We start from the raw sequence: 72,089 nt of genomic DNA, 5'->3' as shown, positions 1-72,089 counted from the left end.
GAGGACAGATCTGTGTACCTCACTGGCTACGGGAGAACCTTAAAAAACTACGCAGACGGTTCACAGAGACACACGTGTGGACGAGTACTGTCCTATTGAAAAATGGCACCTCGATACTGTCGCACTCGAGTTAAACAAATGATGACGCAGAATACCCGTGATTACCGTTTTGTCGTCAGTGTTCTCTCAATCAATACTAGCCGTGACCTGAAGTCATACCCCACGGCTCCCCACATCATGACGCTAGGAACAACACCTCTGTGAATGAAGAATGGCTCTTATCCCCAGTTAGCCGCCATACTCGCTGATGCTGGTCGTGGGGCGTAGTGTAGACCCGCGATTCATCGACAAACACAGTGCGACGCCATTCATCAGCAGTCCACGGTTGCTGGTTACGGAATCATTCCACAAGCAGCCGTTTGTGTTGTTACGTTAACAGTAGCCTAATGAGGAGCGGTAATTCCCTACTCCGACTCCTGCAAGTCTCCAAGCAGTGGTGCGGGATGGCACAGAGTGATGCACGGAATCTATTACTTATTCTCGGATGACAGGTGTAGTTGTGAAGGGATTACGATGAGCTTCGTTCGCAGTACGGCGATCCTCTTTCGTGCTGCTCACACTTCATCGAATAAACCTTCACAACGAGTATGCCTGCCCTCAAATTCTCATGTAGTCCACCATCGGGTTACTGTCACATCCGAATGGCCCACAACTCTGCATACTGTACGATGCGGCCAGCCGGTCAAATGGATACCCACAATGAGGACCCTTTCAAACCCTGTCAGACGCTCATAACACAGTCTCACATGAGTATGCTGCAGCTCCGTGTCTTTCACAGTGATCACTCAACATCTGACACTATTCATCTCCCTTACACACTGAAGAACCAAAGACACTGGTACAACTGCCTAATATTGTGTAGCCCCCCCCCCCCTCCATAGCACGCTGAAGTGCCGTAACACGACGTGGCATGGACTCGAATAATGTCTGAAGTAGTGGTGGATTTAACTTGTGGTATCGATAGCTACGATGCCACAACGTAGGTCCGCTCTGCTAGGTTGGCACTGCTAGAGACACAAACGACAGCCCCCTCTAGCTGGTGCTGTCGAGGTCTACGAGCATCGCTACAGATTCTGCCCATTTCATCAGGTGCAGCCAGCCAGGACACTTCGCTTCAGCATCGCACCTACGCACAAAGTTATGTAATCGTTTATCACCTTGTTTTTGCACCATTAAACCATTTTCTTGCAGTACCGACTTGTATTACCTTTTCCCGTTTCTACCCACGCGCCGCCTCCCAGGCGGGATACAAAAGAATTGGCACCACAAATCCTGCAGGGCTGTCCTTAAATCCGTAAGAGTACGTTGATAGGCATCTCGGATATTCTCAATAATGTTCATGTCTGGGGAGTTCGGTGGCCAGCGGAAGTCTTCAAACTCAGAAGAGTGTTCCTGGAGCCACTCTGTAGCAATTCTGGATGTGTGGGGTGTCGCCTTGTCCTGCTGGAATTGTACAAGTAGGTCGGAATGCACAATGGACATGAATGGATGTAGGTGATCAGACAGGAAGCTTACGCACGTTTCACCTGTCAGAGTCGTATCTAGACGTATCAGGGGTCCCATATCACTCCAACTGCACATGCCCCACACCATTATAGAGCCTCCACCAGCTGGAACAGTCCCTTGCTGACATGCAGAGTCCATGAATTCATGAGGTTGTCTCCTTACCCGTACACGTCCATCCACTCGATATAATTTGAAACGAGACTCCGACCAGGCAACATGTTTCCTGTCCTATGTCGGTGTTGACGGGCTCAGGCGCGGCGTAAAGCTTTGTGTCGTGCAATCATCAAGGGTACACAAGTGGGCCTTGGGCTCCGAAAGCCCATATCGATGATGTTTCGTTGAATGATTCGCACGCTGACACTTGAAGATGGCCCATGATTGAAATCTGCAACAATTTGCGGAAGGGTTGCACTTCTGTCACGTTGAACGATTCTCTTCAGTCGTCGTTGACCCCGCTCTTGCAGGGTCTTTTTGCGGCCGCAGCGATGCTGGAGATCTGATGTTTTGTCGGATTTCTGATTTTCACTATACGCTCGTGAAATAGTCGTACGGGAAAATCCCCGCTTAATCGCTACCTCGGAGATGCTGTGTCCCAACGCTCCTGCGACGACTACAAAACCACGTTCAAACTCACTTAAATCTTGATAACCAGCCATTGCAGCAGCAGTAACCGATCTAACAACTGTGCCGACGCTTGTTGTCTTCCATATGCGTTGCCGTCCGCTGCGCCGTATTCTGCATGTTACATATCTTTGCATTAGAATACGCATGTCTATACCAGTTTCTTTGGCGCTTCACTGTACAGCCTAACAGTCGTGGTGACGTCAAAAAACACGAACAACACGAATGTACTCTTGTAGTCGTTCTATTTGTCACAAAGAATCGCAACTCTAATCATTTACATACCCGTCGACGGTGTGTCTAAAAGTTCCTCAATTTTCTTTTCCATTCTTTTGTGCATTATTTTTGGCAGCATGGGCTGTTAGCTGAGTGTACGATAGTTCTCGATGTTATCTTCCTTTGTTGTCATCAGGATTGGTTGGAGGAGTCTTTAACGTCCGATAGTATGTCTCCAGTCTTGAACATTCTACATTTTAATTGTTTTTAACCCATTTGCCCGAACGATGATATACATTCAGTAGAAACGTAATACGTCATTTCCGCTTGTTTGATCACAAGTCTTCCTACGCTTATTCAGACTCTAGTGCTGGAGCCCCATGTCTTCCAAATCGACGTTCTTTCTTCTTCTGTCACATCAGTAGATAGTTCTTCCACCCAGTTCTTTTAATGTTGACGTCCTTGCAGTTATTCTCAGTTTTTTTGTTTGTTGTATGCACCGATCCGATGCAGCTTCCTTGTACTTGTTGTCGGTTTCATTTTTGGGTGACTTATTTTTTGGGTGACTTACATTGTTGTTGATATTTTCTTAAACATATTTGTGGTTCGTTCTTTCGTCGATTTCCTCTGTTACCTACAATTTCTTCGCAACGAACTATCTTACTCCTTGGTTATTATCACAATTTTTATATCCTCTGAGAACATGAAACACATCGATCATTCTTCAGTGCTTCAGTACCTCAAGTTTTTATACATTGATTCCTTGTGACGGTCCTCTTAAACTTGAAGGTAATCTTCATTATTACTAAATTGTGATATGATTTCATATCAGCCATTGGATACGCTATACAACCGATTATCTGATTTGGAAATCTCTGTCTGACCTTGATGTACAGTTTAAATCTTCCCGTGCCTCCGGGCCTTTTCCAAATCACCTACTCTTCTTGTGAATTTTGAACAGTATATTCGCTAGTAGTAGCTGATATTTAGTGCTGAACTCAGACTTTCCCTCTCTCATTCCTACTACCAAGCCCATATTATCCCGTAACATTCCTATTACTTCCCCTGCTATAGTATTCTTATCCCTCAGGATTATTAATTTTTTGCAAATAATACCGTCTAGATAGCGTAAGAAATAAATGAATTTATTAAGCTATCTAGGTGGTTTTATTCACAAAATATTCTCAATGATCATGGACTTATACCGGACATTAATTCTTTTACTAATATAATAAATTTTCGCATTTATTTACGTACTTAGGTACACTTTCAATGTACTGATAACCTTATCTCTTCATCTTTCGCCTGTGAGATTGGCTTATGTAACTGAACAACTGGTGTTAGTTTTCTGACGATATGGATGAGAATAATCCTATCATTGAATTGTTGATAGTAACTCTCTGTTGGCCCTACATTCCTGTTTATAGAGCAGATAAACTGTACATCGGACCACATCTGGAGCCTGCAGGCTTTTATTTTGCAAGCAATGCTGTCTCAGCTTGGCAGGTACGTCTCACGACCAAGGATCACAGCTTTATTTACTTTAGTTTAGTTATACGTCAAGTTCCGTAGGATAAAGTTGAGGAGCAAGTCTCCAAGGTCAAGTAATGTATCAGTGCATGAAATTACAACATAAAAGTAGTAACAGATAAAAGTTAAAATGTTTATGAACCCGAAAAAAGTCAAGCAATAAGTTTAAGTAAATGCAATCAACAATACAATAAGAATCAGCTTAAATTTTCAAGGAACTTCTCGACTGAATAGAAGGAGTGACTCATGAGAAAACTCTTCAGTTTCGATTATTGATAAGATTTTTGAATTCTAGTGGTGAATTAGTGAAAACGGTTGCAGCAGTATACTGCACACCTTTATGCACAAGAGTTAAGGAAGTGCGCTCAAATGCAGGTTTGATTTCTGCCGAGTACTAACAGTGAAAGCTGCTTATTCTTGGGAATAAGCTAATATTGTTAACAAGAAATGACAGTAAGGAATTCTATCTATCAATCGCTTGCGCCTTGTCCCGCGGTTACGCAGGGTCGGCCATGGTTAAACGGATTTGGCATGTTAATGGTAAGGGTGGCCGGATGCCCTTCCTGCAGCCACCCTGCAGCCCCCAGGACGGAATCAGTGTATCCCTGCTGTCTGTGTCTAGTGTAAATCGCGAAACAGTGCGAACGTGTTTTCAAATGTCTGCGACGCGTGTAACTGAGGTGGAACGTGGGGATCAGCCCGGTATTCACCTAGTGGGATGTGGAAGACCGCCTAAAAACCACATTCAGGCTGGCCGGCACACCGGCCCTCGTCGTTAATCCGCCGGGCGGACTCGATCCGGGGCCGGCGCGCCTACCCGAGCCCAGGAAGCAGCGCGTTAGCAGGCTAATGTCAAAATACCCAGACTCATGAACAGGGGTCGACAAGAGATTCGTCAACTGCCAATACCTCTCACCTGTTTCCCAGAGAGAGGTACTGGCAGATATAAAGGTGTGAGCGTCGGTCGTGTATCGTTCTTGCATAGTTCAGACAGTACGAGCATTGTCTGCGAAATAAAAACTTCAGGAGACACGTTCTATTCCCACACAGTTTTAAGCTGCTGGTATGTTTGGTTCCCGTGGTCTAGGAGTAGCGTCTTTTGCTAGTAATCAAAATGTCAGCAGTCCCGAGTTCGAACCCAGCCACTACTTAAATCCTGAGTAAAAATCATCAGCAGTGGCGGCCGAAGACTTCGACATAAGACGCCATCCACGTTCTGCCAAAGGCCGCGTGAAAGAAGGCGGAGGAACGGACGTAGGCTCACAGGGCGCTCTCTTACCATTGTGGTGGGAAAATGCCCTTAAAAGGCGGAAGAACAGCGATTATCAAGGGAATGAGAATGCAGAAGTCGGTGGAAACGACTGCATTAAAGACACGCAATGTGTATTCCACGGATTAGTGACTTGTTACCGAAAAAGTTAAATGATGTTTTCTGCTTTAGCAAACGATTACGGATTTGTCCTCCATTCGGATCTCCGGGAGGGATCGTCAAAGGGAAGTTGACAATGAGATAAAAAGATGGAGTAACGAACGGCGGCATAAAATTCCACGTGTTGAAGCTTGTAATGACAGGGAAATGCAGAAGCTGTAACACGTTCGTGAGGTGCATGCTATATTACGACGATTTTGCCATCTCTCTTGACTCCATTCATTAACAGACAAATATAATCCAATGACTGACACTCCGAGGAAGCGGTTAATGAGGAGTGCTACGAAGAACGAGGTCACTAACGGTACTATTTACTGTCGGAAACACAACACAGCAGATACTTTGCAACAATCCCCTTTACTTAATATTCTGTGTGGTAGTATACGACTTTTATAATTCCACACTGAAACTTTCAAATGAAGCAACGTGCCACGAATAGCCACCTAGTAAACTGGTTAGCGACCCTAACCGAACAATGCCGGCCCTCTCTTATTCTCAACCCGACCGCACGGCTCGCGAGACACCGCACTGTCTGCAGACTGCCAGTTGCTGCCCAGCACTCCCACTCAGCAACAAAAACCAGATTTTATTGAAACCACAGTCAGTGGGCAGCGATTACTTTAAAAATCTACCTCGGCGAAACCAGAGGTTGCTGCAACGTACTTACTGTGATTAAGCAGTTCGATAAATTGGGTCGTAACTGTTATAAATGTTTGTAAATTACTCGACATGTGATGATATAGTGTCCTTACAGGCTCAACATAGGTATGGCGGGGGGTCAGTGAAGTAATATTGAAAGAAAATGAGAATTTCTGTTAGACGAACAGTAGCAGAGGAGGATATTAGTGTTTAACGTCCCGTCGACAACGAGGCCATTAGAGACGGAGCGCAAGCTCGTGTTAGGGAAGGATGGGGAAGGAAATCGGCCCTGCCCTTTCAAAGGAACCATCCCGGCATTTGCCTGAAGCGATTTTAGGGAAATCACGGAAAACCTAAATCAGGATGGCCGGAGACGGGATTGAACCGTCGTCCTCCCGAATGCGAGTCCAGTGTGCTAACCACTGCGCCACCTCGCTTGGTGAACAGTAGCAGAGAATGGTAAAACAGCAGTAGCATTTGTTACGAACAGGACAGGAAGATACAGAGTGAGCTGTTGTGAACAATTTAGTAGTTCAGTAATAGGGTTGTTCTCATCCTATTCGACAACAAACCAACAGCGACAACGATAGCTGAGGTACATATGCCAACATCACAAGCAGAAGATGAAGAGCCAGAGAAGTTATGTGAGAATATTGAGTTCGTAATTCAGTATGTAATGGGGGACTGGAAATCGGTTGTAGGGAAAGGAATAGAAGACAGGATCACTGTAGAATATGGGCTTGGCAATAGGAATGAGAAAGTAGAAGAAGTAATTGAATTCTGCAATAAATTTCATAGTGAATAGTGAATGCTCTGGTCAAGAACCACAAGAGGAGGAGGTATACTTGGAAAAGACCCTGAGATGTGGGAAGATTCCAACTGGATGACATCATTGTCAGACAGACTCTGAAATCAGATATTGGAGTGGAATGCATACTTAAGTGCAGATACACACTCAGATCACAATTTAGTAGTGATCAAGAGCAGACTGAAATTAAAGAGAATTTACAAAAGAAAAATCACTAAACAACTTTATGTTCTCATCACTCCATGTATAGAGAACCAGATACATCAATCCATGGATAACCAGAATCTTCAGTACCTGGATTCCGTGAATTTTTTGTAGGGTGCGTACTACGAAGACTTGACTTTGTATCAAGTGCGGGCTTTCAAAAAATATGTGAACCTCAACTACGTACCCTCAGACTCAGAGTTGAAATATTAAAAGTTTGGCTAGTTTCGTTGTCTAGGGGCTGGGATACGTAGTTGCCGCATTACAAGCCAAATACTGCTGAGTCTACAGTATATAATATGAATATACACATGAATCGAATGGTCGAAGGTTCCTATCACTCAGAATTGCGAATTTTGAATGTAATATAGAAATTTATAAATGAAAGATTACAATTAAATAAAATCTCCATGTAATATTTTAATTACTTTAAATGATGAGTACGATAGCAGAAGTACCTTTAAGAATGCCATTTATTACTGCAAAACACTTATTGGTGTCGATGGTCCAGCAATTCAATAAAATATAAGTTGAATAAGAGGACCTTGACGTTGGTGGGGAGGCTTGCGTGCCTCAGTGATACAGAGAGTCCTACCGTAGGTGTAACCACAGCGGAGGGGTATCTGTCTAGGGCCAGACAAACGTGTGGTTCCTGAAGAGGGGCAGCAACCTTTTCAGTAGTTGCAGGGGCAACAGTCTGGATGGTTGAATGATCTGGCCTTGTAACAAAAACCAAAGCGGCCTTGATGTGCTGATACTGCGAACGGTTGAAAGCAAGGGGAAACTACAGCCGTAATTTTTCCCGAGGGCATGCAGCTTTATTGTATGATTAAATGATGATGGTGTCGTCTTGGGTAAAATATTCCGGAGGTATAATAGTCCCCGATTCGGATCTCCGGGCGGGGACTATTCACAAGGACGTTATCAGGAGAAAGAAAACTGGCGTTCTACGGGTCGGAGGGTGGAATGTCGGATCCCTTAATCGGACATGTAGGTTAGAAAATTTAAAAAGGGAAATGGATAGGTTAAAGTTAGCTATAGCGGGAATTAGTGAAGTTCGGTGGCAGGAGGAACAAGACTTCTGGTCAGGAGAATACAGGGCTATAAATACAAAATCAAATATGGGTAATGCAGGGGTAGGTTTAATAATGAATAAAAAAACAAGAATGCAGGTAAGCTACTACAAACAGCATGGTGAACGCATTATTGTGGCCAAGATAGATACGAAACCCACGCCTACCACAGTAGTAGAAATTTATATGCCAACTAGCTCCGCAGATGACGGAGAGATTGATGAAATGTATGATGAGATAAAAGAAATTATTCAGATAGTGAAGGGAGACGAGAATTTAATAGTCATGGGTGACTGGAATTCGATAGTAGGAAAAGGAAGACAAGGAAACGTAGCGGGTGAATATGGAATGGGGGTAAGGAATGAAAGAAGAAGCCGCCTGGTAGAATTCTGCACAGAGCATAACTTAATCATAGCTAACATTTGGTTCAAGAATCATAAAAGAAGGTTGTACACTGAAATAATGCTGGAGATACTAGAAGGTATCAGATGGATTACATAATGGTATGACAGAGATTTAGGAACCAGGTTTTAAATTGTAAGACATTTCCAGGGACAGATGTGGACTCTGACCAGAATCTATTGGTTATGAACTGTAGATTAAAACTGAAGAAACTGCAAAAAGGTGGGAATTTAAGGAGACGGGACCTGGATAAACCGACAGAACCAGAGATTGTAGGGAGTTTCAGGGAGAGCATTAGGGAACGATTGACAAGAATGTGGGAAAGAAATACAGTCGAAGAAGAATGGGTAGCTTTGAGAGATGAAGTAGTGAAGGCGGCAGAGGATCAAGTAGGTAAAAAGACGAGAGCTAACAGAAATCCTTGGGTAACAGAAGAGGTATTGAATTTAATTGATGAAAGGGGAAGATACAAAAATGCAGTAAATGAAGCAGGCAAAAAGGAATACAAACGTCTCAAAAATGAGATCGACAGGAAGTGTATAATGGCTAAGCAGGCGTGGCTAGAGGACAAATGTAAGGATGTAGAGGCGTATATCACTAGGGGTAAGATGGATATGGCCTACAGGAAAATTAAAGAGACCTTTGGAGAAAAGAGAACCACTTGCATGAACATCGAGAGCTCAGATGGAACCCCAGTTCTAAGCAATGAAGGGAAATCAGAAAGGTGGAAGAAGTATATAGAGGGGCAATATAATGGAAATGGAAGAGGATGTAGATGATGAATAAGAAATGGGAGATACGATACTGCGTGAAGAGTTTGACAGAGCACTGAAAGGCCTAAGTCGAAACAAGGCCCAGGGAGTAGACAACATTCCATTACAACAGCTGATAGCCTTGGGAGAGCCAGCCCTGATAAAACTCTACCATCTTTTGAGCAAGATGTATGAGACAGGCGAAATACCCTCAGACATCAAGAAGAATATAATAAATCCAATCCCAAAGAAAGCAGATGTTGACAGATGTGAAAATTACCGAACTATCAGTTTAATAAGCCACGGCTGCAAAATACTAACACGAATTCTTTACAGACGAATGGAAAAACTGGTAGAAGCCGACCTCGGGGATGATCAGTTTGAATTCCGAAGAAATGTTGGAACACTTGAGGCCATACTGACCCTACCACTTATCTTAGAAAATAGATTAAGGAAAGGCAAACCTACGTTTCTAGCATTTTTAGACTTAGAGGAAGCTTTTGACAATGTTGACTGGAATACTCTCTTTCAAATTTTGAAGGTGGCAGGGGTATAATACAGGGAGCGAAAGGCTATTTACAATTTGTACAGAAACCAGATGGCAGTTATAAGAGTCAAGGGGCATGAAAGGGAAGCAGTTGTTGGGAAGGGAGAGATACAGGGCTTAGCCTATCCCCGATGTTATTCAATCTGTATACTGAGCAAGGAGTAAAGGAAACAAAAGAAAAATTCGGAGTAAGAATTAAAATCCACGGAGAAGAAATAAAAACTTTGAGGTTCGCCGATGACATTGTAATTCTGTGAGGGACAGCAAAGAACCTGGAAGAGCAGCTGAACGGAATGGACAGTGTCTTGAAAGGATTATCTAAGACGAATACCAACAAAAGCAAAACGAGGATAATGTAATGAACTCGAATTAAATCGGGTGATGCTGACGAAATTGGATTAGGAAATGAGACACCTAAAGAAGTAAATGAGTTTTGCTGTTTGTGGAGCAAAATAACTGATGATCGTCGAAGTAGAGAGGATATGAAATGTAGACTGGCAATGGCAAGGAAAGCGTTTCTGAAGAGGAGAAATTTTTTAGCGTCGAGTATAGATTTAAGTGTCAGGAAGTCGTTTCTGAAAGTATTTGTACGGAGTGAAGCCATGTATGGAAGTGAAACGTGGACGATAAATAGTTCAGACAAGAAGAGGATACAAGCTTTCGAAACGTGGTGCTACAGAATAATGTTGAAGGTTAGATGGGTAGATCATGTAACTAATGAGGAGTTATTGAATAGAATTGGGAGAAGAGAAATTTGTGGCACAGCTTGACTAGAAGACGGGATCGCTTGGTAGGACAAATTCTGAGGCATGAAGGGGTCACCAGTGTAGTACTGGAGGTCAGCGTGGAGGGTAAAAGTGGTAGAGGGAGACCAAGAGATGAATACACTAAACGGATTTAGAAGGACGTGGGTTTCAGTAGGTAATGGGAAATGAAGAAGCTTGCACAGGGTAGAGTAGCATGGAGAGCTGCATGAAACCAGTCTCTGGACTGAAGACCACAACAACAAGAGGGAAACAATAGATTCCTACTCCACGTAATTCGTTATGAGCAACAACATAGCTCGCGAGGTATTCACTTCTAAACGCATTCTACGTCTTCACTGCAGAAGCCACGGAAACCTCAAGTGCACAAGTCGGCACTACGAAATATTTCTATCTCCCGCGACCACGCGCAAGCTGCTCAACCTCTCCAAGTCTTTCCTGCGACCACCTGTCGCGCCTTTCGTCCAGGACTCCCCCGTGTCCTGTGCGACCTGATGCTCCTCCCCCATTTCCATACAATCTCTTCATTGACTTCGGTAGTCGCCTACCGTAGTAACGAGTGCTGTCATTGGCTAGAGCGGTCCCGCCATGTCTCTAAGCCAACACACACTCACAACATATTGAAACACATACGAAATACTGGATTTACATTTAAATAACTTGAAATTAAATAAATATTCCTACGACTGGACCATAAACACGCTCTGACACACATTATTAAATACATAAACAAATTAAATAAACATATATCGAAGGAATAGAAACAATAGTAGGCCAGTAGCCTAATGTCGCTGTGCTTTCTAAAACATAGTAAATATTTGACCAATTTCTTCATGAATAGTATTTATCGGATAGAAACAAAGAAATAGACGAATAAATACATTTATAAGTATGCAGCTAATGTTTTTCCGTGTAACTGTGGAGTACTTATGGCCTGACGCAATCAACAGTAATCGGCCACTTTGACCTCCAATAACTCATGTACTATTCAAATTACATGCGTATAATTAATACCAATTTAGGTTTACAGTAATAGCTTTCTAAAGACACGCAGATCGACAAAATCGGATGAACCGTTTAGATCTCGGAAATTCGTTGCTGGGTGTTACTTGTATAATTTAACGTCAGATACTAAACTTTAAGCTAATAAAGATATTGAAACTCTAATTACACCATCAGAACTGTCGTGCAAATAATGGTAATGTACGTGTTTCTTTTTGAGGTATCATGATTCTTCTGGCTATTATTAATTTCTACATGAACTGTGAAATGTCTGCCATTATGGTTTCACAAGTCCGCCATCTTTGGCACTCCGGCATACAAATCTCCTTCATCGACAGAAAGCACATTCTGCGACACAGCGTCAACATGGAATTCCCAGCCACGCGGTCGGCCTGGACCACGCGCTGGGGCTGGCCCTCTTGCTCCGGCTGATGTTCGGCACCACGCGGGTGCTGACGAGTCCCGGCTAGCCGAGCGGCCCGTGCAGCCACGCCAACTACGAACTTAGAATATTTTCAAGGTGCCACAACTCAGCCGTTACCTCACACTAGCGAGTAACAGCCAAACTCACTGAACCTAAAGGATATTGCGGGGTCGATCGTCGAAATATTGTGCATAAAATGGAAACAACCCGGAAGCATACTATTAAGGACTCTTAATACGTTCTGCGGTATTAGTTGAGTTGCAGTACTCGTAAAACGACCCTATCGCCACCTTTCCTATACTCAAATATAAGGGGCGATCAAAAAGTTTCCATTCGAAGGCAACACTAACTCTTTGCCTACATGCCGTTTCGTATATACCCGTAATAGAGTCGTTGAGGGTTGCACATATACTGCAGCAACGCCCTCAGACGGAGTCTCTTGATCACCGCTTACATAGTGTTGTTCTCTTAACGTTAGTTTTATCGAGAGTCTGGTCACATCTGTGAAGCAGATGACCTTGCTGCGACTTTGTCCGTGTTACGTAGCGTCTAAAGGCGTAGTCACCAACACAGACAAGAATATTTGCACTTTGAACACTATGTTAAACTGTAATGGACTCTTTGACTAATTTTGAAGGCGTGTTTGCCTCATTAAAATTTAATTTGGCTGTCAAACTTCTCGCTTATTTTAAGCTCCCGCGATCGAGTCTCGCTCCTGCACACAGTTTTAATCTGCCAGGAAGTTTTATATCAGCGCACACTCCACTGTAGAGTGAAAATCTCATTCTGGAAACATCCCCCAGGCTGTGGCGAAGCCGTGTCTCCGTAGTATCTTTTCTTTCAGGAGTGGTAGCTCTGCAGGTTCGCAGGAGAGCTTCTGCAAAGTTTGGAAGGTAGGAGACGAGGTACTGGCAGAAGTAAAGCTGTGAGGACGGGGCGTGAGTCGTGCTTGGATAGTTCAGATGGTAGAGCACTTGTCTGCCAAAGGCAAAGGTCCCGATTTCGAGTCTCGGTCCGGCACACAGTTTTAATCTGCCAGGAAGTTTCTTTTAAAGTGTTTAGCAGACTAATCACTAAGTCGTTGTATTTAGCAACGAAGTATTCCAAGAACTTTTCTGCTTACCTTCTGTGTTTTCCACCACAAATAGTGACTATATCTACGACTGGAACATAAACTGTGACTAAACACATATTGAGAACTACCGGTACCTCCTGAAATTTAAAGCTGCTATTTGCTATATATACTGTCGCCGCTTTCTGAAGGAACGAATTTTGAAAATTGAACCTGTTCATTCAACTTGGAACAGTTATTCAAGTTAATTTTAATGCATTAAAGCATTGTCTGATCTTAGGATTTCCCGGCGAAGCAACGGTTTGTACTGTTGTGGGGTATCCAGCCGGGTGCAGTCGTTATCGTAACACGACATTTCCACAGTGTACCTTACCGTTGTCTTCAGGTGATACCTTCTGCAACTGTCACCTGAAGATGATAATGTACGCTGCCGAAATATCGTGTTATGCAAACGACTACACGTGGCTGAACACCCGAAACAGTACAAACAAGTAAAAGTTTGCTTTTGAGGACCAGAATGAAACTGACAAGATATTTTATTGATTTATTTTCAAAACTTTAAGTTTTTTCAAAATTCAGCCAAAGTTAATGTTTGTCACTTTAATAATGATAATATACTCATGAAACTTTAAGAAAATGGTTTTATGCAACTGAATTTTACTCAAGCGATGTAACCATCAAACATGTGTAATACTCTGACTCTTTAAATTTAAGAAAACACTGCTACTACTGCTGCTGTTGTGACGATCATCATGTTACAACCGAACGAAAGACGCAAGAAATATGAAATGGATTTTGAAATCAAACATTAACACTCTGCAGGTATGACAATATATTGAACAAGACATACTTGATCACAGAACAAGTTGAATTAAGGCTGGTTCTCCTTGACAATAACGTAATTAAATAATTCGAAGCTAGCCTTGTTTGAGCGGTACAGTTGAGAAAGTTGTTGCCAAAAAGACTTCTGCAAATTCTTCACAGCTGTGTTTAAAACAATAAGACAATGGCGTCGCCAGGGTTGCACATATTCGGCGTTCTTGAAGCAAAGTCGAGCAGCCGCAGCAAACAAATAACTGAGCCTGGTAAGTCTTGCAACCACGGCTAATAATTACCAGAGACGACTTTTAAGCACAAAAGTATTAATAAACCTCTTCCTGTAATACTTTGTGCAAATTTTAGAAGAAATAGTGAAGTATTGAGGAGCGCACGTTTCACAGTCACTGCTGTCTGTCTACTACCGCTCTGCTCAGAGTACTTATCGTTAACTTTTTTCCATATAAGATGTTCCCAAAACGGAACTCGACAAGACCACCTGTTGCCCCCATCTCATCACTGTCCGCTGGATCTGCTACTTAGCCTTGTCCGTTTAGAAAGGCTCTTCCCAAACGGGAATAAGGACAAAACGCTAAACTTCCATCAAGACTAATAGTTTCCTTCTTTCTTCTGCATGTAATTACACTTTTTAATAATAATTATCACCAAAAAATAATAATAGTAATTAATAACAACAAATGATTTTTTTATTTTCTCAGTTGTAGAACTGTGTATTTATCACTGTAATTAAAACTTTACAGAATCTATTAAATAGGCAGTTCAGATTTCAGCAAAACACTACATACAAGGAGAGCAACACTGTTCCGTTATATGCAGATGGAAATGCAGTGGTTGCTCTGTCGAAAAAGATCTGATGTTAACCCTGAAGCCTTTTTCACAGCATACAAAAGTTTGACGTCAAAAGGAATGTCAGCCAACTATAAATCCTTTTCAAAAATACTCCGTCAGGATGGATGAAGAAATATAGGTATCACCATCCACAGTATGAGTCTTCAGGTAGTTAACACCTCTTCTTATCTCTCATCAAGTTAAATTATAGATTAGAAAATTCATCACAGTGTTAACCATTCTGGGACATCCTTAACCAGAGTAAAATTTCGAGTTTTTGACAATCATAATATCGTTGTAGCAACAATGATGCTCATATACAGGTCAGATGTATTTCCTAAACTGCTACATGGATCTGAATGTTGGACCTGGTACAGAAGGCATTTTGAAGAGCTGGAACACTGTCTCCAGCGAGGCATGAGGAGGATTCTGCATACAGCATGGTGAGACAGACGCACAGATGTCAGCATCTTTGAAGAAGCTCGCGCAACCAGTGCGGGAACGATTGTTTTAAAATGTCAGTTAAGGTAGACAGGACATCTACATCTACATGATTACTCTGCAATTCACATTTAAGTGCTTGGCAGAGGGTTCATCGAACCACAATCATACTATCTCTCTACCATTCCACTCCCGAACAGCGCGCGGGAAAAACGAACACCTAAACCTTTCTGTTCGAGCTCTGATTTCTCTTATTTTATTTTTATAATCATTCCTACCTATGCAGGTTGGGCTCAACAAAATATTTTCGCATTCGGAAGAGAAAGTTGGTGACCGAAATTTCGTAAATAGATCTCGCCGCGACGAAAAACGTCTTTACTTTAATGACTTCCATCCCAACTCGCGTATCATATCTGCCACACTCTCTCCCCTATTACGTGATAATACAAAACGAGCTGGCTTTTTTTACACCCTTTCGATGTCCTCCGCCAATCCCCACCTGGTAAGGATCCCACACCGCGCAACAATATTCTAGCAGAGGACGAACGAGTGTAGTGTAAGCTGTCTCTTTAGTGGACTTGTTGCTTATTCCAAGTGTCCTGCCAATGAAACTCAACCTTTGGCTCGCCTTCCCCACAATATTATCTATGTGGTCTTTCCAACTGAAGTTGTTCGTAAGTTTAACACCCAGGTACTTAGTTGAATTGACAGCCCTGAGAATTCTACTATTTATCGAGGAATCGAATTCCAACGGATTTCTTTTGGAACTCATGTGGGCCACCTCACACTTATCGTTATTTAGCGTTAACTACCACCTGCCACACCATACAGCAATCTTTTCTAAATCGCTTTGCAACTGATACTGGTCTTCGGATGACCTTACTAGACGGTATATTACAACATTATCTGCGAACAACCTAAGAGAACAGCTCAGATTGTCACGCAGGTCATTTATATAGGTCAGTATCCAAATTTCCAAACAAGTATTTTACTCTAGCAGTGGGAAGTCAGAGGAAACGATTTAAGGATATAATTGGGACTAATATGAATATGTATCACATTAGTGTTAACAAATGGGAGACATCATCCCCCAATCCCTCATCCTGGAGATTACGAGATCATAGCGGGGCACCACTTTTTGAAAGAAAAGACCCGACAAATAGTGATGGGTTATTCTGCGTGGAAAAGGAAAGGAACTGGTGAGACGAAATGGAAGAATATAACCTCCTCACCTGGGACCACTTGTCATCACTGGCCGGCCGGTGTGGCCGAGCGGTTCTAGGCGCTTCAATCTGGAACCGCGCGACTACTACGGTCGCAGGTTCGAATCCTGCTTCGGGCATGAATGTGTGTGTTGTCCTAAGGTTAGTTAGATTTAAGTAGTTCTAAGTTGACCTCAGATGTTAAGTCCCATAGTGCTCAGAGCCATTTGAACCATTTGTCATCACTGTGGCAATCTGTTTGCCTCTCGAATTGTACTGTATAGCCACCTCTAGACGCACAGATGACTGGAAGACAAACGTACTCAACTACGAAAGTTTGCTGCAAATGCAGGTAATGTGGTTGTGGCTAGTGTTTTTGGGGGCTAAACGGTACATAGGTTAACATCAGTACTTATGAATATCGGTTGGAACCCAAAGTCCACTTGTCCCATAGTGACTACTAATTTGCGTAAATTTAGAGTCTGTTACTAAGTTTTATTTACTTTAAATGTATTGGAGACGACTGCTGTTTTCACGGAACTTGCTACAATATCAGAAGCTGCTTTTATTTGTCGTCTCTCGAACTGCGTCACCCTGTACGCCCGTGCCCGCAGATCAGAAGTGTGTAGTGGGTTGCATAAGTGCCTGGTATACCGGACTGGTTGCTGACAGTCAACATGTGCATAGCATACATTCTTTGGCGGACGTTCGGTGATCTGAAACGGAAAACAGGCGCACAGATGACTTATCGGTTATCTTAAGAGTACATGATTAGGTATAGAGAGGTAAATGAAATAACGCGACCAATGTCGTATTCATTACCTGTCTTCTTCTTTCCGTGTGCCTTTTTCCTGCATCGGCGCAGGTTCATCATGGTTATTAACGGATTTGGCATGAGTAGTTTAAGCGATGTCCGGATGCCCTTCGTGTCAGATGGAAAGAAGTTACGGATTTATGGTCAGGCTAATGTAAGGAAATATCGAAAGTAGTAGTAAATGGCATGTCGGGAGTGGCATTCGCTAGAAATTGGGAAGTAGAGCAGAGAGTGAAACCCTGTGCACATTTTAGCGATAGGGTTGTTCCCGTCAAATTAGACAGAAAATTAAAGCCGGCAAAGATGGTCCAGATGTACATGCCGACGTCGCAAAGAGAAGATGAAGAGGTAGAGATAGTGTATGAGATACTGAAAGGGTAATTCAGTATGTGAAGGGAAATAGAAATGTAATAATCATGGGTTATTGAAATTCGGTTGTAGAGGAAGGAATAGAAGAAACTGTAACGTGATAATATGAACTTGGTAACAGGAATGAGACGAAAAAAATTAATTCAGTTTTTCAATAAATTTCGGGTGGTAATAGCTAATAACCTGTTCAAAAATCGCAAGGGGAGGAGATATACTTCGAAAAGACCTAGAGCCACAGGGAGATTCCAGCTGCATGATATCACAGTCAGACAGAGGTTCCAAAATCAGATATTGGATTGTAAAGGGCGACCAGGAGGAGATATAGTCTCAGGTCACAATTTAGTAATGATGAAGATTGGACTGAAGATTATGAGAAGCATCCAAAAGATACAGAGAACGAGGAAACTCGACATTGAAATACTGAGGAATGGCGAGATGCATTTGGAGTTCGCTGAGGATGTGGAAACGCGATAAGAAATACGAGACTAGGGAGTTCAGTTGAAGAGGAGTGGACAGGTTTAAAAAGGGCAATCACAGATGTTGGAAAGACAAACATGGAAATTAGAAACTTAGCTGCAAAGGAACCTTGGGTAACGGATGAAATACGTTAAATGATCTACGAAAGAAGGAAGTACAAAAATGTTTAAGGAAAGACAGGACTACAGTAATATAAGTCACGCAGGAATTAAATGAATAAGAAGAACAAGAAAGCGAAGGCGAACTGGCTGCAGGAAAAATTCTGAGGAATCGAAAAAGAAATGGTTCTCGGAAGGGCTGTTAACCTACTGTGAAATTAAAACCAAGGGCGGCAACATTAAGACAGCAATGGGAATTCCACTGTTAAATGCAGAGGAAAGAGCGAATAGGTGGAAAGAGCACACTGAAGGCGTCTATGACTGGTAGGACTTGGCTGACGACGTTATAGAAAAAGAAACTGTATTCGACAAGGCAAACATATGGTATTCAATCTCAGACTCAGTATTTAAAAGAGATTTGGAAGACTTGAGATTAAATAAGGCTGAAAGGATAGATAACATTCCATAGGAATTTCTAAAACCATTTGTGGGAAGTTGCAACCAAACGACTCTTCAAGTTGGTGTGAAGAATTTGTGAGGCTGGCGATGTATCACAAGACTTTCGGAAAAGTATCACCCACACGATTCCAAAAATAGCAAGGGCAGACTATTGCGAGAACTATCACACAATCTACTTAACAGCTAAGAATCCAAGTTGCCGACAAGAATAATATAAAGAAGAACGGAAAGGAAAATTGAGAAACCGTTAGATGACGATCAATTTGGCTTTAGGATTTAATTAGGTATCTATAGCCTAATCGTCATCATAGAGTCATAGAAAAAATTCGCAGAACGTATACGAATGTTAGTGTATAGAAAAACCAAAAAATGCCTCAGCAGAAGCTAGGAGGTACATAATATGCGGTCTATAGTAAAGACAGAAATATAGTCTTATATACGAAAGGAGTAAGTAAAGGTCTAAACTAAAAATTTGACTTAACAAACATAATACCAAAAGAATGGGTAGAGAGGAAAATGACAGCTTTATTACAGTCTGCGTGTCTAGAAGCTACTCTGTTATATCTAAAAAGTCTAGTTTTTAAGTTGCTCCCGTTCATTTTTCCATTTTTTCCCAACATTTCGCTTACCTTGTACTCTGCCGAAATTGTTACCTGTCAATGTCCACGTAGTTTGTAGTGTTTAAGACGCTTAGGCACGATCTCGCGCCAGCACAAGAGAAAATCGAGATAAAATTGAAAAACTAATGTTACTAAATAATAATGGAGGAACGCAATAGAGGCGTATCTGATTTGTCAGGTAAGGATATACGTTGTATTAATATAGATGAACGCAACACGTAATAGAAAATTTAATGTTGTCTGAAATGAAAATTTTTCCTCCCAGCACTATTGGATACCTCCGGAATAAATCGATATCCACTGTTTTATAATTAAATTTCTCTTAATCGTGAACATAAAATATTACGAATGCCAATCAATCCGTTGTATGGAGAAAACTTCGTAAAATTAGCGCCCAATAATCGTACCAGAGAATACTACCAAACACTTTTACGACGTATTTATCGTGCTACTAGAAATAAAAATATGATAATATGAATTATCTTGAATCGAGGACCTCCCTTTCCCCTCTCCTTACCAAAGATAAGTATCGTACACCACACGTAATTCAACGAGTGAAGCTGACCTCCAGTAACCTCACAGTAACGTCCCTAGCACTAATCTGTATTTAAAAATACCTTTGCCGTAAAAATAAACTATTCATACAGTCCTAAGGTTAATTACAACTCAAAAAGCATCACGAAATTGTTAATTTAATACAAACGGATTTCAAAGAAACAATGTTTTTTAATCCAGAGACGGAATGGTTTTTAAGTCAACGACGATTAATTTCACTAAAATTAACCTCTGGTATTCATTTATCTAATTCCTTATTATATGCGTATTCCTTATTTATTGTCCGCCTTTTTAGCTGCTTGGTGACGTGCTCGCCTCCCATGTAAGGGGCCCGAGTTTGACTCCCGGCCAGGTTGGAGATTTTCTCCACTCGGAGACTCGGTGTTGTGTTGTCCTCATCATAATTTCATCCTCATCACCGGCCCGCAAGTCGCCCAATGTGGCGTCGACTGAAATAAGACTTGCACTTGGCGGCCGAACTTCCGCGAATGGGGCCTCCCGACCAACGATGCCATACGCTCATTTCATTTTCCTTACTTATTACTATCTTTAGACAGAGAATTGTCCATTCCTTCTGAAAATGGTTGAAAGCATTCTTAAATTATATCCATCATCTATTTTGACTCGATACCTCATTGAAATCACTTTTTACTGGTTTAATGGCTTGTAGCGTATTAAGCGATTCCTTGCACATTAATCTCTCTATATAAACAAGCGTCAGTTCGCAGTCTATATCTCACCTCCAACTTTAGCGACCTTCAGCTACTTGTAAAACTGAATTTCATTAAATTCTCTCCCTTTCAAATTACCTATAAAATGATTCATATATTTAAATTTGAATGAAAATGAAATCTCTTGCGGATTTAGATTAGACTTTACGAACTATAGTTTATGTTCTATTTTTTCAGTATGTTTTGTTTTGCAATAAACCAACGTCGTAATGTGAACGAGTGACGGGATGAAAATAAAAGAAGAAAACACCTACACCCCACCACCATGTTCAAAAATTCAGCCTCTGCAGTTGTTGGCTTATCGCGTTCCCACTAAGAAAAACATAAGTTAATGCCATTAGTCACACTGAACTACTAAAATAATGGTAAGTTGGGTTTCCGCGTCAAGATGGTTCAACTAGAGTACCACTATCTTAATTGTCATGTCACTGTTACTCCTTAAGGGCGAAGTACGCTGACTATAAGCATGAATTCGGGTCCGCGTGTTTGTGTGCTTGATCCACGAATCAATTAGAACTAGAGACTACAACTCAATAAACCACCACTCTATAAACGACAAATGTTACTACCTCGTAGTATGTATCTAGGTAAAAAATAAACTAGCGGCTAGTGATCAGCTGCCTTAGAGAGTGCCTTCCTCAACCACCAATAACCATTTGCAACACCCAGTCTACTGGCGTGTGCACAAACTAAGAACACATCAACCACAAGCGGACCCACTCAGAAAAATACCGAATTCGGTATTCAAAACTGTCGTACCTCACCACTCACTAAAATTCCTATCAGCCACCAAAATCAGCCTATCAGAATCACTTGAATAAGCCCGTACACAAAATAAAATACGGGGAGCCCTAATCCGAATCAAATTCGGAATATAGTTCCGTTTCTAGTACCAAAAATAAGTTACTGCAACACGTCATCCCTTTCCTTTCTGAACTTTCCAACCAAGAACAACGTAAATTACATTCACCGTAAAATTCTAGGATATTCTCATACCCACGAAATAATTGATACACTTCCCATCAATTGTGACACTTGCAAACGTGTCCTAACTACGATGCACTAACGAGCACGTCGGGTTACCGATCTTGATTCCCTCTCTCTTCGACCCTCAATAGTGACTGACTCTACTCCCATAGAAAGCCATGGGGGAACCATTCATTTAGACAAACGTAGAGCGCTACCATTATTTTTGATAATTACAAATGAACATTTCATGGCCGCCGGTTGTTCTGGTAGCAACTAGCTCGCCCAAGACGATCTTTGGTGTGCCCAATCGGTGCCGCGGTCGACGACGCAAGGTTGACCTTTGCCCCCTCTTTTCGAATGCTTGTGTGACTCGACACTCTACTGGCTTTCTACAACATAGGTGTTAAAATGGACATTAGTTGCAAAAATTTGACATATCGTATGTAAAGCTCTTCGAGTTAACTTACTTCCTGGCTGCGTTGCAATAATTTGAAACGACAAAAAACTTCGTGACGGCACTAAAGCCAGTCAAATTTATTTGACACGTCACAACCTCCAACTCCATTCCCTTTATCACTTTATATAAAATTTCTTTATATTTAAGCTACGTCATTGGGTCGGAAAATAGTTTTATTGACGATAACCAAATAAAAAGCTGTATTTTTGTCATTTCTTACTGTCATACGGGCACTAAGCCTCCCTTTTTTATGACAGTATCTCAATTTTTTGATTCTGTAGTTGATTTCTAGTCAATTCAGAGCGATTCCCTCCCTTACTTAAAGGCACACTTATTTCGCTTATAAATGTACCGCCTCTCTTTCGTACGACATTTTCCTCAACTGAAGAGACATCCACGCGCCATCAGTTCACCAGCTGAGTTTGTGAAGCACTTTCTGATGACAGTTGGCACGATCATGGAGGTGAATTTTATCTTTGATTCTGCCTTGACGCTGCATTTTTAATGTAACTTCGCAGCATTATTTACCCAAAAAGAGTAAAAATTCTTTGTAAGTCAATGATTTGTTGTCTTACTATACACCAATACTCTAACACGTATATAACAGTAAACATTTTAGGTGCAAACATTGAGCCGGCCGAAGTGGCCGTACGGTTAAAGGCGCTGCAGTCTGGAACCGCAAGACCGCTACGGTCGCAGGTTCGAATTCTGCCTCGGGCATGGATGTTTGTGATGTCCTTAGGTTACTTAGGTTTAACTAGTTCTAAGTTCTAGGGGACTAATGACCTCAGCAGTTGAGTCCCATAGTGTTCAGAGCCATTTGAACCATTGCAATCATTGATCTTTCTGAAGAAGACGTTTTAAAGACGTCGAAAGTTAGGTCAAGGAGTTTTTAATTAATCTTTCCACTATTGTAACTGATTTGGCTGCTGTTCATTTTTCCCTCACGAAGGCTGCATTCTGCAGTTGCTGCTTCCACCCGTGTTCAAGATCGAAGAAGCAACGATGAAAATAAAGGAAAGGTTCAGGAGAGTGATTAAAATTTAAGTTGAAAGGATATGAGTGATAAGATTAGCTGATGAAATTGTCGTCAGTGAAATTGGGGAAGAATTACAAGCCCTCTTGAACGGAATGTACAGTTTAATGAGTGCAGAATATGAATTGACAGTAACCCGACTAAAGACGAAAGTAATGAAAAGTAGCAGAAGTTAGAACAGCGGAAAACTTAACATCAAAATCTGTAACGACGATGTAGACGTAGTTGACGAATTCTACTACAGTGGAGGCAAAATAACCCATGGGGGACGAAGCAAGGAGGGCGTAAAAAGAAGACTAGCAGAGGAAAGGAGGCCATTCCTGGTCACAAGACGTCTATTAGTATCAAACATAGAGCTTAATTTGAGGCAAAAATTTCTGTTTGCAGCACAACCCTGTATGGTTGTGATCCATGACTGTGAGGAAACGAGAACAAAAGATAACTGAATCGTCTGAGACGCAGTGCTACAGAAGAATGCTGAAAATTAGGTAGACTGATAAGGTAAGGAATGAGAAGGTTCTCCGCACAAGCGGCGAAGACAGAAACGTATGGAAAATACTGACGAGAAGAAGAGACAGCATGACAGGACACGTACTAAAACATCAGGCAATTACTTGTACGTTACTATAGGGAACTGTAGCGGATAAAATCTGTAGGGGAAGACAGAGACTGAAATACATCCAGCAAATAAGTAAGGACGTGGGGTGAGACGAAGAGGTTAGAGCAGGAGAGGAGATTTAGTCCAGCTTCCCCTTACTCTGATAGGGACTTATTCTAAGATTCTCCTTACCTCTCCTTTAGAGGCATTTTTGAACACTAGCGAATGGCCTATAGGCCGAAACTGGTCGTTGAACATTTTTGTTGTAACTGGTGCTGCTACTCAAAATACAAAATGCAGATAGGTTACCTTCTTTATCCTCTTTTAAATTCACAGCATATAAACTTCCTTAGTTCCTCTCGCTCAGAGAGCGTTGCATGACCTCGCTTTATCGAGACCATGAAGTTACTGCAGCTCACAACATGAACGAGCCTACCCAAATATATAGGCATGTGAACTTCTGCCCTTTACGAAACACAAAAATCAGCGTTTTTTTTTTTTTTTTTTTTTTTTTTTTTTTTTTTTTTTTTTTTTTTTTTTTGCAACATTGCTACGTCACAACCAGCGTCATTCATGTAATGTGAATATCAGAAAGTAATATTGTGGCGCTATGAAATTAGAGAAACAAATAACATTACATTTCAGTTACTGTTTTCAGATGTGACCTTCACCCCAGACGCAACTGCAGCCTATGTTTCACATTTATTTAGCTACAATCCACAGTGCATTAATAAGATAGTTCCCTTTTTTATAAATCAGTACAGCTTCAAGGCCCAACAGACAGCCTACGACTGCTGACAATTCGACCCCGTAGAGGGGACATAACACTGTTGCCCATGGAACATCAACGTTGAGCAACGATCCTCCACGACCCACGTTAATAGGTCGGCAGGGTAATGCAGCCAGTTGCTATGCTGTCAGTAAACAACATCATGTGATGATGAGGTTCAGTTGTTATACGTTTTATCTCAGCTCTCTTTGCGATGTACAGTGTTTACGAGTGTTGGAGTGTTCTGCTTTCGAGAGCTGTTGCTGTGAACTAGTGTTTTTGTAAGAGTACTGGTTTTGATAGCAGTGTGATTTGCCGGCCTCGGTGGCCGAGCGGTTCTAGGCACTTCAGTCTGGAACCGCCAGACTGCTACGGTTGCAGGTTCGAATCCTGCTTCGGGAATGGATGCGTGTGATGTCCTTAGGTTAGTTAGGTTTAAGTAGTTCTAAATTCTAGGGGACTGATGACCTCAGATGTTAAGTCCCATAGTGCTCAGAACCATTTGAACCATTTTTAGCATTGTGATTTGTGTCGAAACGAAGCTTTGCATAAAAGAGTTCGTCCAAAAATACAGCTACAGCTTCAAAGGTATTGGGTGTTGGAATTCCAGTTCGCGAACAACGTCGCGAATACGTATATTCTGTGCGGTAGTACTTCGTAATTTTCGGGTTGCGATTTAAGATGTTTCAAGAGTCGTAGATGTACAGTGCCGAATACTGAAAGGGAGGAGGAAAGGGAGGAAAGAGATGAGACATCACCAGCCCATTATTTCTCGGAAAAACCGGGCAAGAAAAGAACTTGCGAAGGCGGATGTATCGTAACAAGATGCAATATACAGACACGTTTGAGCTTATTATTATTCGATGGACTAGTGTACATTAAGGAGACCTCTTTTTAGCCGATCAGAGTTAAACTGAAGTATCTCTTCGAAACTGGTTTCAACAGATTGGTTTCTGGCAAGGGAAGTTTTCGTCTCAGAAGTTACCATAGAGAGAGGCGACAGTTTCGGGGAGATGCCGATATGTGAGTTCCGTGAGGAGTCTTTCTTTCGAAGACATTATGTGGCAGAACAAGCAACGAATCGAAAAGTAGTTTTGAGTTTTCAGGAGAAAAGGCGTTGTGTACACTTGCTACTAATCAATGCACACTCCACATACTGTCCGCCCCGATAGCTGAGTGGCCAGTCTGCCTTCGGCGGTGCTACGGCACGGACGTCTGTTTACGTCCCTGCCGGAGAAGTTCGCGCTCGCGCAGTTGTTTACCTCTTCGGCGTACTCGTGCGTTTAGACGACTCGATATAGAATGGCACATGCATACCGAAAATCGACTCTCAAGATTAGTTTTTCGAATGAATATGCGAGACCGAAAGCCTACGAAATAGAAAGGTTCCTACGAGACGAAGTTAAACTTGACTACAACGAACTTATCGGAATCCACCTCTCCATAGTGAGCAGTGTCGTTTACGTCAAGCTGATTAACGATGCAGTATGTGACAGAATCATCCGAAATACTAAACATGGACTCAAATTTCGTCACTCTGATGGACATGTTGGAGAAGTAACTATTGATCACGCAGGACTGGGCTTACGAAACATACGTATTTTCGAACTCCCCTTCGAGGTTCCGTCTGCCTTGGTCGTTGACGCCTTACGCCCATATGGAAGAGTGCTTAGCCACGTTGAAGAAAAATGGTCCAACTTCACGACTTACCCCGTTCTCAATGGGGTGCGTCAAATCAGAATTGAACTGACACAACATGTACCCTCGTACTTGTTCATCGGCGGATGCAGAGCTATAGTCATATACGATGGACAACCCAAAACATGCTCAGGCTGCGGGAAAGAGGGCCACGTCCGTTCCGAATGTATGCAGCGGAGGATAGTGCAAGTTCCAAACGGCGAACCCGTACCTCCGTCCACGTTGACGCCGCTGCCACTAACGTATGCGGACGCGTTTCGAACGGATCCCATCCCGAAGAATGACCAGCTACAGAATCCTGACAGTTTACGGCAACCGACTCCGGCAGAGACCGCCTCCAGTGACGAAACGACGCACACCTCTGCCGCTCCGGCGCCGACGACGCACTTAACCGAGCGGAAAGGATCGGTAGGAGAAATGTAAATTGATCCTGCTGTTGTGCCGACAGCTGCTTTCGTCCCTGAGCACCGGGAGTCACTTCCGCACTCGGATACGGAGGCGCACACGCGCAAACAACGGTCGCCGAAGCGCCACAAGAAACGACGGCTAGCGCCGTCGGATACCTGCTTACTGCAGTCCACGGCAGACGAACTTGGGTGTAACGTCGAGACAGTGCATCCGGATGCGCAACGGGAGGTTCTACCTCCCACACAGCAGTACGACGCGAATCATGCTACACAGGGGTTAAATACAGACACACCGGACGGAAAGCCGACGGAAGGAGTCCCTCCACCCACCGCAGCAACGCCACAGCCTTCGGTCAGCCCGGCCGGAGAGACACGACGGGAGCTGGACCTCCAGCACAGGAACTGAGCCGACGAATCCGATACTGACCCCCACACCGACGACGCACCCGCCATGGCGACTGCTGCGTCCACCGGATGTTAACCGCGCAGAAGATGCAGACTGACGCACGGACAGCATGTCACCGGGCAGCAGCACACAAATTAACATAAGCGTTCATGTGCGCTTTACGCACTGAGGAACAGCGGCAGGCATATCGAACACCCTCTATTAATATTAATACGATCAGAACGCCTGTCAAATTGCAATTATTACGAGACATGTTGCATGCGTCAGACGTCGACATCGTTCTGCTGCAGGAAGTATGTGTTGAGAGCTTCCCCGACCTCTATGAGTACGATACGTACATTACACCTACTACCGAGGGCGGCAGCGGAACAGCGATACTTCTACGTAGCGGCATAGTAGCCGAGGACGTGGTGTACCTGCCGTCAGCGCGAGGACTGGCGCTCACAGTGCTGGGAGTACGGGTAGTTAACATTTACGCACCGTCGGGGTCAGACAGACGGCGCGACCGATCCCGATTTTACGCAGAGGAGATTGCAACACTATTCTTAGGTCGGTATGAACATATCTTATTTGGAGGCGACTTCAACTGCGTGCTCGCACCAAAAGATCAACACCCACGTTATACTTCGTGCCCGGAGCTGCGGCAACTCATACAGGACATGAATCTCATTGATACATGAGAGAAGATACATGGCGACAGACGTGGATACACCTACGTCACGAGTCACTCTGCAAGTCGTCTCGATCGCATTTACGTAACACGTCGTCTCGAACCTGCGATCCTCGATGCGGAATTGTGGCCTGTCGCCTTTTCAGATCACATAGCATATATATGCACAGTCTCCCTGAGTCGTCAACAAGTGTGGAGGAGTCGCAGTGTTTGGAAACTGAATACAGCACACCTTAGGGAACCTGAGTGCAGACGCTTAGTCGAAGACACTTGGCATGTGTGTGAACGACGCCTCCCGACATATCCGACGACGTTGCAGTGGTGGCTGGAATGCGTTAAGCCTGCATTGCGCCGAGCGTTAAATGGATACGGAAGAGAGCAGATGATGTGGAGGCGATACACGACGGAATTTTATTTCACGATGCTCCGCGAACTTTCTGTACAAGCACCTTCACAGGAGCGTCGTGCCGGTATAAAACGAGCACAGGCCCAAATAATTTCCATAACGCGCCGCCGACTGGAGGGTGTGGCAATCCGTGCAAGGGCCTTTGAACGAATCCGTGGAGAATCCCCGTCGATGTATCACGTTATCAGAGAAAAACAACGTAGCCGCAGAACCTTAATACAGACGGTCGTACTGCCAGATGGTCGCCGCATGACAACGCAAAAAGACATTGCCAACGCTTTCGTGGAACACTACGGTCATCTCTATGAAGAAGCGGAACACGATCAGGCAGCCTTTCATGAGGTCCGACGAACGCTCTCCGCGTGTCTCGACGAGTCGGCCAACCTGGAGTTAACAGGTGAAATCACAGTTGACGACGTAATGGAAGCGATTGATAAGAGAGCGTCGCACAAATCGCCGGGGCCCGACGGGTTTCCGTTAGAGTTCTATCGTACATTTAAAGATCTCATGATTCCACGATGGACTGCCATGTACTGTGAATTGATGTCTCCCAACGTGACTCTTCCACCCTCCTTCGTGGAAGGAATGATCATCCCCATCCACAAACCATCTGGCGGCACAGGGATACAGGCCTACCGGCCACTGACCCTTCTTAATTGCGACTACAAGATTTACGCCAGGATACTTGCAGCACGCTTTAAACGCGTGATACGCCAAGTGATTTCACTCGACCAAACCCAGCTAGGAGGAGCTAGCAATATACAAACGGCACTCAGCGACTATCGCGATGTTATCGCACTGGCTTCAACATGTCGTCTCCGGGGTGTATTGGTATCGATAGACTTCGATCGCGGATTTGACAGGCTGAGTCATGCTTATCTCACGGACGTGATGACGAAAATGAAGTTTCCCGAAAGTTTTGTCACCGTCGTCATGAGACTACTCCACGGAGCCGCATCCAAAGTGCTCATCAATGGACGCTTGGTGGGGCCCATCACCATCTCACGATCGGTCAGACAAGGGTGCCCGCTGTCAACGATATTGTATGCCATCGCTGTCGAGCCGCTGCTTTGCGGGCTCCGGAATCGACTCCAAGGAATGACGATAAGGCACAACACGTTTATATGCCGAACATACGCAGATGACCTAGTGTTTTTAGCACGGTCAGGCGACGAGGCAAGAGTGGCCTTGCATTGGATTAATTTGTATTGTATGGCTACAGGAAGTCGCCTGAACATGGCAAAGTCAGGAGCGATGAACATCGGGAGAGGACTCCCGACAGGAAGTGTAGCACCATTGCAGCCGATCAACAAGATGAAATGCCTAGGAATTATCTTCACTACAGACGTTCGACGTACGGCGGCACTGAGTTACAGACATCTTCTGCAAACAATTCGTGCGAGTGTCCGAAGTCACAGGTTAAGGGCACTGGATATGATACAACGGGTCACCTTTGCCAACACTTATCTAGCCTCTCGCATCCACCACCTGGCACAAGTTCTTCCTATGCCGGTGGTGTTGGCACGCCGAATCCTGGCGGCACTAGGATATTTTGTGAGCACAGGTCTGCTTTTTAAGGTAGGATACGAAACCCTCACCCTTCCTCGTAGTCGTGGAGGTTTTGGACTAGTCCACGTACGCGACCGAGCAGCGGCTATTTCTGTAACCACAATGATAAAGATGTGGACACGACACCAGACAAGTCTGACGGGCAGCTTGATAGACGAACTCGCTCCACCTTCTCTTTCGGCTCCGGTAGCGGTGGCTCACATTTCACCATCGCTTGCCCATATGCGAACCTTCTTTGTGGAACACAGTTATGTACATATGGAACTACCGACTACCAGGACGGCGACGGCACGTGATATATATCACATCTTGACTCGACGACGGCCGAATAATGCCGTAGAGCGCCGCCAACCAACAGTTACGTGGTCAGTGGTATGGCGTACAGTGCACCACCCACACCTTGATACGGGAACGCGCGCACTGTGGTATCAGGTGGTAAATGGGAAATACGTGACTCGTTCCAGGTTGCATACAATTCATATGGCGGACGAGCCACTGTGTCCGCAGTGCAATGTTATAGACACTGAGGAGCATCGCCTGATATGCGGTCCTTCGGCGGACGTATGGTGTTTGGTCAAAAAAATGATCGCCTTCCTCCTTCGGGTGGGGCCGCAAACAATAGAACCACGCACACTACTTCTCCCCGATGTTGTTGTTGTGGTCTTCAGTCCTGAGACTGGTTTGATGCAGCTCTCCATGCTACTCTATCCTGTGCAAGCTTTTTCATCTCCCAGTACCTACTGCAACCTACATCCTTCTGAATCTGCTTAGTGTATTCATCTCTTGGTCTCCCTCTACGATTTTTACCCTCCACGCTGCCCTCCAATACTAAATTGGTGATCCCTTGATGCCTCAGAACATGTCCTACCAACCGATCCCTTCTTCTGGTCAAGTTGTGCCACAAACTTCTCTTCTCCCCAATCCTATTCAATACTTCCTCATTAGTTATGTGATCTACCCATCTAATCTTCAGCATTCTTCTGTAGCACCACATTTCGAAAGCTTCTATTCTCTTCTTGTCCAAACTATTTATCGTCCATGTTTCACTTCCATACATGGCTACACTCCATACGAATACTTTCAGAAATGACTTCCTGACACTTAAATCTATACTGGATGTTAACAAATTTCTCTTCTTCAGAAACGCTTTCCTTGCCATTGCCAGCCTACATTTTATATCCTCTCTACTTCGACCATCATCAGTTATTTTGCTCCCCAAATAGCAAAACTCCTTTACTACTTTAAGTGCCTCATTTCCTAATCTAATACCCTCAGCATCACCCGACTTAATTAGACTACATTCCATTATCCTTGTTTTGCTTTTGTTGATGTTCATCTTATATCCTCCTTTCAAGACACTGTCCATTCCATTCAACTGCTCTTCCAAGTCCTTTGCTGTCTCTGACAGAATTACAATGTCATCGGCGAACCTCAAAGATTTTATTTCTTCTCCATGAATTTTAATACCTACTCCGAATTTTTCTTTTGCTTCCTTTACTGCTTGCTCAATATACAGATTGAACAACATCGGGGAGAGGCTACAACCCTGTCTTACTCCCTTCCCAACCACTGCTTCCCTTTCATGTCCCTCGACTCTTATAACTGCCATCTGGTTTCTGTACAAATTGTAAATAGCCTTTCGCTCCCTGTATTTTACCCCTGACACCTTTAGAATTTGAAAGAGAGTATTCCAGTCAACATTGTCAAAAGCTTTCTCTAAGTCTACAAATGCTAGAAACGTAGGTTTGCCTTTCCTTAATCTTTCTTCTAAGATAAGTCGTAAGGTCAGTATTGCCTCACGTGTTCCAGTGTTTCTACGGAATCCAAACTGATCTTCCCCGAGGTTGGCTTCTACTAGTTTTTCCATTCGTCTGTAAAGAATTCGTGTTAGTATTTTGCAGCTGTGACTTATTAAGCTGATAGTTCGGTAATTTTCACATCTGTCAACACCTGCTTTCTTTGGGATTGGAATTATTATATTCTTCTTGAAGTCTGAGGGTATTTCGCCTGTTTCATACATCTTGCTCACCAGATGGTAGAGTTTTGTCAGGACTGGCTCTCCCACGGCCGTCAGTAGTTCCAATGGAATATTGTCTACTCCGGGGGCCTTGTTTCGACTCAGGTCTTTCAGTGCTCTGTCAAACTCTTCACGCAGTATAATATCTCCCATTTCATCTTCATCTACATCCTCTTCCATTTCCATAATATTGTCCTCAAGTACATCGCCCTTGTGTAGACCCTCTATATACTCCTTCCACCTTTCTGCTTTCCCTTCTTTGCTTAGAACTGGGTTTCCATCTGAGGTCTTGATATTCATACAAGTCGTTCTCTTATCTCCAAAGGTCTCTTTAATTTTCCTGTAGGCGGTATCTATCTTACCCCTAGTGAGATAGGCCTCTACATCCTTACATTTGTCCTCTAGCCATCCCTGCTTAGCCATTTTGCACTTCCTGTTGATCTCATTTTTGAGACGTTTGTATTCCTTTTTGCCTGTTTCACTTACTGCATTTTTATATTTTCTCCATTCATCAATTAAATTCAATATTTCTTCTGTTACCCAAGGATTTCTACTAGCCCTCGTCTTTTTACCTACTTGATCCTCTGCTGCCTTCACTACTTCATCCCTCAAAGCTACCCATTCTTCTTCTACTGTATTTATTTCCCCCATTCCTGTCAATTGCTCCCTTATGCTCTCCCTGAATCTCTGTACAACCTCTGGTTCTTTTAGTTTATCCAGGTCCCATCTCCTTAAATTCCCACCTTTTTGCAGTTTCTTCAGTTTTAATCTACAGGTCATAACCAATAGATTGTGGTCAGAGTCCACATCTGCCCCTGGAAATGTCTTACAATTTAAAACCTGGTTCCTAAATCTCTGTCTTACCATTATATAATCTATCTGATACCTTTTAGTATCCGATTTAGTATTCTCCCCGATAGGACATATTATCCCCGAACGAAGACAAACGCAGTGACTTGGATTCGAGGTTTGACTGTGCGTTATCTTTTCCGAGACGGCAGTAAGAATGTGCTTGACTTTTGGGCCTTACTACAGGAACATCACTCACAGCTTATGAGACATCCGAGATATCGAACATATTACGCAATTTTTTTAGGGAGTGCCTTGCTTGATCCCCCACCCAGTTGGGGTGTCCCGGGTAGGAGAATGTAATTATTGCCTATAAGTATCAAAACAAGAAAGGACCAGGACAGTGGAGAGGATCCACAAACACACGTGAAGACGTACCCGACACCAACGCGAGGTATGACGGGATTAGCGAGGTACGCGCCTAAAAGAGGAACGTAGAACGTTATTGTTTTGTACTGACAGAAGCAGGATATTTTATTTTATTTTTTTCACTATTATGTAAAAAAAAGTCCACTTATTTACGTTTCCCAGAAAAAAATTATTTTATAAAGTCATTGTCTTATATATTTAAAAAAAATGCTAGAAGCAGTTTATGTTTGTTACTGTTACACCGAATAAAAAAAAGTGGTAACACCGTTAAAAAAAAAAAGTGGTCAGTGTGACAGACTGTCAATCCAAAGGGCCCGGGTTCGATTCCCGGCTGCGTCGGAGATTTTCTCCGCTCAGGTTATAAAAAAAAACGGAAAAAAAGAAAAAAATAATAATAAAAAAATGTGGTCAGCGTGACGGATTGCCGTCCTACGGGCCCGGGTTCAATTCCTTGCTGGGTCGGGGATTTTCTCCGCTCAGGGACTGGGTGTTGTGCTGTCTTACTCATCATTTCATCTCCGTCCGGCGCTCAGGTCGCCCAATGTGGCGTCATATATAATAAGACTTACGCCAAGGCAGCCCGACCTGCCCAGCAAGGGGCCTCCCGGTTAATGACGCCAAACGTTTATTTCCATTTTCATTACATATTCCGGCTTTCTCGCAAATTGTACGGAAAATTTTGATATGAGCTGCCCTCACCTACTTCTTACAAGGTACGTCCTCGATGAAAAATAAATCTGTGAGTAAAAACCAGGAAATCAATTCTCCATTATAAATCAGAAATTATCTAACATCGACATGTACCTGCAAATAATATATTTACTGCCATATCAAAAATAAGAAGGTGAGTACGATATACCATTGTACTGAAAACATCTCACCTTTGGGGATAAGTGTTACAAAAATTCAATCCTCACCTAAAATGTAAGAATCAGATTTTTCTTCTTCAACAGAATGGAAATTGTGACAAAACTGTCTTGTTTTTTTAGGTAACCTTTGGCACGATCACAATGTTGAATCATCAGTAGCCAAATTATCGGTTTCTGACAATCTGCACTATTTGCAAAATGTGTTACAGAAGTTCTCTTGAATAAAAATTTATCGTATCAAGGTGTAAATGACAACGATGCTTTGGCACTTTAATTAAAAGCACACTACTGTAATACAATTTTCAGATCTTCCACAGTGTCTGAAACTGATTGCTTGGTTATTATTTATCCAAACTTGGTATTACGCCGAAAGTACCGTAATAAATAAAGCTTTAAATCACATTATCTCTTGACAACAGATACTTTTTTCCCAAAATGAGTCTTAGTCTTACATGAAAACTTATTACACTAAAAGTATTAATACTACATAGCTATGACTACTGTAGAGCAAGAAAGCTTGAAATTGTGTTTTACTGTTTCCGCTACATACTGATGTTAACAAATGTAAATATTCTTTTACAGGAGTGTATAAGCCTGTTCAAAAAAATTATTTGCATTGATCACTTTCAATAATTTGTGATTTGTTGCACTATAGGTATGAAGTTTGCTGCAACTTATTTTACCGTTATTACAGTTTTGAGGTGCAGCAGGACAGTAACCGGTCTTTCCACAGTTATCACGTATGGGCCATAAAAAGGTCTTTTATGCATTCTGTTTTGTAGATCAAACTATAGTTTCCCAGAATCGTATACGTGGATTGCAACTTGTCGTTTTTTACCCGCATTTTGGTCTATGTGGTTGTTACATTTCGGATATCTGCACGTCGTTGCTATCAAATATTTGTCTGACACGGCTGACTCTATATGACTCATTATACGAAGAATCACCAGAAGCAAATAAAGCTACGATGTTGGAACTTTGTACTGGTGTTATTCATTCTCGAAGTGCTTATGGTCCTGTGACGGTTTCCTACTTACGAGCGTAAACTGTTAGCCTCACGCCATGGCAGTCTAAAAACACACCTTGTCCAATGTTGATTGGGTCAACGCTTTTTTCGGTGTTGGTGAATCCACACGTTTGCTCAGCATGCTTTGCTTCTTTGTCTCCTCCTTCAAGGTTAGACGTTTAGAGAAACCATCTGGAATGGCGTGACATAGCTGCAATAATTCCCCTGCTGCCTCGATTCGACGGGTTTTATGAATGGATATTAGCTGCAGCGAAGCAGCGGGCGACGAGCTTTGTCACCTTTAGAATGTCATGAAAGATAAAAATAACGAACCCTCGACTGATTTTCAATTTTTCCACTATCGCTTCGTGACAAGCCAGATTTCTAGCACCATTTCTCTTGCGATTCCTGGAGTGCCACCTCGTTCTTAGTCATCATATTTGTTCGGCAACAACATTTAAAGCGTATGCGCAACCTATCCATTGGGCAATATGATGATGCGTTGCTGCAGTACACTTACAGTAACTGACTGGTCACTGTAATAACACAATGCGGCTGCAAATACGGAAAACGAATTACACCACGATAGTCCACTATATCAGTCGGCTCTGTCATTTTGCTCTTGTCGCCTCTAGCGGTGCGCTGGACTGTGGCGCGTGTATTTCAAGGTACACTAGTTTTCCATGAAAATATACGTCAAGTTAATTACGTAACTTTATTTATTCCATGCGAAAATAAGATCTTATATTTATAACTTGTAACTGTAATCAAAGTAAGCCACGGTTCAAATGGTTCAAATGGCTCTGAGCACTATGGGACTAAACTTCTGAGGTCATTAGTCCCCTAGAACTTAGAACTAGTTAAACCTAACTAACCTAAGGACATCACACACATCCATGCCCGAGGCAGGATTCGAACCTGCGACCGTAGCGGTCTCGCGGTTCCAGACTGCAGCGCCTAGAACCGCACGACCACTGCGGCCGGCAAAGTAAGCCACGCTTTTACCTTTCATGGATTACACAGGTCTGAATTTATCTACATCGAGAACAATTTGCTAATCTTTGCCCTAGGCTTGTTCTGCTATTCCGACTCTCGAATACATCAGGTACATTGCTTTGTAGGCCTGGAGATATGTTTGGAACTCCTGTTGAACTGTGTGTCGATGCGTAAGGCGATTATTGCTTTCATTCAAGGCTACTATTTCCAGCTATCGGTAACTGAAATTACAGTGCTCGCTGTCTACTGCGTTTTCGGCTTTCGACTAAGCGTCGATCTTGTTTTCTACGTGTTACATTCTTCGCGGTAGTACCCCGCACACCTAAGTATCAGTCTATTAAATTTATGTTTTGTCGAGATTTAACTTGGTGTTATTGTACTAGATTTCCCTCATAAGTAACAGGACTAACTGGGAAGAGTCTGAGCTGTCGAGTAATACTATTAGTTGGATGCATGAGTTCGTAAAGTTTTCGCTTTGCTTGTTCGCATTCCTGTTGCTACAGGTTTGATTATCGATTGTCATTTTTGCTATTTGAGTTTACATGTTGCCATTTTGTCGTTTGGATATAGTGAATGGAGCTGTGTACGCTAGGAAATGGAGTGTCAAGTGGAGATCGGAACATTTCCGACATATTCTTCTGTTTGAGTTCAGTAGAGGGGTGACAGCAGCGGAGGCTGGCAGAAACATTTGCACTATGTATGAAGTTAATGCCACTAGACAGAATACAACAAAAAACGGTATTTCTCGTTTTAAGGGAGGATCGTTTTGACATTAGTAACTCTCGACGCTCAGGAAGACCTTCGGGGTTTGATGAAGATCGTTTAAACAAGTTAATGCACAATAACACATGTTAGTGTATTCGAGAACTGCCAAATGTGATGAACTGTGATCATTCCGCCGTCGTGCGACATTTGCATGCAGTGGGTGAAACGCCCTGCTAAACCCACAGGACAGGACAGGTAGTTGGAATTGTGGAAAGGGGCCAAAATGAGCGGCTGTCAGTTACAGTCGAACACAAACAACTTTATTTATTTGACCAAACATTACAGTGCAAATTCTTGAACTTATTTATCGGCTGAATACGCCACACTACCTTGGCCTTAAGGACACAAACACTCTAATTTAGAAAAAAAAGACGTCTAAAAGCCATTAACTCAAAATTCAGACGCCAAAGAGAACTTTTAGAAAGCAGAAGGCCGCTCGGTAAGTAAGTTCTATAACTTAAGTAAATTCTATAACTTTGAGCTGAAGGCCAAAAAAATCTGCTACGGAGTGGCCGAGCGGTTCTAAGCGCTACAGTCTGGAACCACGCGACCGCTACGGTCGCAGGTTCGAATCCTGCCTCGGGCATGGATGTGTGTGATGTCTTTAGGTTAGTTAGGTTTAAGTAGTTCTAAGTTCTAGGGGACTGATGACCTAAGATGTTAAGTCCCATAGTGCTCAGAGCCAGTTGAACAAAAAATCTAACACTTGAAAAGCAACAACCTTAATTTAAAGACGGCTGAAGGCCCATGATTTAAGACTCAAGGCAAAATTTAATTTAAAAAAAAACACAAGGGAAAAGGCCTTATATTCAGTTAGGCTGAAGGCCCCAAAGAGTCTGATGACCGAAAGACAAAGATCCTTAACTTTAAAAACGGCTGAAGGCCCATGACTTAAACACAACTAAAATAATTTTTAGTAGGCAGAAGGCCCAATATATTAATAAATTAATCAGCTGAAGGCCCAAACACCTGACGAGCAAGAAACTTTTAATTTTAAAAAGGCTGAAGGCCAATGACGCAAAACACAACTAAAATAAAATTACCAAATAAGCAGCAACCAGTCGCAAGATCATGTTTTCTTTATTTAATTTTGCATATCGGTTTCAACTGATTTAACAGCCATCATCGCTGCTTTCAACGTGTATGTTCCCTGAGTAATAACACTGTCTTAAACAGACGTCAAACGGCTGTTAAATCAGTTGAAATCGATATGCAAAATTAAATAAAGAAACATGATCTTGCGACTGGTTGCTGCTTATTTGGTAATTTTATGGTTTACGGTCGCTGCACAACTTGGGAACCGTATGGAGCCCCCCATTCACAACTAAAATAATTTTTTAGTAGGCAGAAGGCCCAATGCTTTATCTTTAAACAATATTTCAATCAGGCTGATGGCCCAAAAAATTTAACACTTGAAAAGCAAGGAGCTTTAATTTTAAATCGGCTGAAGGCCCATGACTTAAAACACCACGGAAACCAATTCAACTTTAATTCAAAACCATTGGCTATGAGCCATACAAATCCACACAACAGGAAATAAGAAAATACAGTGCAGCTAACTGCGCTTAGAAGTTTCAGGGGTCGGCCAGCACTTGAAATTCTAACGTTCCCTTAGGTGAGATAGAGAGTGCGCTCCACTCGACCAGCACGCAACCGGAAGTTCAATGCAAACATAAAAGCATCCATTAAGCCGTCTAACTACACACCAGCTGGACAGCGACAACACGGTGAGGAAAGGACACTATCTAAATTTACGTCAACGGCCAGGGCAGGTAACCGGAACGTTAACAGCCACAAGGCAGAAAATTCCGCCGGTGCACTTCAATTGTAAATAACCAAATACAGTTAGACTCCACAGGACGGTGGCTAAACCTTTGCCAACTTGAACACGCACGTTATTGCTCGCGGGAATGTCCTAACAGTCAACAACAAGAACCAAACGGCGCAATGTGAACAGTCTTAACTTGCTGGTAAATTAAATCCAAACTCAACTTTCGTGTCCAGGGTCGGTGAGCCATGGACCTCGTAGCAATGGGAACAGCCCCACAAATTCCGACACTGCGTAGAGACCACCAGTTGGCCTGACCAACTACGCCCCACGGAAATTTCCTGGCCGATCCACACCAACCGACCGACTGCCACCCTATCAGCACGGAGACAGCACTAAAATAACTGAGTAGTCGACATCACAAGCTACACACAGTTTCACAAACACTTGCACGAAGGACTAGACAATACTAATTGCAGCGACTGTACAATAACAAGGACGAATCACGAGTCGGCACACGCAGTCAACCCATAAGTGATCGCGGGCCAACATACATGTCGTCCGACAAGACGACCCACCGACGACCAGCCAAGGTGGTCCGCACCCGAGTGATATGTATCGGTAACCGTCATGGCTGTCCGGAACTCACTGCAGCCGCGCCCCGACTGAACTTCTGCCACGTCCTAAGTAAAACACTGCGAGGTCCGAACTGCACTGCTAGCGCCTCCCAACTCACTGATACATCCGAACTAACCAGAACACACGACAACTGGGAAGTAATAGCAGTCAGCAAAGGTAATGCGCCAGGGCTTATATCGATAAGCGCCGCTGCTGCGCTCACGGGCTGGCAAGGCGGCAACTCAGTGACACCAGTAATTGAAATTAACACAACGAGGTGATGGTTCAGTAAAAACAGGATGTCAAATGACATATGGCACGAACACTAGCCACGCATGCTCAGTGGGGAAGGTTCAAAAATTGAATGTATGGGTACCGCGTGCTCTAACCAAAAATGACAAAAATCAGCAGCTGGCCTATGTGTATCTCTGATTGTTGGTCGTCAATCGGCTCGTGAACAACACCGACCTTTCCTATCATGTATCTTTATTGGTAACGAGAAATGGTATTTTTATGTTAAGGAAAAGAAACGAATGGAATGATTTACTACTGATCGTTTAGTTGGCTCGAGAGCGTTCCAGAGACGCTCAACAAACTCCACTGACAGACATTTCAAGAGAGGCGTTGCGCACCACGGAGAGATTTGCTATTGAAATTTCGAGAGAGTTCTTTTCGGAAAGAGTCGGACAATATATTACTTCCCCCAGGTATGCCTTGCGTAATGACCACGAGGAGAAAATTTCAGAAATAAAGTCAAACCAGAGGCGAACGGACAATCATTTTTTCCACGCTCTACACGTGAGTGGAACAGGGTTCGAGGGCTCAGTTAGGGGTACAAAAGTACCATCCGCCACACACCAAAAAATGTCCAAACGTGTGGGAAATCTAATGGGACTTAACTGCTAAGGTCATCAGTCTCTAAGCTTACACACTACTTAACCTAAATTATCCTAAGGACAAACACACACACCCATGCCCGAGGGAGGCCTCGAACCTCCGCCGGGACCCCGCCACACACCATTAGGTGGCTTGCGGAGTATGACGTAGAAGCACGAACAAAGCAGCAACTGCTCGTACATAGACCTGTGCGCATCCAGAAAAGACAACGTCATGCATCTGTGGAACAGCGATGTCGTGTCATATTACAGATTGTTTCCCCGAAGTGTAACTATAACTGCTGACATTTATTGTCAACAGCAGAGACGTCTTACAGACGCAGTCCAAGGACAACGAGCAGGAAGACTGCGTGAACTGATGCTAGTCCACGTTAACGCCCGCCCGCATTATGCTAGACTGACAGAAAACACTTTACAAGAGTTGGGTTCGGAAGTCATTCCGCACCAATCTTATTCACCTTCAGATTTTCACCTTTCTCGCTCTCTACTGAACAACTTTCAAGGAACTTCCTTTACGGACGAAAATGCTCCCCGAATATGTCTCGACGAGTTCGTCGCCATAAAAGCACGTGATTTCTAAAGTCGCGGAATTGCAAAGTTACCACAGCGTTGGCAGACTGTTGTAAATAGTGAAGGAGAATATATTATTGATAAGTAAAATCTACGTTATGCGTATCTGTTGTGTTTATTAAACTTGTGGAGAAACGCTACTAACTTATGCACTAACTCAATATTCGGTACAGGATATCAAATGAAACACCTTTCAGCCGTCTAGTTTCCCAACTTATTTTATTTGGGTACCAGTTTCAGCGTTTTACTACGACATCTTCAGGCTCCTGACCGACATGTGGGAAGATTCTACCTCTGTTCTGATCAAAACAGGGCCCAGCAATACTGGTATTAGTGGGTTTTTGCTATAGCGATCACTTCAGCCCTCATCTGCAGACCTATCGTGATTGTGATCGCTATAGCAAAAACCTACTAATACCAGTACTACTGGGCCCTGTTTTGATCACAATCGAGGTAGAATCCTCTTACACGTCTGTCACGGCCTTGAAGGTGGCGTAGTAAACCACTGAAACTGGTGAACAAATAAAATAAGTTTGGAACCTAGACGGCTCAAAGGTGTTTAAAATGGTTCAAATGGCTCTGAGCACTATGGGACTTAACATCTTAGGTCATCAGTCCCCTAGAACTTAGAACTATTTAAACCTAACTAACCTAAGGACATCACACAACACCCAGCCATCACGAGGCAGAGAAAATCCCTGGCCCCGCCGGGAATCGAACCCGGGAACCCAGGCGTGGGAAGCGAGAACGCTACCGCACGACCCAAAGGTGTTTAATTTGACATCCTGTATCGAACAGCCGAGTACCGCAACCATCTCTAATAAAGATGGACATACAGAGACAATATTCGGTAAGTCATTAATGCATTACATGAACAACAATGGTCTTATTACACCCCGTCGACGGACTCCAAACATGCTTCATAACCTGTGTGAGTTTCATCTATATATTCTCCGCTACTGGCCATTAAAATTGCTACACCAAGAATAAATGCAGATGATAAACGGGTATTTATTGGACAAATATGTTACACTAGAACTGACGTGTGATTACATTTTCATTCAGTTTTGTACATAGATCCTGAGAAATCACTACCCAGAACAACCACCTCTGGCCGTAATAACGGCACTGATACGCCTGGACATTGAGTCAAACAGAGGTTAGGTAGCGTGTACAGGTACAGCTGCCCATGCAGCTTCAACACGATACCACAGTTCACCAAGAGTAGTGACTGGGGTATTGTGACGAGCCAGTTGCTCGGCCACCATTGACCAGACGTTTTCAATTGGTGAGAAATTTGGAGAATGTGCTGGCCAGGGCAGCAGTCGAACGTTTTCTGTATCCAGAAAGGCCCGTACAGGACTTGCAACATGCGGTCGTGCATTATCCTGCTGAAATGTAGAGTTTCGCAGAGATCGAATGAAGAGTATAGGTACAGATCGTAACACATCTGAAATGTAACGTCCACTGTTCAAAGTGCCGTCAACGAGGTGACCGAGACGTGTAACCAATGGCATCCCATACCATCACGCCGGGTTGTACGCCAGTATGGCCATGACGAATACACGCTTCCAATGTGTGTTCACCGCGATGTCGCCAAACACAGATGCGACCATCATGATCCTGTAAATAGAACATGGATTCATCCGAAAAAATGACGTTTTGCCATTCGTGCACCCAGGTCCGTCGTTGAGTACACCATCGCAGGCGCTCCTGTCTGTGATGCATCGTCAGTGGTAAGCGCAGCCATGGTCTCCGAGCTGATAGTCCATGCTGCTGCAAACGTCGTCGAACTGTTCGTGCAGATGGTTGTTGTCTTGCAAACGTCCCTATCTGTAGACTCAGGGATCGAAACGTGGCTGCACGACCCGCTACAGCCATGCGGATAAGATGCCTGTCATCTCGACTACTAGTGATACGAGGCCGTTGGGATCCAGCACGGCGTTCCGTATTACCCTCCTGAACCCACCGATTCCATATTCTGCTAACAGACATTGGATCTCGACCAACGTGAGCAGCAATGTCGCGATACGTTAAACCGCAATCGCGGTAGGCTACAACCCGACCTTTATCGAAGTCGGAAACGTGATAGTACGCATTTCTCCTCCTTACACGAGGCATCACATCAACGTTTCACCAGGCAACGCCGGTCAACTGCTGATTGTGTATGAGGAATCAGTTGGAAACTTTCCTCATGTCAGCACGTTGTATGTGTCGCCACCGGCGCCAACCTCGTGTGAATGCTTTGAAAAGCTAATCATTTTCATATCACAGCATCTTCTTCCCGTCGGTTAAATTTTGCGTCGGTAGCACATCATCTTCGTGGTTCATCAATTTTAATGGCCAGAAGTGTATATCGAATTGAAACGAAAATGCGTCATTTGGTTCTCTGTCTGCCATATCTCTGATCAACCTTAAGCGGCACGCAGAAAATCGCTTTACACAGGCTGTTATCACACTTCTCCGCTGCACAGCCAAGTGACCGTTGAGATACAAAACACATCTAATTATGGACTATTTAAACTACTCTGGCGGGACGCAGCGTTACTTGAAGTGAAAAGTCTGTAGGCCACAAGAGCACTTGTCGTACTCGACCGTTAAGGACTTCCAAGGTCCGCGCGCTCGCTACGAAACCCGAAGGACAGCGAACCGCTTGGCGCTGTTTGATTTGCGATGTTTTTAAAAGCGCCGGCTTTCGGTAGTTCTGACAGCTCCTTCCTGCGGCTTTTACCCAGCCTCTTAGCCGGGACACGATATATTTGCCTAAGCTCAGGTTCGGCGTGTTTTTGTAAGACATTGCGTGGTGACTGAACGCACCTGCGTGTTTTCGCAGGAGCATTCGTGCCAAACTCCAAGTACAAATGAACAATATCACATTCCATACGCACCACTCGACTCGTATTAGCGGACTCGTATAAGACAGACCAGAGACATGGAAGATCCAGTTTCGTCAACGATACAGCAGTAGCTGGCAGGTTAGAATCTCGTAACTCATGAAGTGTTCTCCTAACAGCCTGGATGACTGTGATAAAATGCTGCAGAGTAAATGTGCTTTTAATATGTCTGTTCAGTCTGAAGTTGCAGACATTTGAATAAATGAGGTTATGTTACTACTTTAGCTCAGTTTTGCTGCATTATGAAGGAAATACACAGCTACTGTTGACTGAAATTTACTTACAGCTGTATTCTTTATTCTGCCGTTAAGTTCAAAATGCTGTCGATTTTGTCAGTCGTATGGAAAACATCCGAAATAGGATGGAGAAATGTTTATATACGAAAATTACAATATTCTCTCCTATTCAACATCAAGTAAAATTACATGGTAGTTCTGAGGAATGTAGCACAAATCACTATGGAACATTAGGAGTGAGCACTGCTTGCCAGAAAGAAAGAGGACATAATAATTATTACAAAACAACACGATCGCCGGTCAACTTTTGATAATTCTACTGCGTAACTAATCAGTTATTAAAGTTGTGGGTCTTATAACTTAGACACAATTGCATTTACTATTACCTCAACGCACCGTGAGTGCATAACTAAAATGCTGCTTTCAGATTCACATAAGAAATTACTTTGTTGTACAGAAAGACTATACGTGCTAAATTTTTGAGGTTTGACTAAAATATCGGAAGTGTGATAAAATGCGAAGTACACAGCAACTCAAAATAATAATACAACGGTAAACAGAAATCACTCGTACGCTAGGGTCACCGGCAGTATACTGTGTTCGTATCTTAACATACAGTCTAGCCTCCTCTATGCTAAACCTCTTTAGTTGCTTCCACATGTTGACTAGGAGAGAGATAAAGAGCATACGGAATATCAGACAAGCTGTGTGGCTGGATTGAAGAAACAGAACAAAGCATGTTGTTCTCAATGGAGAGACGTCTACAGACGTTAAAGTAACCTCTGGCGTGCCACAGGGGAGTGTTATGGGACCATTGCTTTTCACAATATATATAAATGACCTAGTAGATAGTGTCGGAAGTTCCATGCGGCTTTTCGCGGATGATGCTGTAGTACACAGAGAAGTTGCAGCGTTAGAAAATTGCAGCGAAATGCAGGAAAATCTGAAGCGGATAGGCACTTGGTGCAGGGAGTGGCAACTGACACTTAACATAGACAAATGTAATGCACTGCGAATACATAGAAACAAGGATCCTTTATTGTATGATTATATGATAGCAGAACAAACAGTGGTAGTAGTTACTTCTGTAAAATATCTGGGAGTATGCGTACGGAACGATTTGAAGTGCAATGATCATATAAAATTAATTGTTGGTAAGGCGGGTACCAGGTTGAGATTCATTGGGAGAGTCCTTAGAAAATGTAGTCCATCAGCAAAGGAGGTGGCTTACAAAACACTCGTTCGACCTATACTTGAGTATTGCTCATCAGTGTGGGATCCGTACCAGGTCGGGTTGACAGAGGAGGTAGAGAAGATCCAAAGAAGAGCGGCGCGTTTCGTCACAGGGTTATTTGGTAACCGTGATAGCGTTACGGAGATGTTTAGCAAACTCATGTGGCAGACTCTGGAAGAGAGGCGCTCTGCATCGTTGTGTAACCTGCTGTCCAGGTTTCGAGAGGGATCGTTTCTGGATGAGGTATCGAATATATTGCTTCCCCCTACTTATACCTCCCGAGGAGATCACGGATGTAAAATTAGGGCCGGCCGCGGTGGTCTAGCGGTTCTAGGCGCTCAGTCCAGAGCCGCGCGACTGCTACGGTCGCAGGTTCGAATCCTGCCTCGGGCATGGATGTGTGTGATGTCCTTAGGTTAGTTAGGTTTAAGTAGTTCTAAGTTCTAGGGGACTGATGACCACAGATGTTAAGTCCCATAGTGCTCAGAGCCATTTTTGTAAAATTAGAGAGATTCGAGCGCGCACGGAGGCTTTCCGGCAGTCGTTATTCCCGCGAACCATACGTGACTGGAACAGGAAAGCGAGGTAATGACAGTGGCACGTAAAGTGCCCTCCGCCACACACCGTTGGGTGGCTTGCGGAGTATAAATGTAGATGTAGATGTAAATGTAGATAATGTTGCTTTTAGGTGCTTCTCGGGTCATATAGGTAACTGCTACTGACAGTACGCTTTCTACACTAACGCGATTCTGTCATTGATGAAATTGCATATTATTTTTCTGTTTTTATGATCGCTTCGATAGAAACTGGTCATAAAATAAAGAAAAAGCTTGGCGACCTAAGACTGTTTTATATTTTACAAGCAATGAAAACACGTCGCAATACAATAACGCTTATTGGAAAAGGTTAGCATTGCCTGATTCGATCAACAACATTAAAATAACTTTTAGGCATAACACTTGAAATAATACCCTAATCAGAATGATAATTCAACGCCGAAATAGCGCGTGCCAAGTCACAACAAAATATAATCAATATAACCAGAGATTAAATAAATAAACTGGAGAACACTAAAGATATCATACCAAAATACACATGTCAAAAAGAGTTTTGCATCACCCCGGTTCCCAGAACTCCTGAAGATAGACGTAGACTGTGGATATTGTATCACAGACACAGTCCCTTTGACTGTTCAAGAGATGTCACTAAACCCACCCAAAGATGTAAACAACCACGCCTGAATAGCACCTATTAGACGGAGGGGGTCCGACAGCCGATCAGTTCCTGTCATTCCACCAGGAAGGAGGTACACGGCTCGTGTTGTCTGCAGTTCAACCATGCATAGACGGTCAATACCGCGGTTCGATCGCGTCCGCATTGTTACTTTGTGCCAGGAAGGGCTCTCAACAAGGGAAGTGTCCAGGCGTCTTAAAGTAAATCAAAGCGATGTTGTTCGGGCATGGAGGAGATGCAGAGACAGGAACTGTCGATGACATGACTCGCTAAGGCCCGCCCAAGGGCTACTACTGCAGTGTATGACCGCTACCTACGGATTATGGCTCGGAGAACTCTGACAGCAAAGCCACCATATTGAATAATGCTTTCCGTGCCGCCGCAGGACGTCGTGTTAAGACTCAAACTGTGGGCAATAGGCTGCATGATGCGCAACTTCACTCCCGACGTCCATGGCGAGGTCAATCTTTGCAACCATGACACCATGCAGCGCGGTACAGATGGGCCCAACAACATGCCGAATGGACCGCTCAAAAACGACACCATGCAGCGCGGTACAGATGGGCCCAACAACATGCCGAATGGACCGCTCAGGATTGGCATCACGGTCTCTTCACCGATGAGTGTAGCATATGCCTTCAAGCACACAATCGTCGGAGACGTGTTTGGAGGCAACCCGGTCAGGCTGGACGCTTTAGACACACTGTCCAGCGAGTGCAGCAAGGTGGAGGTTCCCTGCAGTTTTGGGGTGGCATTATTTGGGGCCAAAGTAAGCCGTTGGTAGTCATGGAAGACGCCGTAACGGCTGTACGATCCTCCGACTGATAGTGCAACCACATCGGCAGCGTACTGGCGAGGCATTCGTCTTCATGGATGACAATTAGCGCCCCTATTGTGCACATCTTGTGAATGACTTCCTTCAGGATAACGGGGATAAAGACATCGTTTGATTAGAGTGGCCAGCATGTTCTCCAGACACGAACCCTATCGAACATGCCTGGGGTAGACTGAAAAGGGCTGTTTATGGACAACGTGACCCATCAACTACTCTGAGGGCTTCTACGCCGAATCGCCGTTGAGGAGTGGGACAATCTGGACCAACAGTGTCTTGGTGAACTTGTGGATAGTATGCCACAATGAATATGGTATGGATCAATGCAAGAGGACGTTCTACTGTGTATTAGAGTTACCGGTGTGTACAGCAATCTGAACCACCATCTCTGAAGATCTCGCTGTGTGGTGGTACAACATGCAATGTGTGGGTTCCATGAGCAATAAAAAGGGCAAAAAATCTGTTTATGTTGATCTCTATTCCAGTTTTCTGTACAGCTTCCGGAACTCTCCGGACCAAAGTGATGCAAATTTTTTTTTTTTATGTGAGTAGTTGCCGGAAATGTAACAGTGCAATCGGCGGGTGCGTATATGATTAGAGATGCAGTTTCCTGCGACAGACGGAATTATCACCAGAGTGTGGCTTGTGGTTAGCGTTTTTACCAAGCGTTGTAAGGTATATATGGACGTGATGAGCGTCAGTCGTTGAGTAATCAAAGTGAAGGACAAGAAGATACCACATAGGTGTATGAGACAGCATTATCAGCACCTGGTAGAGTTTGAAAGGGGCTTCGTTGTAGGTGTCGATTCCTGTGGCTCTTGGAATAGTGCAGATCAAGGTTTTTGGAACACATGGGATGTGAGAGCAGGCATACTCTTCGTGAAGCTTCTGGTTGAACTAGTCTGACCATCACATGGGAGGATTTTCGTGTTGTGCACCAATCGCATCATAAACCTTTCACACCTGTGCCTGCTATCCGAAAACCATTAATGGACTCATACAACTTTCTGTGTCATACCGCATGACTAGCTGCACTTAAAACCACAACAAAAACAGCTGCATTTGGAGTGGAGTATTGGCTGGAAAGCATCAGTAACTGATAATGGTGTCAAATTCATGAATTGTGGTACTGCACCTCCAAAGTTGGGAAGTATGGTAGCTACAAAGGGAGAGATCTCATTCTTCCAATTGAGAGAGGAGAAGTTACTCTCTCACCTATTTTTCATATACAGAAAATTATTAAAGATTTTATTACAACCGATGCACCTTGAGTGAGACTCTAGAAACTTAATGGCCTGAGCAGATGTTGATGGAGCCTGGTAGGGCACTAAAAGCATGGGATATTTTTATGGTTTTTAGCTCAGAGAAACAGCATGTTGGAAGTTGAAAGCAGTTGGCAGCGAGCCCATCCCTCAGTATATCTTGACGGACAGGCTCACAGCCGTACAGGGTAGACAGAGCAGCCCCTAGTCGAGACAGGTATCCAGCAGAACAATGCAGAGCTACCTGCCGTGTTGCCAGTAGAAGGCTGCGCTGAGGGTGACAGACAGAAGGGACGTGTTTACACAGTGGAGTCGTAAACTGGGCATTGTGTGCAGAGCCACGCATAATAAAAATTCACAGGTTTTCATGTTCACCAATACTGCAAATACGCCTGTGACTCCATTTCATGGGCCACCTCGGTTGTATAAGGAACTCCAGCGTCTGAGAAACGTTTAGAGATAGAATTTTTATTACACGTCATAGCTAGGACTCACAAGCTCCAAGGCACAGGCGGTTTAGATAAAGATCTTTAAGACTGTATCTGTTAGCTTGTCACCTTGGGAAGTGACGCAACTTCAGAGAAAAGCATCTTCTCCCTCCGCGAAAACTTAAAAAGGCCAGCAATTGGTGGTTTCTTTTTTTCTCCAGAGACACAGGTTTCGTAACTCTTGCGCTGATTCGACATGAGTTTGTGCTGTCGTGTAGGAGGGGAGATTTAGCGCCTCTTAAGCCCTGTGATTGGCTGAAGATGGGGTGAAGGCGGTGTCATTCGTACACTTTGTGGGAAAACGGATATTTTTTATCTGGAGAGGTACAAGGCACTCGGGTTCCGAACTTCGCTCTGGAAATGTCTTCTGGTCGCAGCTCTTGCATGTGTGGTTCGTACTTGGGACCTTTCCTGAGACCGACTTCACTTGCAAATAGTTTCGACTGGGGAGCCTGTGGTGAAGTTCTTACTGTACCGACAGTGTGCCTTCAAACATCTCGGACTACTCCTTTGCCGAGGGCACACTTATTCGTTTTTGGTTTACCAGTCTTGACGTTTGGTGTCCTTGTGCACTCTGCTGTATAAGTTACCAAATTGGTCCTTGGTACGACCAGCGAACGGGTGTGTCACACACTGAAATCCACCATGATTTCAGTGCCCTGGTAGAGAGTAAATTGGGATCCGTCTGCCTGATTGCTAGACCGTGAGATTTTTGAATTTTTCGTGGCCGCGATCGATTAACAGGTGCCGCCTCACGTCTCGCCCCCGCCGCACACATCTCGACAGCAGCAAGTTACATCACCGCACGAAGCAAACAGGGTAACCTACCGCCGCTCCGGAGTTGTCAGGGCATATAGATCTCAGTCGCCACTTGCTCTCAGCTCCACCTATACTGAGAAACTTCTGTAGATTATCAATCAAAGATTGCTCAGTGTCAGATCAATTCAGACTGTGTTATCCACATTTTTAGGGCCAGAGTATTTGACTCATTTCTACCACCCAGGATCCTTGTCCATTGTGGTCTTAAACCACCGTTAGTTGTTTACGATATTCAATCATAGCTTGTTTAGCATAATTTATGTCTGTCTGTGTTTTGGGAAAATAAATGTTGTCAGTAAACTAGAGTTTGCATACATTCCCAATCATTTTTACTTAGTCCTTAAAGTGTTACTTTTCATTGTGGCGTCCCCTGCCGGGATCTCGGATTGATGGCACCTTCTGTGACCGTCAGATCGTGCTGCCCAGCGTTGTCATTCAATCTGACGTCCCTTGCGCAGAATTTTGAATTTATGGCACATCCTATGACCGTCAGATCGTAGATAGTGTTGCATAGTGAAGTTTCTGTTCCCCACGTTTAATGTGGTGCAGTGGGTAGAATAGAGTCGCGTTGCTGGCGCCTAGACATAGTACTAATATTTAATTATTGCATGTGTGTATTTTCATGTAGTGGCTGTGACTTCTGTGTCACTTGATTGTTTTTTTTTTTTCTGATGGCGAACGGCGTTGTGCTGATTTGTTAGGATTGAGATTTTCGTTTTTGAGTATAGACAAGAGTGCTGTTATTTGAATTCGTTGTCAGGAACTAGGAATCAGTAGCTCACAGGAGCATAATTTAGAGTAGAATCTGTGTGGCATAGGAATATGTAGTGTTTAGATTCGTTTGGGTCTGAATTAATGTGCCTGCTTGCAAGGATCAAGGCACCTTTGCTACAGAGTAGCGGAAGTAATTTGTTTTGTTAACTATGGATCCACCTCAGATTATTAGCGATGACCAGGCAGATATTACACAGGATTCTCAGGTAAATGCAGTTGCAGACCGGGCAGAAATGTCGAACATAGTACCTGCAGGGGATGACATTTCTCAGTCAGGTAACGGAGGTGAACGGGAGACCGCAGCAGAACGAAATGTAGGCGCTGCTAGTACGAGACGAACCATCGGTGAGACTCGCAGACAAGAATCACGAACGAAACGTTACAGAATAATCGAATCTCGTTCATCTAGCCCGAAAGGTGATAGCGGTGGATCTCTGTTCGAGGCTTTCATGCAGTTCACGCAAGAGGCAGAAAGGAAGAGGCAACAGGGAGGAGGCAAGAGGCAGAGAAAAAGAGACGGGAGGAAGAGGAGGAAAGACACAAATTAGTCATAAGAACGGTCACAGACGGTATGGATGGAGTCAAGAAACAGATCGTAGGAATTCAAGAAGAGCTAGAGCCTGTCGAGAAAACGACAAAAAAAAAACACGTGGGGTCGCGGATCGGGCGAAGCGCTATGCCAAAACAGCGCGACTGGTAGAGCAAGTAGCACTAAAGGAACTGGCAAGAACTGAGGTGTTAAACATAATGTTAAACATATTGTTTATGTTTAACAGCCACAAAATAAAAGCCCACTGATGATGCTGCAACTGCAGTCAAACGTGTTTGGGATAAAAAACAAAATTGTGTTTTGCTAAAGGTGGACCCCATCCAAAAACATATGTAATGTCAGTGGTGTTGGGTGGCAAGATAATTTCGCTGTTTGATAACATAAGTCTACTTCCTGGCAAATTTCTTCCATGATTTCCTATTTCATATGTAATAAAATAGGTTTACGTAGACTTCATGTGCTATGAAATACACTGTTCAAAAGAATTAAGAGAACTCGTGAATCAACATCCGGTATAGTACATGTATTTTGATACAGGTGATAACTGTGGTCTTATTGCATGGCTTGCGTTCTGTGCACCCAGCAGTTAAAGTATTTCTCAATATATTGGCTGTGTCTTGAATTACTGTGTCAAGTGAACCCTGAAAAGGGAGTGAGTACCAGTGTTTCAGTGTTTTTTGGTAAGGACCACAGGTGGCAGTTGTCATTTGTGGACATTGTGTTCAACCAAGAACATGGAATCCGACATCTTAATGCAAAGAAAGTTGCAAGGTATAATATAATAAAAAATATATAATAAATGTTTGTTTAGATACATGGAAATAATGAGATTAATTTTTTGGCAAGTCGGAAAAGCACAATAAGCTGAGCTATGCCTGTAAATGGATAAGGAATCTTTTTATATTAGTTCCAGATTATCGAAATAGTCTTTCTCTTGTTGTAGATTTATGCTTACCAATTAATAATACTACGTCCGATCGCCGTATCCACCTACAATATCTTGACCGCGTCCTTGATATTGTAATCGGATCTTCGTCAAAACTCCGAAGTACACAGATGGGCTTCTTGGATTTTTATATAGTACAGTAATACTTGGGATAGTGACTCATACAACTTCACTGGTAAAATAATGCTATATTCTATAAAAAATACAGACTTTTTATTCATTCTCTCAACTAAAATGGCTACCGCTGATTACGCTCTAAAATAACATACGTCTACCTTCGTTCATGGTATGTCTCTCCATGTGAAAGATTCTGCATTTAAAACTTCCCCTCATTCGGATCTCCAGGAGGGGAACACTTTGAGAGTGGGCATATTTCAAAGGAAGGAATGGAAATGAAGGAAGGAAAGATAAGGGATGGAACATGGAGTGTGAAGACACTACTGCAAGCAGGAAGGCTAGAGAATGTAAAACAGGGGATGAAAAGCAACAGATTAGATGCCCTCGTTTTCTGTGATATGAGATGGGGGGGAGAATGGGGAGATAGAAAGTGGAGATTATGATCTCTTTTACTCAGGAGAAATCAAGAGTGGTGAAAATGGAGTAGGAATATTGAAAGGGCAAAAAGATGACAAACAAGGTAATGAAGTCCCATTAAGTTTCGAGTCTGCAGCCGCAAGAAATCTCCTTCTTATTCTAATATTTCGGCTGTATAACGTTCAGCCATCTTCAGAGTGAGCCGCAAGACTGCGGCTCCAGTGTTTTTTTTTTTTTTACTTTATTGTTATTTTAAAGCCTGTACAAAATCAGGTAGGCTGACAGCGGCACACTACGCCGCTCTTCAGCCATAGCGTTTACAATAGTAGAAGAAACGGAGCATGATAATGATACAAAGTGATGGGCAAAAGAGAGAGGTCACAGAGACACAAAAAACACGCAGTCGTTCACACGTGACGATAACAATACTGAAAACACGTTGGCGCGGCGCACAGAACACTGACGAATCCGACGGCACAAGTGAACGTAGTAGTGGGACGGCGGACACCAAAAACACTAAACGACGTCACACACACGAGACACAGAAGGCGATGATCTCCGGCCTGCAAATGTTCACTTTGCGTGTGCGAGTCCGGGGACTTGCCAAGAGAGGAGGAGGAGGAAGGGGAGTGGGAGAGCGAGAGGGGAGAGTAGAGATGCCACGGGCAGGGGAGATAGGGGGGGAGGGAGGAAGGGGGAGAGGAAGCCCGGGGGAAGAGGGGGGAGGGACTGGGAAAAGGAAAAAAGAAGGGAAGGGAAGAGAAGAGAAGGGAGGGAGGGTGCCGAAAGGAAAGGACACCGGAAGTGAGGGGGGGGGCTGGGTCAAAGTTGATAGGAGGGGTAGATGGAGGGGACGAGGACATCATCAGGGAGAGGGAGCTGGCGAAAGCCACCTTGGGAGAGGGTAAGGAGGGTGGAGAGATGGAGACCGGGCGGGACGTGGGAATACAGGTGCGGCAGCGGGCGGGGACGGGAGAGGATTGGGGATACGAGCGGGTGAGGAGGATAAAGTTTACGGGAGGTGTACAGGATCTGTATTCTTTCAAGGAAAAGGAGGAGGTGGGGGAAGGGGATGAGATCATACAGGATCCGCGTGGGGGAGGGAAGACGGATGCGATAGGCAAGGCGGAGAGCATGGCGTTCAAGGATTTGGAGGGATTTATAAAAGGTAGGGGGAGCGGAGATCCATGCTGGATGGGCATAACAAAGGATAGGGCGGATGAGGGATTTATAGGTGTGGAGGATGGTGGAGGGGTCCAGACCCCACGTACGGCCGGAAAGGAGCTTGAGGAGACGGAGGAATCGGTGTTATGGATGGTGACATAGGAAGGACGGCGGGAGAGAAGGGAACCGATCAGAAGGACGTAGTTAATGGGAAGGGCGAAGGTTTGGAGCTTGAAAAGGAGACCGGAATGCCATACGCAGTCATAAGCGCGTTCGAGGTCAAGAGAGAGGAAGATTGTGGAGCGACGGGAATTGAGCTGTTGGGAAAGGAGATGAGTGAGGTGAAGGAGAAGATCGTCGGAAGAGAAGGACGGCCGAAAGCCACACTGGGTAACGGGAAGGAGGCAGTGCCGGCGGAGATGCTGGTGGATGCGTCGGGTGAGGATAGATTCCAGGACCTTGCTGAAGACCGAGGTAAGGCTGATGGGACGGTAGGAGGAGACGGCGGACGGCGGTTTGCCGGGTTTAAGGAACATGAGGATACGGGAGGTTTTCCACAGGTCGGGGTAGTAACCGGTGGACAGGACTACATTGTAGAGCCTGGCCAGGGTGGAGAGAAAAGAGACAGGAGCTTCATGAAGGTGACGGTAGGTGACACGATCGTGACCAGGAGCGGTGTTGCGTTTTGTGCGGAGTGTAGCAATGAGATGCTGTGTAGTGATGGGGGCATTGAGTTCCGTGTGTGCAATGTTGTCCAAGTACTGGAAACCAGGTGCGAGGGGAGGGACAGAGGTGTCAGTTCGATTGCGGACATCCAGGAAGAGGGAGTAATCGAACTGGGGATCATCGGGGATGGAAAACACATCGGACAGGTAGGAGGCAAAGTGGTTGGCCTTACTAAGGGCGTCAGGGAAGGGGTGATCATCATGGAGAAGAGGATAGTAGGGGGAGGGCTTAGTTCTGGTAAGGCGACAGAAGGCGGACCAGAACTTGGACGAGTTTATAGGGAGGGTAGCAGTTAAACGGGTGCATGTCTGTCGCCAGTCCCAGCGTTTCTTAGCCGCGAGCAAATTACGGATGTGTCGGTGGAGTTGCCGGTGGCGTCGTAGTGTGTCCGGGTCACGCGTGCGGAGGAAGGCGCGGTAGAGACGACGGGATTCACGGAGGAGGAGGACGGCCTGTGGGGGTAAGGTAGGACGATGGGGGTGGATGGCAACAGTAGGGACGTGGGCCTCTACGGCCTCAGACAAGGTCCGCTGGAGAAAGGAGGCGGCATGGGTGACATCATCGGGAAGGCGATAGGTGAGAGGGTGGCTATCGACCTGGGTGGAGAGGGTATCCCGGTAGGCATTCCAGTTGGCATGGGAATAGTCATGGATGTACTTAGGGGGAGGGTCATTACGAGGGTCAGGGCGGGGCGACGACCGTCCGAAATGGTGAGGAGGACAGGGAGATGGTCACTACCAATAGGCTCTAGGACATCCACCATAATGCGACAAAGGAGGTTGGGGGAGGAGAGAAGAACATCGGAAGTGGAGTTGGATTCGGGACGGGTGTGCTGGGGGATGGGGATGAGGTCGCCTTGAAGGGAGGAGAGGAACCAATGCCACCGCTGTAACTGGGCAGCGGAGCGACTATGGATGTTGAGGTCGGCGGCGATCACGTAGGAGGAGAAGGTAAGGTCGATGTGGGAGAGGAAGTCGAAAGCAAGAGGGGCGTTGGGGCGGACATAGATGGTGGCACAGGTAATGGTAAGGCCGGGGAAGAAGAGACTAAGGATCAGGTGTTCGGTGGGGTCGGGAAGGAGGGGTTGGAGCAGAACGGGGATCTGGCGGTGGTGACCGATGGCAACTCCACCACGCGCAACTGGGAGGGGATTATCGGAGTGGTGGAGGAGATAGGGGGAGGTGTGGATGGAGTGGTGGGGTTGGAGGAAGGTTTCATTGAGGAGGAAGGCATCCACACGGTGGGTAGCAAGGGTGTGCAGGAAGAGGTTCTTGTTGGTGGGAAGGGAGCGGATATTGTTGAAAAGGATACGGTGCTGTCGCGCCATGACAGGGAGTTAGACGAGGGTGTCAAGACGGGAGAAGGTGAAATGGGCCTGGTTGTTGGAATAGGTGGCGTACATTTTAAGGTGAAAAATGGAACGGGCGGCGAGGGAGATCTGTTGGAGGGTGTGGGGGCGCTGAAAGGGATGAACATTCTGGAGGACGATGGTGAGGAACCTGATGATGTCCTCAGCCGTGGGGGGGGGGACGAAGGGAATTGCCAGGAGGGGTGGGGGCGTCCAGAGGACGGACAGGTATGGTGAGTTCAGGAGTGGTTGGAGGGGGCCGGGCTCTACACTTTTGGGAGTAGGTGGGATGGGGGAGATTGCAGGTATTACAGGAGGGAGGGGATTGGAGGTTAGGGCACTACCGGAGGAAGTGCGCTTGCTGACAATGCGGGCAGGTGGGGGCCTCGCGGCACTGGGCTGTTGGGTGTGCATTATAGCGCAGACACCTCTGGCAGCGCAGGGATTGAGGAGGGGAGCGGGAGGGGTCGACCTTGTACCGCTGGTGGAAGAGGAGGGCACCGTCCTTCAGGAGACGGTCAATGGAGGGGGCGTCCTCAGAGAAAACCCGCATAAGGCGGGTGGGGCCGGTCGAGTTGTAAATGCGGCAGACCGCCCACACCTCCAGTGTGGGATGAGCCTTGAGCTCCGACAACACCTCCTCCTCCGTGATCGACGGACTGAGCCGCGTGATCACGGCGGTGAGGGTCGGTGGGTGATGTGGGGGTTGGGGTTGGCGGGTAGGAGATGGAGAAGGAGCAGGGGTAAGGGAGGCGTTAGGACCAAAACGGGTGATGGGGAGGCGGGAGAGGATGTCAGTATGGAGGGTTGGGCTGGGGGAGGAGATAAGAACAGAACCCCGTCTGGGAGTGAGGAGAGAGATGGGGGCACCAGGGAAATGTTGGCGGAGGAGGAGGGAGAGATTCCGGGCCTCGAGAAAGGAAGGATTGGGATGGGACAGGAGATATTTGTATAAACTGGGGGGGGGGGGAGGAGGAGGAGGAGGAGGTGGGAGCAGGGCCAGGCGGGGAGACATCCATGGCACTCTGGGGGGGGGGATGGAGGTCGGGGTGGGGCCTTTTTGGGAGCGGAGTAGGTGGGGGTGCCACTAGGGCGTTTGAAGGCGGCAGAAGGGCGGGCGGTGACATGAGGGACGGGAGCGATGGGGAGGTGGTGGGAAGGGACAGGTCCCGGCGTGGACGCAGCAGTCGGCGCCGGAGATGGTGACGGTGAAGGCGAAGGCGATGGTGACGGCGACGGCGACGATGATGACGGTGGTGGCGGTGATGGCGAAGGCGACGGGGATAGCTGGGCGTGGACAGTGGCCCGACGGGCCACCAGCCTAGCCGGAGCTGCAGTGACAGGCTGGGGGAGTGGGGGGAAAGGGTCAGAACGAGAGGAGCGAGAGGAAGAATGGGGAGAGGGGGCGACAAAGAGAGAGGGTGAAGGGAGAGTGAGGAGAGGTGGGATGGAAGGAGGGGGGTGGGACTGGGCACACAAGTTATAGTGGTGGAGGCGGCGGAAGGGGATGTATAGACTATGGCGGTGGTGGTAGTAGTGACGGTGGTGGTGGAGGCGGACATGACGACAGGAAGAAAAAACGCACAGCACGAAAAGGAAAAGACACAAACTGGGAACAGGCGAAGACGCAGACGGACGAAGACCAGGGTCGGACGACCAGGGCGGACGGCGACGGCTACGGCGGCGGCGAGCACCGGCTGGCGGCGACGGCGACGGCGGCGGCGAGCACCGGCTGGCGGCGACGGCGACGGCGGCGGCGAGCACCGGCTGGCGGCGACGGCGACGGCGGCGGCGAGCACCGGCTGGCGGCGACGGCGACGGCGGCGGCGAGCACCGGCTAACGGCGACGGCGACGGCGGCGGCGAGCACCGGCTGGCGGCGACGGCGACGGCGGCGGCGAGCACTGGCTGGCGGCGACGGCGACGGCGGCGGCGAGCACCGGCAGGCGGCGACGCCGACGGCGGCGGCGAGCACCGGCTGGCGGCGGCGGCGGCGAACAGACGGACGGACAGCAGGCGGCGGCGGCGGCGAACAGACGGACGGACGGACAGCAGGCAGCAGCGGAGACGGACAGCGAGCAGGCAGGCGGACGGACGTACGGACGGACGGACGGACGAACGAACGAACGAACAGCTACAACAGTAAGCGGCGGGCAGACAGACAGACGGACACAATCTTCGAAAGCGGAGATTCCAACCAGAGAGTAGCCCAGGCTTTGGAATCTGGCGCCTTCGAATGAGGGGATCCAACCCTCTGATAGCCGCTCCAGTGCTCGCTTCGTCCCTTTATACTCGTGTACCGCGCGACTGCACATGCGGCCACAGATGCAAATTCGCCAGAGACGTTGGTCGGCGGCAGAGACGTGCATAATGCGCGAGTTGTATCTATGACTACGCAGCTGATCTGTGTTGGCATATCGATTTATTACTGTGAGCTGCACTGTGACGACGTCTTTGCGAGTTTATTACAGCAAGTGCTGGATTCCAAGATTTATCAAGATTGAAAACACTATCTCTATTAATTAAATTCGTCGTCAAGCGAATTTCAATTGCCTCCTTCACTACTGAGTCCCAAAAGGATGATGTAGTTGCCAAAATTTCGACGTTGTCATACAACATACTGTGACCATTATCAATACAGTGCTCTGCCACTGCCGATTTTTTAGGTTGTAAAAGTCGTGTGTACCTCTGGTGTTCTGTACATCTTTCTTGGACAGTACGAGTTGTTTGTCCGATGTAAGAAAGGCCACATTCACATGGAATTTTGTGAACCCCAGATTTTCGACGCAGCAAATCATCTTTGACGGAGCCCACGAGTGCAGCTGTCTTGGGTGGAGGACGAAAAATCACTTTTACTTTGTGTCTGCCGAGAATGCGTCCTATTTTTGATGAGAGGCTACCCTCATATGGCAGGAAGGCCATTGATTTAAAGTTTTCTTCATCTTCTTCTGCTTTGTTTGTGGCCTCTTTCGGTTTCATTTTCAGTGCCCTCTGTATTTGTTGTGGAGAGTACCCATTTTCTTCAAACACTCTTTGTAAGTGGGAAAGTTTATCTTGGAGACTGCTTTCGTCAGAATAATATGCGCTCTGTGAGTCAAAGTTCGGAGAACACTCATTATCTGGGCAGGATGGGGGCAGCTATTTGCACGTAAGTACAGATCGGTGTGCGTCGGCTTCCTATACACTTCATGTCCCAAAGTGCCAGCCTCTCTGCGCCGAACCAAAACATCCAAGAACGGAGGGCATCCCTCCTTTTCAATTTCCAATGTGAACTTTATTTGATCGTGGAGGGAGTTCAAATGTCTTAAGAAGTCTTGCAAGTTGTCTTCACCATGGGACCAAACTACAGAGGTGTCGTCAACATACCTCCAGAATACCGTGGGTTTCAACTCAGCAGATTCAAGCGCCTTCTCCTCGAAGTCCTCCATAAATAAATTCGCCGCCAGAGGGGATATGGCACTACCCATGGCGACTCCGTCCGTCTGTTCAAAAAATTCGTTGTTAAATAAGAAATATGTGGAGGTCAAAACAAGTTTAAATAAAACTGAAATCTCTTTGTCAAAACTTCTTTCAATAAGTTGTAGAGATTCTGGAAGGGGAACCTTTGTAAAAAAAGCCACCATATCAAAACTAACTAATATATCAGACGGGTTCATTTTCAATGATTTCAGTTTACTAATGAAGTCAGCCGAGTTTCTTATGTGGTGAGTACATTTTCCCACAAGAGGCTTCAACAATGATGCAAGATGTTTGGCAACGTCATTGGTCGGAGAGCTTATGTTACTTACTATGAGGCGTAGAGGAACATCTTTCATGTGGACCTTTGGTAGTCCATAAAGTCTAGGAGGCCCCGGACCACTTGGTTTCAATCTCCGAACAACTTCTGGTGGAAAGGGAGAATCATTCAGGAGCGAAACAGTTTTCTTCGCCACTCGATTAGTGGGATCCCTGCTGATGTTCCGGTACATGCTATCACTCAATAAATTGTACATTTTATCATGGTGTTCGTACCGAGACAATAAAACAGTAGCATTACCTTTATCTGTTGGAAGTACCACCGTCTGAGTATCCAGGCGAAGCTTGAGTAGGGCAGCCCTCTCTGCAACAGATATATTGCTCCTTTGTGGACGAGCCTTCATAATTGCACGGTATGTTTCACGTCTTATTTCCTCTGCTGAATCAGAGGGAAGTGGTCGAACAGCTTCTTCAATGGCGCTGATAAGCAAAGGCAATGGCAGAACCTGTGGCGTGGTTTTGAGTAAGGGACTGAATTTTGCACCCACGGATTAGGAGTAAGAAATGAGAGAGGTGAACGACTAATTAGTTTCTCTAAAGAAAATTCATTAGCAGTGGGTAACACATAATATGATCACCACAAAAGGAGACTTAACACATTGAAATCAAATTTGAATAGGGAAAGATATCAGTTAGACTACATCCTGATACAAAAATGGTTTAGGAACTGTTTGAAGAATGCCAAAGCGTATCCAGGAGCGGATATTAATTCAGGCCACAACCTAGTAGTGGGAGAAATACAAGTGAAGTTAAAAAAGACTGGAGAGGTAAAGCAAAGGAAAGACTAAACATAGAAAGACTCAAAGAGGTAGGAAAGGCATCAGATTTGGAGAGCAGATGTATGGGAAAATGAGAAAGAGGTAGACGAAAGTGTTAATGACAAATGGATAAAAATGAGGGAAGGACCCGTGGACTCTACCAAAGAAGTACTACGAATTAGAGTATCCCAAAGTACCAGGAAAGAATGGATAACAGACAAAATGTTGAAAAAGATGGAAACGCAGAGAAAGTGTAAAAATGTAAAACTGAAGAAGACAAAGAGAGGTACAGGAAGCTGAATAATGAATTAAGAGGAGAAACTGAAGAAGCAAGGGAAAAATGGACGAAACGAACTGCGACGAAATAGAGAATGTGGAGAAAGAGGGGAAGTATGAAATAATGTATAGGCTGGGAAGTGAGATAGTTTTTGAACGTAAAAGAAAGAGGAATAACATGGAAATAGAAAGAGCGGATGGTACTTTAGCAGAAGAACCACAGGAGGTTTTGAACATATGGCAAGAATATATTGAATGTATGTATAAGGGGAATGAAATACAAAGCGAAATTGAAGTTGAAGAGGAGCAATATGTGCCGGAAGATGGAAAGGGATTCACCATCTTGGAAGCAGGAGTAGAAAAGGCGCTGAAGAAGATTAATAGGAAGGCATGTGGAATTCCGCGCGACTGCTACGGTCGCAGGTTCGAATCCTGCCTCGGGCATGGATGTGTGTGATGTCCTTAGGTTAGTTAGGTTTAAGTAGTTCTAAGTTCTAGGGGACTGATGACCACAGATGTTAAGTCCCATAGTGCTCAGAGCCATTTGAACCATTTGCATGTGGAATTGATGCCAGCAGAACTGTTGAAGAGTCTGGAAAACAAGGCAAGAAAATAATAGTCTACCTCTGTAATGAGATATATGACAAAGGGTAATGGCCTGAGGACTACCTTGCAACAGTTATGATACCAACAGGGAAAAATGGAAACACTAAAAAATGTGAAGTGTATAGGACCATCAATCTAACTTCTCATGCAGCTAGAGTCTTGCTGAGAGTGTTGAATAGAAGGCTATATGGCAAGCTGGATAGAGGTATTGCAGAGGAGCAGTTCGGAATTAGAAGAGGAAAAAACAAGAGATGCAATTGGTCTGTTAAGAACTATAGGTGAAAGATACGTGGAAAAAGGTAGAGAAATCTTTGCTGTTTTTATAGATTTAGAAAAGGCTTTTGACAGAGTTCAGTGTAACAAGCTGATGGATATTTTGAAGAGGAAAGGAGAAGATTGGAAAGAGAGACGACAGATACAGAATCTATATTTACACTAGAAAGTAAGGATAAGGATTGGAAATGAAATGTCAGAAGGAATCAGCATTGGACGAGGTGTTAGACAAGCTAGTTGCCTTTCCTCACTGTTGTTTAACGCATACCTTGAAGAGATTGTTGCGAAAGGCTTAGATGGGAAAAGAGGAATATTTATTGGTGGAAAGAGTATAGAATGTATAAGATTTGCTGATGACATGGTATTAGTGGCAGAAAGTGAGCGGACAGTGGATAACATGCTGAAAGATCTGAATGAAGCTTGTGTGGAACATGGGATGCAAATAAACACAGCAAAAACAAAGAGTATGGTTATCAGTACAAGATGCAGACCATTAGCCAAGTAAGTGCATTTAAATATCTTGGAAGCACAAAACCTGAAGACTTGAGATGTCACCAGGAGGTGAAAACTCGAATTGCCATAGCGAGGGAGGCATTCAACAGAAAGAGGAGACTCTGATGTGGCAAATTAGGTAAAGGGTCTAAGGAAAAGGTTTGGCAAATGTTTTGTCCGGAGTGTGGCACTACATGGGGCAGAAACATGGACGCTGAGACGAGAGCATGAAAAAAGGTTAGAAGCATTTGAGGTGTGGATGTGGAGGAGAATGGAGAGAATAAGCTGGATGGAAAGAGTGAGTAATGAAAGAGTATTGGAAAGGATTGGTGGGAGAAGATGTCTACTGAGGGTTGTAAGCGAGAGGAACAAGAACTGGTTGGGACATTCAGTGAGAAGGAAGTGTTTGCTAGCAGATGCTTTGGAAGGATTGATTTGTGAGAGAAGACTGAGAGGATGTAGGAGATACGAGATGATAGACTACATAAAGGAAAGAGGAAATTATGCAGACCTGAAGAGGATGGCAGAAGACCGGACAGCCTGGAGAACTACCATGTGAAAACCTGCCTTTTGGCAGAACACTGATGATGATGATGATGAACTTCGTTCATTAACAAAGAGCGAGTCCTCCCTCTTACTGAGGAAAAGGAAAAACATCTTATGTTTTCTAACACTTGAAAATCAAAAATACATGACGGTAGGCGCGGGCTCTACGCTGGGCTACCGTTTCATCTTTTCTCTTTGCCTTTGAAGAAAACGAATCATAAAAACAAGAAACGCAAAAGGCACATCACAAATGCCCCTCTTCTGTATACTGTAGGAAATAAGTTTCTTTATTTAGGGAGACAGTATACAGTAGCCTTATTTACATTGGGGCTCATAGTTTGGTCACTTGATGCAAGTCAATGGAGTTTTAATACTCTTATGCTACTACAAAGCTTCATTTCTTCGTCCATTGCAAATTCATACATATAAATACATTGACATATATTTATATTACATAACTGCACGTCCGTGATGTGCTACCGTCTTAGTTTGTTATTTATCCTTACATTTGTTAAGCTGTATGGTGCGCACAAGGCAAAATTTTGATTTCATTAAATTGTCTTTTCACCCTGTTTTAACAATTGTTTTTCTCACTTGCTTTAAGTTCATTGGCAATTCTGAGAAGGTGTCCTTTCGGCACACGCTATCTCATTGTTCGCTGTACTTATGGCCAGCAGCAGCTCATTGCTTAAGCGCCAGTCGCAGTGGTGCAAGCAGTACTGCCCGCGCATGCATTGTAATGTCGCTCCAGGCTTTTGTAGTCGGTGTTGTGTATGCCCTCCAGTCGGGAGACTGTATATGACGGATTCTGCTCCAACACTCAACCCGACGAACACCAACACCTCATCTCGCACGTGGACGTAGTTTTCTTCCAGTGAAATTGGAGGTAAGGGCCGCACTGCAGGATTCGGCATTGTCTTCCGTAGTGCAAAATAGTTCGACGGTCCTCACACATCAATTAGTAGTTATACGGATTTCCGCTGATTTCTCTGTCCCACACGCGTCACACTCACTGTATTCACTTTGCTAGACTAGCGTTTACTCTTTTCACGGCTGAGCCGTTATTTTCACTGTTATCAGGCCTTACTATTTTTGTATCACTTCACACATGCGAGTATTGTACTCGTCCGTCGCGTTGCACTTCACGTATATACATAAATGGTTCTCCTTGTAATATTAGTAATTTTCGCCTCAGAAACATTAATATACGCTGAATAGTACACGCCTGGTGGCCTAAAGTTATCTAACAATTGTAAAGTAAAAGAAAAGAACCATCGCATATCAGCGACAGAATCTATTATTCTTTATCTTTGCCGTTCTTGCGCGGTGCCTGTAAATCTCTATATACATATATCGATTAATGATATAAGAAAGAATTCTGTTGTTTGAAGACAAATGGGGCATTGGGTGCCTCACCTTTAACTGTTTGTATTCCATGAAAGGCGGACGCGGACTTGCTGCGTTACGCATCGGTATTTTATATTTTATGTAAAAATATTCAGTAAGTATGCTAATTGTTATTTTCCAATCAGAAAACATGTAGTTTCTTGTAACTGATTACGAACAAACAGCATCAAGACATTTTGACTTTTATGTATAAAGTATTTAACCACAATTGTCATCTATTGTAATTTTGTATGAAAAGGTACGTAGCATTAAAACCGTGTGTTAAAAATAAATGTGCTTATTTTAGTAAATTAACCTTGATGATTTCCATCTCCTCATTTACTTGATTGTTAATCATTTTGTGTTAGTTCATCACCAGAAATTACCGTTTCCCTATTATTTCTGAATCAGCTCTTTTGTTTTAACTGTGTAGTGTTGCATTTCTTTTGAAAGTCTATAAATCTTCTGGTCCCTTAATGTTGTTCCGGGTATGACTACATCGTGACTATAAAAATGCACAGAAATGATAATGTTTCTTCCGAACGATCTCAAATAAATCAATCTGCTACTCTTGTTCAAAATAATCCAATGAGGTATTTAATCCTCAACGTATGTTATTATAATAGTGTAATCAATCCCTGATTCTGTTGCCAAGTGCCCAACCAAAATATTCACTTTTTCGCCCCCCAAGAGCAACGTTACACAGGGACTCGATCAAAATAATCAAAATAATTTCATGAACGTGTTTAAAAATTTTTCATTGCTTGTTCTAAAAGCTTTCCTTTTTTTTCATGTGGATGCATTTCAACCGAGAAAGAGAAGTGGGACAAACCTGTAATTAGTTCAGAAGAACGACGTAAGATAACGCGAAATTACGCGAGTATCCAGCCGTACAGCCATCAAGACAGCCATAGTAAGTGAAATTTTCATACACAGTAGCCAAGCTTTCGTAGTGACTTAGCATCTTTCGAGTTGATCAGAACGTAAAACTGTCTTTCCTTGCCTTGAAACACCTTTATTTCAATTTGTCCATCGTCCATTCTTCTGTAGTTAAATTCAGTGGAAGTGTACCATTGTTGTCAGTGCATCAAAAAATTTTTGCAATATGGCGGATAATTACGCTCAAAACTGATAAAACGTGTGATATTTCATTTGTTTGTAATTAGTAGGAACCATCTTGTCTTCTTGCCGTACGTGAACGTCAGTTGTTACCCAGAGTTAAAATTTCGTCTTAGGTCCCAGTAAGCCACAGCACTACGTCAGAGACAAACGACTGACGGCCGTGACAAGCAAACAATATCTGTAGCATTTTGACGTTTGACAAATAATTCATGAACATGGCTGATGGCAAACAGCGGACACAGACAAAAGCAGATTACAGCGGTGATGCGAATGGACCTCGCTATCCATTACGATCACGCGCGATACGTACACGAGCGGAGGCAGAAGCAGCCTCGAGCGAAGTTTTAGAAGCCGGTCCTAGTGTGCAAACTATTCCCGCTGGCCACAATGATCGAAACAATAATGGAACGCAAGTTCGAAAGTCAAAGACAGAGAGAAATGCAAAGAAAGGAACGTGAAAAGCAGGAAAAACTAGATTTAAAGGCCCGCGAAGAAGAAGAGAAGGCCGAAAGACGGCGTAATAAAGACCAGATCCTTGCAAATCTGAATGAAAACTTAAATGTAGTAAAAACAGACATAAATTCAGTAAAAGCAGGCATAAATTCAGTAAAAACAGACATAAATTCAGTAAAAACAGATCTACAAATGGAGATAAATGACCTAAATATACGGTTAAATTCGGTAAAGGCCGAACTAAAGGCAGACATAACAGCTGATTTAAATATCTGTTGGGTTATGTCCAAAACCAAATCAGTAGTCAGATCACGACCATGAGGTTAGAAAATGACACACAAATAGAGTCAAAAATAGAGGATATCTCAAAACGGTTAGATGAAAAAATCGATGGCGCCAAGGGAGAGATAAATTCAAAAGTGATGGAATATCATCAACAAGCTGCGACCTTAAAAGAAGATGATGCAATCTCTGATGAGGTCAAAGAAGTTAAAACTGCAGTAGACACGATCGATAATTTTGATGATATTTCCAAACAGATTGAGACTCTTAATGTAGAGGATCAAATAAAGAATACTGTTAAGGCACATGCTGAAGCATTGTCCGACCACTACCAAGAGTGGATTAAAAACAAAGACGGATTCATAGAAAACAAGGTCAAGAACGAACTCAGGGAAACTGTCAAAAATGTAACCTTTGAAATATTGGCAGCCCCTGGAAAAACAGGAGACACGGCCATGTCAGGATTAGGCCAGATAAGACGAACGTTAGCTCAAGATTTACCTGAATGGCGTCAACAGATAGTTGATGAAATTCATGCACTAAAATGTCAAGTTGAAAATTCCCCACATCCCGCATCAGGAGAGTGGAATAATTCACCACCGTGTGATGAACAACAGCAGGTACATTACCGTTCAACCACTTGATAACTCTCGAACTCATAGTTCTATAGAAGCACAATTTAATCAGAGTACCAGCCCACTTTTGTCAGTGTGATGCAGGAGGAAAGCGTGATCAAACGTCGTGTTTTTCGGACCTTTTACCCACAGAAAAGAGAAATTCCTCCTATAGTATTCCTCCGAAATTTCTGAGGAATTTTTCCGAATAACTGGAGTGACCGCCAGCGAATTCAATTCATTACTGGATTTATCGTAGGCGACACTGCCTTATGGGGAACCGAAATGGTCGACTCTTGTAAAAGTTACAAAGAGTTTGAACAGATGTTTTTAGCTAAATTCTGGAGTTCTGATGTGCAGCAGCGCCTGAGAAAAGAGGTTTACAACGCTGAAGTGTTTAACAGTAAGCGCGATAGTCAGAGGAGACATTTTGAAAAGTATTTAGCGAAATTCAAGTTCTGGGATTCGCCGATCACCGCCAAAGACGTTATTATGATTCTAAAAACTACCTATTGCGATCAGTGAAAAGTTAGTAAACGCGTCTGAGGACGATACGGACACCTTCCTATCTGAGTTAGACTCATTAGATCTGATTTACGAGGACGCTAGAGTTGATGTTGGCAACGCCCACTTCAGTGCAGGCTGCCAGCACAATACGGAGTACGCAGCCCACAATGGTGGCAGAGCGAAAGCGCGTCACAGCGACGGCCAGTACCAACCCCACAACGGTTTCGAAAATAAACACACTACGTACTCCAACAGTAAATACAAAAATAAGTACAATAACGGCCGGGGATACAATCCAATATATAATTTGTCACCACATCAGTACGGAAATGCATATTATAATACACAGCCCCAGCAATATGGAAACACGCAACCGACGAACCGTAATTATCAAAACGATCAGTCTTACGATTCAAATCATTAGTGGAAAGGAAATAAATGGCATAATCAAGGTGGAGACCAACGTACAGTAACGGTTACAATCAACACAAACCACAGCAGAAAACTTTTCAGCCACAAAATATACTCTTCACGCAACAAGCGAACGGACTTTCGGGAAGTCTGAAGCCTAAACACCCGCATAATACGCAAATTTATTATGCGCAAGCGAATACGCCAGGACAACAAGATCCATTTCACCCGAGTTCGTACCACAAAACCAACACCAGTTCGAGACGGAAGAAACTTTAAGAAATATAAATCAGCAGGAAAGTAAGCGTCGAGCGGAAAATTAAAAGCAGCACCTTTTTAGCCTCCATGAGGATGCTGCAGGTTTGAATGGGGGCACCCTGTCCATTAGTCCACACGAAATTAAATCAATTAGGCATGACAAAGAGACAAACATACGGGATGATCTAGTAGCAGACACTGAGACGAAAGACAATGATGACGCGTGGGACAAACAAGTTCAAGCTTCCATAGGAGTATTAGTTGCCAACATACCAGTAACAGCCATTGTAGATACAGGAGCTAGTATAAATGTCTTATCTTTATGTTTATTTAAGCAATTATCCTGTGTATACAGAGTTTTATCATTTCCAATTCAAGGTTGCACCGTTTCGGGAGCAATTGGTCCACTAACACAACGTGTAAATCTTCAGACTCAGCTTCAAATCCAGATAGAGTCTATTTCAGTAACATGCATTTTTCTTATTGTTAAAAACCTATCAGTGCCATTGTATTCTGAGTATGGAATTCTTGAGACAGACGAAAGCTAAAATTGACATCGAGTGTGGAATTTGTACTCTAGTAGCGGGTCAGCAACAAGTAACAGAAAATTTGTTAAGAGGTACGGTGAAGACAAACTTTGGTGTGTTTCAAATAGCAGTACGGCCATGGACTAAAAGACAACAGTACAGTCAGACAGAAGACATGACAGATCTTGAAATTGTTAATGACGATGAGGATAAAGACCTAAGTCCCGGTCAGAATGAATTATACGGTAAAGCTAGTGAGTCCACTGAATTATCCAAACAACAGAAGAATGAGCTTTACAATTTGTTAACAGATTACGTTCAAGTATTTTCTAAGAAACCTGGACTAATAAAAGGCTTTGAACATCGAATGGATATCCTGCCCAATTCAACCTACTGTAGAACAAGCTATTCCATTACATATGCGAGACGCGAAGCTGTCAAGTGCGAGACCAGGAAAATGTTACGCTGGAATGTGATAGAAGTATCTCATTCACCTTGTTCGAGTCCTTTATTGTCTGTACTAAAATCAGATGGTAGCGTAAGGCTAGTCCTAGATGCAAGATTAATCAATAAAATTATAGTACCCATAAGAACGGGACCTGAGGCTCTTGAAGAGCATCTGCAGAAGCTTCATGGAGTTAAATATTTGAACACCCTTGATTTGAAAAGCAGTTACTGGCAAGTAAAACTTGCGCGTGAGTCTAGGAAGTACACTGCGTTTATATTTGCAGGTAGATCTTACCGTTTCAAAGTTATACCGTTTGGACTAAATGTAAGTTCCGGAATTTTTACTTCAGCTCTTGACTATGTACTAGGTTCTGAACTTTTAGATGAGGTAACAGTCTATGTGGACGACGTTCTTGTAGCATCGAAAAATTGGGAAGATCATGTGGCCCTTCTCCAAAAGGTATTTCAACGATTCAGTGAGTACGGTGTTACAGCAAATCTTAAGAAATCCAAGTTTGGAAAAAGTGAAATTAAATTTTTAGGACATATCATCACCCCTGAAGGAATTAAACCTGACCCGGAAAAATTGTCTGCTATAAAAAACTTTCCAACCCCTGTTACAAAAAGGCAACTGAGAGGATTTATCGGTCTTACGTCATTCTTCAGACGTTTTGTTACCAATCAAGTACTGAACAATCCCGCTCTTCACAACCTTTTTAAAAAGAATTCACATTGGAATCGGACGCCGGAATACCAAGACGGATTTCAGAAAATTAAAGACAATTTGGTTAACAGTAACATTCTTAATCATCCTCAGATGGATAAGTAATTTTGCATTACTGCAGACGCTTTCTTTATGGGTATCGGCTCTTGTCTTTTCCAGATTCAATTAGTCGATGGACACGAGCAAATCCAAGTGATTAGCTTTGCGAGTCGAGTGTTATCTGAGTGTGAAAAGTCTTATTCGGTTACTGAGTTGGAGGCACTCGCCGTTGTATGGGCTTTTAGGCGATTTAACTATTATATCAATGGAAGAAAAATTAAAGTCTATTCAGACCATCAAGCCTTATCATTTCTCCTTACATGCAAGTTGCAACATCCCCGTCTTACTCTATGTTGCTTATTCCTACGGGAATATGACTTTGACATTGTATATATAAAAGGTAGAGATAATATTATAGCAGACGCACTTTCTCGCTCACCTAAGGGCTTACCAGAAACCAGCGAACTGCTGGAACAAATGTCTAATTATAAAATTTTGTTAATGAAAGATCCAATTCACAGAAAGTATTTTCTTCAGTTATGTAGGCAGATTAAGATTCTTCAAAATGCAGATATAAAACAGAAAAAGGTTAAACCAATTCTTCACGAAAATCCAGCCCACAAGTTGTCAAAGTTTTATAAAGTTCATAACCAAGTGCTATTTCATAAGACGTCGGAGTCATCTGAGAGGTGGTGTGTTTGCATCCCTCAAAATTTCATTGGACATCTTATGTGGTACACTCACATTTCATGGGGTCACTACGGGCCAGAGAAATGTAAAAGGAAAATCTCGACTTACTGTTATGTTCTGAATCTACATCAGAGAATCCATAAATTATTGAGAAACTTTGTCATCTTTCAAAGGCAAAATCCTTAAACATTTCCGCTTCAATTCCACTTAATCCAATAATTGCTGAAAGGCCAAACCAGCTTCTTAGTGTTGATTTGGCAGGTCCACTACCCACCCGTAGGGGAGGCGCTAAATACTTAGTATCAATCCTGGACAATTTTCTAAGCACATAAGACTGTACACAGTGAAATCTGCTTGTGCAATTCCGAAAATTCGTCTCATTGAAAATGATTATTTCCCACGATTCGGGGTTCCTGAGTCAATATTTTCCGATAATGCTTCAAATTTCACATCACGCCCGTGGCGTGCATTTCTTGCTCGCCATGGAATCAAACAAATTTTGATATCCCGGTTTCGGCTGCAGTCGAATCCGACAGAAAGAATCTCCAAAGAATTTAACAGATTTATAAGGACGTACATTTCGAATAAGCAGTCTAAGTGGGTAGACTTCGTAACACCTTTTGAACAGATTGTAAACCACCTTCCTCATCTGTCGACCGGATTCACGCCACATGAGTTAATGTCAAGACTGAAAAAAAGGAATCATCTCTTTGAGGTAAACAGATACCTAGGATTAAGCATGAACAGATTGATAATGCAGCGCAATTGTTCTAAAAAGACCTGGCGTTAACCTTAAGTAAAAGCGTGATGGAATAAAAAGGAAGTTTATTATATAACCCAAAGTAAGATGAGTCCAGACTATAAACAAGCTGAGTAAAAGAACATATGAGTAATATGGTTTATTATGGCAACTTCATGGTACTATAGAGCATTAGCAATACTGCAAATTCACAAGCTAGCAGCAAATAGAACAAGAATCTCGCCCAAGCTTCACAGATCGCCTCAGCAGCAAACAACAACACTCTAGTGAGAGGCTTTTATATATGCAAACGATAATTAATACCCAAATGCGTAATGCATAAACTTCACTTAGTCCAAGAAATGAACAAAGAGCAGTAAGGAAACTGCAGCAAGATACATATTAGATATAAATGCTTGAAGTGATAGATCCTAGATCCCAGGCACTCTCCAGGATCAACTTGTAACGATGCACGTGTGCTTGGGAAGTGAGGCACTACGTATAAAAATGAGTAGGTTCGCGACGCGCAAATTGCTTTTGTCTTGCGCAATGTAAATTAAATTTTCGACCTCGTTGAGGAGTAATTTAAATTCTGTCGACGATCTGCGAGTAGGCCCGCTTTGCCCACTTTTCTTTTTCAACTGTTTGTATTTCCACACGAAATACAGAGGCGGATTTGCTATTTTCAAATCTGTCCTCGAATTTTTTTAAAGACAAGCACATACGAGAGACATAAATGAAACACCTCTCACAAGTCACTAAATAAGATGAGCATTAAAAATATATATTGGGCCTACAAAATGAATAAGCAAGTGTGATAAAGATTACTATGAATGAAATTAATTTGTAAAGGAGACTGCAATGAATTTGGTGAAAGAAAAAGAACTTTTAATAGCTTACCTGTGACTGTAGGCATAAATGGTAAAAGAAAAGACTAATTAATAAACAATTGTTCTGGTTCAAAGTGGTCAATTAGATTATTTCTCGATTTAAATGAACTCTTGTAAATATTAGTATGTAAGTCAACTTGTAAACACAGTGTGATGTTATGAAGTGAGCATTTTATCAAATACAATGTTCACGCAGATGCTCACCACAGTGCATATGAAGTTGTAAAGTTCGACGATTTTCAGTGGCAGTATTCTACTGCACCATATGTGTGAAAAATTCATTGATGTGTGCAGTGTGACATAATCACTGTCATTCCACACATGCAGTTGCAGCGGTAGCTACCACTTACCTGTGAATCCATAACTGGATAGTAGACAGGAAGTGATGTGAGGCAGTTTCGGTGGCAGAAGCTCCCTCCAGCAAACTAAAATGCTCAAAGCCACGATCCGACGAACAAAAGCGACGCACGGCACCTCAAACGCGAAATCAACGCTCTGCAAGTAAGCTCCGGTCAGGTGCGCGCGCAGACGGAATTTCAAGAATGCTCGCAACACTGGAAGCGGACAGCCACCATGTGACGAAATAATGCAAACGTTGAACCGCCAACAGCAGTTGCTGTGCGCTACATTCTGTAGCAAAACATTGACACCCAGTACTGAAAACATTTTTGTATGTATCATAAACCTACTGAGAGACTCTAAGACAGAGAAGTTTGCGTAATTAGTATAATGACGCATTATAAACAGAGATAAGTCACAAGGTCATCTCTGAACACTGTTGAAATGCGATGCGAATGAAAGTAACCACACGAAAATACGTCAAAGGATCCCATCCTTCCTATATCCCATCCCACATGTGTATAACATTAGTTTTGTAAGCTATTGTAATATAAGATATTTTATCTGTTTCATATGTGAAATAATTCGGGGAACCACTCTCGAGCCCTGAAAGTGAAAGATACGGACTTCTTTGTCGAAGCCATCACCAGTGGCAGCACTATAATCAAAGTCTATCGTAAATAGTGTA

Source organism: Schistocerca serialis, chromosome 5 (assembly GCF_023864345.2).
Source record: "Schistocerca serialis cubense isolate TAMUIC-IGC-003099 chromosome 5, iqSchSeri2.2, whole genome shotgun sequence".
NCBI classification, from domain to species: domain Eukaryota; kingdom Metazoa; phylum Arthropoda; class Insecta; order Orthoptera; family Acrididae; genus Schistocerca; species Schistocerca serialis.
The sequence above is the reverse complement of the archived record's forward strand: the minus strand, read 5'-3'. Positions refer to the sequence as shown.